This window comes from Pinus tabuliformis, chromosome Q (genome assembly GCF_031772625.1).
Source record: "Pinus tabuliformis cultivar Carrire ecotype Pingquan chromosome Q, CPIR1, whole genome shotgun sequence".
NCBI lineage: Eukaryota > Viridiplantae > Streptophyta > Pinopsida > Pinales > Pinaceae > Pinus > Pinus tabuliformis.
In genome coordinates, this window is record NC_142296.1 from 684,504,401 (window position 1) to 684,576,489 (window position 72,089).

Consider the following 72,089-nt stretch of genomic DNA (forward strand, 5'->3'; position numbering starts at 1 on the left):
TACTGCCACCCACATTTGGGATCCTGTGGCCATATGCAGTGCTGCGCTTTCACAGAGTCTAGTGATAGTAAATGCAATCACTTTGAGTTCAAGATGGGAGATGGTTTTGATATCAATCCCCTTGTCCTTGATTTGGTCGTTACAAAACTCTGGCCAGAGGCTATCGACAGACTGGCCACCTGGCCTAGTCCCGAATAGAGTCAATTGTTCACCTCTCTTGGGCAAACCAGTCAAAAATTAAATGTCCTCTGGCTCCATTTTGAGCTAGTGGCCGCCAATAATGAAACACTGGTCCTGTATATTCCATCTGTCCACCAGCCACTGTAAAAAGTCTACTTGGGCCCTCATCCCAGGTATGGCCCAGAATTTAAATAACCCACATGCCTTCAATGCATCTATCGAAGGTTGATGATTAATTGCGGTGAGGTCCACATCTTTGTGCTCTCGTTCTCGCCAACTAAGCATGGTGTATATCCTACATTGAAAGAAAAGGCGGATTAAAACATTTTAAATCAAAGATTTTGGGCGGAAATTGAAGAATTTGAAATTATAAAACCTATGTCACGGGGACCACACTCTCCAGTTAGAGACAGTGCGTAAGTTCACACTTTGCCCGAACAACAGGTGTGGGCCCTTGGCTCTTTCCTGTCTAGGAAAAAGTCGGGGTCCGCAAGTTTTGGATGCTACGCATGCGGACCCACGCGAGCAGACTTTTAAACAAAATTCTTCCTAAAAATCAAAATAGAAACCTAAAAACGAAATTCAAATGGTTGAAATGCAAGATTAAAGTGATGTGGATTACCTGGAGGTGATGGTTTTCGATTCCAATGGGCAGATTTTCCGCAATATTCACGGGAAGTTTCTTACCCAAAAGCTCTCTTTTCTCACTCTGAAGTCAAACGGTTAAAATGAATTTACAAAAGCTCTTTTTATAAGTTTTTTTGAATAAATGAATTTTTAATTTGTTTATTTTTCACTTTAAAGAGGTAACTTTTTGATGCATTTTTATTTATTTTAAAATAGGTATGAGTAATGTTTGAGTTTTTGTACAGAATATCGGATTTTTCAGGCAAAATTGATGATTTTCAACAAAAAAGAAAACATTAGAGTCATCGTTAAGCTCTTTTCTGACTCCTAAAATATGAAAAGATTGCCGAGTTTTTCTTTTTAAGCTCGTTAAAATGGAATTAAAAGGATGGTCCACTTACATCTCTTTTCTGACCGTATAAACATGAAAAGATTGCTGGATTTTTGTCGTTTCAAATTCGATATTGGTTATAAAACGACGTGTCATTGATTGATTTTTTACTTTTTTCGGATCAGAGACACTAATTATGAAAAGTACTCCTTGATCGTAATGGTCAAGCGGTTCTCTCAAGTATTATTTTATACTTTTTCAGGATTGGGAGACACAAATTTACGAAAAAGGACAACCATGGAGTTTTCTTAAGTTTTTCTTCTAACTCCTTAAAATTGAAAAACGCCGAGTTTCTCCTATACTGGACTTGTTAAAATTTAACAGTAAAGGACCTGTTCAATTACAAATAGGAATGGACCACTCCTTCTCAGGGTTCGAATTTAAACTAAGTTGGACTCATCCGAAGGATGATCTTATAACCAAGAAAATGTTATCCTCCTCAAGCTTGTAAAAAATAAAGAGGTACTTGCCAGAAATGGTGGGGGAAAAGAGAGGAAAATGAACTTGTTTGTTATACTTTGTGTCTCAGAAAAGCATTCAACCACTCTTGAACACGACACTTTTTGTTCACTTGGGTTGGGAAATCCTTTACCTAATAGTTAATCAAACCATATTGAAAGTCTTCAGCCGGTTTCTGGGTATTAACTTTGGGTCAATTGTCACCAAACCATCTGCAGTGTCGTTAGGTGTTCAAGAGGTCAGTGCAAAGAAACCATTCATCTGAAAAATATTTGTCATCCATCTTGACCATCCCTGAGTCAGTCCTTGCAACTATATTTCTTCAAACTTGATCTATGATTTCATGTTGTGGGCCTGCCTACGACGGATCGCTTTCTATCGACTCCAACTCATTATCTAGAAAGATGATCTAGAAATCATCAGTACCTTGGAATCTGCATGCCTCAATGGCAGGTTTCTCGCCTTTGACGACATGTTGCATCATTGACCTTCGATCAAAGGATTCCTTGACATGTTTGACATCAACACATCTATTCACATTTCATGGATTGTACTGGGTACTTTGAGAGCCATTGACATTACTGGTGGTTTTTCTCACACTTGTTAACAGTTTACATCATTGACTGGTAATCAAGTGGTTTCTACCATGTTCGACTTCGACACATTCATTCTCATGGATAGAATCGTACTATTTTGGGAAGTAGAATTCAAGACCCTGGATCTAGTTTCCACCATCCAGGCTGCGAGGAATTTTGTTATTCATTATACAATGGACTATTCATAAACAGATGGCTGCGCCCATACTCTTTCTACATATGTCTATACTTGTGATGTATTACAAGATCATTCTTATATTAGGGCAGTTTAGTTAGTTTTCTAGTCAGTTTTGATCTGAGTATGGGAATGCCTACCTCAGCGATGATATGATCTCATATATATATTTTGTATCGAATGTTTTTACAGGTTCCAACCAGGCTCTCCACAAGATGATCCTCGAAATGATAAAGTACTTCACTCTTCTTAGATGACAAATACTATCTATTACAGACTTCATACTTTAGGGGGCAATCTGTTGCACAAAATATTGTCACCATGACATTTTGCAGTCAGTGTGAGTCTATCACCACTCATACTTTCCTCCTATGAAAGTCTTAAACCTCAGCTCTTCATGTCAAGCCTTAAAAATGAGAGAAAGTCCTTGAAAATCTCTAAAACTCTGGTTTCGCACTTTCTCTTAGCATTACCTGCGTCCTACACCGCTTGGTCATGTCCCCTGCGGACCTGCCCACTCTGTCTCTAAAGGAAAGGGTGCGAACCCCTGTAAAGGTCAAAAAGGCGCAAGTTTATTAAAAACTCACTTTGGTTTAACGCTGGATGCTTCTAGAAGGAATCTTGAGGTGGCAAGTTCGCTCCTAGGTGGTTCATGCATCCCATAACTAAAGGAGCTAACCCCTTGATGTGAGGAGCTTATCCCTTTGAAGGAGGACTCTATCCCTTTGAAGGTGGACCTGGTAACTTCCTTCCTCTACACTATAAAATGAGGCATTGGGCTGGTTGCTAGGGAGGTTGAAAGCTGAATATTTTTGAGGGTAAATGCTGTTGGAATTTAGACTTCCTAATTGAGCTTGAGAGGAGAGATTACATACCTTTTGATCTCATTGGGAAGAGTGTGAAGCTTGTCAAAGTAGAGGAGATTCTTGTTGGACCCTGGGAGGAGCTTGTACAGCATCAAGGCACCAAGGTTGTAAAGTTCTTCTTTGTTTAAAGTTAATACAATCAAGTTCATTTTTCTCAATAAGCTGTCTCTTATGGTTTATTTCATGAATTCCTTGATCATCATGATAAATATGATTTATTATATTGGCTATGCAGGTGTTATTTGATGTGTGCTTGTTTGTGTTTGCAGGTTCTTAAAAGGAAGCTCATTTGGACAGTCGAAGCATGGCTACCACAAACTAGCATTGGACTTAAGGTAGGGTCTAAAACACCTCTTGGCTTTTATTTATAAATCACAATATTTAGAGAAAGATATAATTTTCTTGTTTTGCTTGTCGCTAGATATCTGTAGATACTAGGGAGATCAGTCTTGTCTGCAAGAACGATTTATCCGGCCGACACGCCAGGATGATGACTTCAAAAAATCCTAGGAAAACTAACAAGAAAGGACCATACTCAAGCTAACACAGACAAGATCTAACAGGGTAAATGTGAATCGTGGCCAAATAAATTTTAAGACACAGGAGCAAAACTTGACCTTTTCATCTTTAAAGAGTCGAGAAAAAGGACAAAAGATGACTCTAGTCGCCTTCGAATATTTAATGAGCTTGAAGTGACAAGTGCTCAGATGGACCTTTTCTTTTAGGGAGTCTGAAAAGGAACGAAAGTGACTACTCTGGAGAACTAGGAAAAAGGTTTACCAGACAAATCCGTAAATCTGCATATACACCTTGGCAGTCATATGAAAACCAAGGACTTTCGTACGACAGTCAGTCTTCCCGAATGCTGTGTTCGGTGCTGTACAGCTTGTAAGGCGACATACACATCTTCCTATGGATAAAGGATGATAACCTAGTGGGGTCTCCCAGCATATACTCGACGGTACATGGGAGCACAATTCTGTGCTAGACCACTATTGAGTCACAGAAGGAGGAATCACCCAACCTTGAGTGGAAACAAAAGTGACTAGGTTTAACGACGCCGAAGCACGTCTCTAGCCTAGACCTCTAAATGTGTGCGTTATGTTCCAATGCGTTGTTAGATTTGTTCAGCTCATTTTAGAGTTGATCTTGGATTATGTTTCAGTTTTCAGGCCTTACAGTATGTATATAAAAAATCCTAGGATGCAGCTAGAATGAATGAAATATCCTTTTTTCCAATGAACACCTACCTATGGGAGGGTAGAGAGATCATTCCCAAACCAAGAAAACCAAGACAACAAAGTAGTCACTCAATGCAAACAGACATCAATTTCTAAAGTGCACGGATACTACTAATGAGAGATTTAATCATTCGCTTTCAATATGCAACTTGAAATGCAAATTCACTTTCACTTTCGCATGCTAAATGAAATGCAATCCTTTTGATTTTGATGTCTCTTAAATCTAAAAGAAACCAATAAGCAATAAACAAATGTGGAAACACGGTTGATCCAAACAATTGTAATCTATGTCTGGGTAGTGAAAAGAAATCGAATCAATGCCAAGATTTGTCCAATAACAACCACTAAACAATCAACCAAAAGTAAGCAAAGGGGAAGGCTCAATCAAACCAATAGCAAGCTGCAAACGAATCTCTGCAAACAAGCAACCAAGCCAAATTGATCCAAAAGACTTGAAATAATGAAACTAGGTCACAAAGCAAGAAAAACATGATTCATTCCACAAAGCTCAGAAGAGAGTGCCTTAACCTCTAAACACTAAAAAACAAGTTATCAAACAAGTGAGAACAACAAGGGACTAGCAAGACTGATGGATTCAGGAGGCAGAATTGAAAAAGTCAATTCTACAACAATCAGTGCGGGTGATACACAGGAAACAAGCACTGATAAAGTACACATCACTGCAACAAAGTGATGTCAACGCGGAAGTACACGACTTTTCCACGATGGTCCGATTTACAGAAACGTTGCGACTGTTAGGCATAACTATGCGATGACAGCGCGATTGTTAACATAAAAGCTGCGATCATGTTTAAAACAGTAACAGGTGAACCAAAAACTCCCAAATCAAATACAATCAATATTTAATCAAATAAGGGCATTTCCCATATTAGGCCAGGAAACTCAGAAGACTGGTAACTAATCCCCACACTTCAAAAGAGACCAAAACAAAAATAAAGACAAGAGTAAACAAGAAAAGAGCAAAGGCCAAAACTCCTCAATATGGTCGCCAATTTGTGATGCAGGAAAGTGTTCCCTCTACGGACAGAGGCAACCCCTCTAGCCCTAGAGTGGGTCTAGTCACAAACAAGGACATATCAACAATAGCTTTCCTTAAACAGTCATAGTTGGAGGCCTACCTCAACCGGTGGTCGATGGAGTTCCGTTGCACTGCTCCAGCTTCCGCTTCCTTCTCCTAATGAGTAATCAACCTGAAACAATGCAAAGGAAATACAACAAAGCGCGTAACCGGAACAAAAAATGATCTATTTACTCACAAAGTCAAGAAGTCATGAGCTATGAAGTACATTACATACAAGACATAGGAAAACATCATTGATTGCATTAATTATGAAATAAGAGTAAGCTTACAATGAAAGTCTTGACGTCACAAGCCTTCTCAGGAGGGTCTAGTCAGCAAGCATTCACTCTTTGAAGATGGATCTCCCAACACACAAGTCTCTCTCACTCACAAGTTTTACACAAGATTAAGGGCACTTCACAACCTTCCTCAAGCTATTAACAATCCAACACTTGTCACACTCACACCAGCTATCTAGCAAACTCACAAGCACTAACAACACTATCAACAACAATTCCATAGACTAAGAACTCCAAACTAGCAGCACATAGCAATGGTGAGAGTTTAAATAGGAGAAGGAGTCTCCATGAAAGGTGGAAGAATGAGCTTATCTCCAAGGAAGGTATCACAAATGATGAAACAACTACGCCAGAGAAAGGAGGGCGACATAAACTAGGCCTACAACCAGGTTTGGAGTCATCTGGAAGGCCGAATGTTGGAACAAATTCTCCCAATCTGGATCATTGCGGGCACATAACTAGTCTTCCACACTGACATCGCTATTGAATAACGTAGCTAGTCAGGTCATTGCTGAAGACTACAAGAGACAGTCGCGCTGGCACATAAAATTGGACCATCGCGGGAATCAGGTGTACTTCCGCGATGGCAGCTTTTCTGGGCTGTTTTGGAGTGCCCTTTAGCGCATTTATTTGGCCAACATATGTGATGAGGCAAAAACCTTTGGAAAAGTGGGTCATTTGGCAACATCAGAGAGCATTTGTCTAATATGAGCATGTATGACTTGGACACATGACACAGTAGGAAGACTGGAGTGAAGATAGTGACAAATTACTATGTAACACAGGGAAATGGTCCTTGTCGTGCGCTTAGATCTTACATTTAATACAACCTGCCTCTAGACATACCTCTGATTGGGACATTCTTCCTTGCTTCAAGCTCTACAGTACCAAACTCAAGTTTTGAAGTTGCGCGTGGATTTGCTGAACTCCCAACCTTAGGTCCGTTATTGGGGTCGCGTGTAACCTTATTGCTGTCTCCAGTGCCCTGGCTTGGGTTGAGATCTTATGTTGTGACAAAGATGTCCTCAGATGGGGTGTCAATGACACCACAAACCACGTGCAATGTTGCTCATCTGTCAAAGTCATGTTAGCTTCGCGAATAGTACTATTTAACCTTTGGTCCAGATCTCATGGAGTTTTGCCAGGCAACATTGCTATCTCCTTGAACCCAATAACCGATTGGGCTTCAAACTTTGGTTGGCCAAACTCTTTATTAAGCACATCCTGGATTGACGCTATTCCCTCATTCAGATGGTCAGTTGAGTATTTTATGTACCATGTTAGCACACGGTCCTGTAGTGCACTAACTAGCATAGCCTTTTTGATGTTTTCATCTGTTATGCCTTGCGCGTCCCATACAGAGTTTAGCACAAACTATAACTAACTTGGATCTTCATTCCCTACACCCTGAAATGTGTGTAGCTTGATTTCGGTCACCATCCCAGCTTTTGGTGGTGGAGGTGTGGGTGGAGGTGATGTTAGTGTGGATGGAATTGACGTGGGTGAAGTGGGTGGCGGTGTAGACGGAGGTGGTATTAGTGGGTAGCGTTCTTTAATTAATCGGACTAAACTTCCTGGCAAGAACCTAGCAAGATCCTCCTCAATCTCCCGTGAGATAGAAATTAGAGGGCTATTTTCCACTCCTCTTTTCTACTCCTCCTACCCCTCGATAAACTCTTCTGCTCCGCGTTACTCCAGACATCAATATACACGCAGAATCTGTTTTTCGCACAACGGCATCTTAATCCAAGTATTTAATGATTTGATGTACCTACCCAGTGGTCCTTGGAGAAATTGCCTTTGTGCTTCACTATAACTTACGGTTGTATCTATCGCGAATTCAATGATAAATCCCCCTATGATTCGATCTAACTAGTGGTCTACCGTGCGCACAAGTTTATCTTCGGTGGCTTCTAGCCTGCGCACCAGTTCTGGAGTCCACACTATCAGCTGGTCTAGTCTGCACCTTCCCATGCTATTAGCTAACTTCGCGATCCACTCTTACAATTCTATTGGAAATGTTACGAAGAAGATCTCATGTATATCTGTGAATATATAGCGATCCAACCATTGTTCCTCCGATATCCGCGAGTTTTTGTTTTCCTAAACCACAAACTCGTGGAGCTTCAAATACCACCACTCTTCAAGCTCTTTGTCTATAGGATTCTAGTGTTCCCACATTAGACACCCCTTAGGAAAATCCCGATCCTAGAAACAGAACCATTTTTTGGCTTATATGGGCCTAACCCAAGTTCGGAAGAGTTATTTAGCCAAACAAATCCCGTAGCTATCGGCCCTTTCGGCAACAACCTGCGAAGCATGGACTGATGTCTCACCCTAGGGCAGGGGAGGGTGCTGGAACCAAGTTTCCACACCTTAGGGATGTCTAGATATGGTCTGAAGGTTTTGCGCACTGGTCTACAGCTCCGCACAGCTAGGTATTCGCACAGATCCAGATTGATTATATCTTTCTTATTAGTTCACTATTCTATTGGAGGATGCGGTTATAAATCAGATCTATTCAATAGGGTCTTTAATCAAACATTTAACCAATGCAACCAATTCGTGTAATTAAAATGAACCCAGATTTACATACACTCATACAATAAGTGTTGGGTATACGACCAAAGTCCCACATTGACTAGAAGTGGGTAGGATCATGGGTATATAAGGATGGACAAATATCTCCATTGGTTTGAGGCCTTTTGGGGTAAAGCCCAAAAACAAATCCATGAGGGTTTAGGCCCAAAGTGGACTTTATCATACCATTGTGGAGATATGTGGTGTCCAGAGTCCTAACAAGTGGTATCAGAGCCATGCCCCGAAGTTAGCCAAGTGGATGAATCCTCGGAATGCCAAACGAAGGTGGTGGGCCCCGGTAATATCACGATGGGATCTGTGGATGAGCTCGGTTAGACAGGTGATGTGCTCCGGATTCTTCATGGACATGTCCTGGTCCCAACACAGTGAAGAGGAGTTGACCTGGGATAGAGCAAGCTCTCGAGGCAGGTGGTGCTTCCATGTAAGGCGTGTGCTTCCAACGCATTGGAGCGGAGAATCCTGGTTGGTAGAGAGTGGACGGATGGATAATTGTTTGAGGGGAGGCTTGATGGTCCTTTGTTCGAAGGGAGGATTGTTGGGTATATGACCAAAGTCCCACATTGACTAGAAGTGGGGAGGATCATGGGTATATAAGGATGGACAAATATCTCCATTGGTTTGAGGCCTTTTGGGGTAAAGCCCAAAAACAAATCCATGAGGGCTTAGGCCCAAAGTGGACAATATCATACCATTGTGGAGATATGTGGTGTCCAGAGTCCTAACAATAAGCATATTAATTAAATAGATATTATGAAATTCATATTCGCGATAGCTTAGAAGGAACACAAAATTTTCAGAAGAAACTTATCTTTATTTCCACTTATCCTTAATACATCTAGATCCATCCTGCGCACTTAGCTGCAGGGGTCCGTGCACACAGCTGTGGACTTTCCAGGCCTCTACGCACACAGCTGCAGAGCCTTTATCTACTACCCCAACCCTCGACTTGGACTTACAAACGCTTTCAGACTATTTGCTTCCAAAAACCATTACATTTCACATTCAAGATTAACCATTCAAACTTAACTCCCTCTACCCATAGAACCTCACTCTATTTATACCCTTCTTTGGCCCACGACCTCTGCGCAGGCTGACTTTATTTACATTTCTTTACATTATTTTCCAGGTGGACTACCCTTTGACTCAACCTATTATAATTCGCGCTCTGCACTTTCATCGAAGTCTTTCCCCTATCTTTACCCAAAACTTCGGGCTTCGAACCCCCTAACCATTATGTGGGGCTTCCGCTACCCAACACCCCAACAAGCCAACACTTTCCAGATTGACATGTATGACCGTAACCTCGGCAGTGCACTGTGCAGCCACATGCTTCACTTTTTCAACCAACTGCTTGGTCGTTGGTCATAACTGTCAGCCTGAAGCTTTTGTTGAGTTTCTTGTACATTTGCGAGCTTTCCTTTAATAGAGGTCGTGACTGCATAAGCCTCATCCAACTAGGGCTTCAAGCATGCCTTTAGCACTACCTCCTCATGTTGTGCTGCATCTACCTATTCTTTCAACTGCTTGGCCTCCTACAACTTCAATAGTATCTATGTGAGAGTGACGGTTCGCGCTGTACCTTTTACTTTGTCATAGCACTATTGCAGTTCTCGTGCTTCTGTCTCTAGCCACTATACATTAGGGTCCTCTTGCAAGCTCATCAGGACCTCGAACAAATGTTCAAAAAGTTGTGTGTAGTCTGCTATTACACTACCGACCACCATTATTTCCTCTGTGACAGTGGTTGCACGCTACTCCTTTATTTCTGGCAGAGTTTAAGGCTAGGCCTTCAATTGTAATTCTGTAATATGTAGGTTTAGCTCCAGTTGAATCCTAGCCATCTCTGTGTGAGTGTCACACACTCCTGTAGCAAGCTTGTGGATGCGCACCTCAACCGGTTCTTCCTCAGGAATGGGCAACTACGGGACCATTCGGCATGCATCCTCCACAACCTGAATTATACACTTGTTTTGGTCGGTTACCTCAGTCACAATGGTGATGGCAGAGTCTCGTTGTAGGGCCATTTGTTAATTATTAATCATCTGCTCACTAATCACTTATAGAGCGCGGTGTTCACGGGCCTTTAGCTCCACGATCACTCCATCCTGCAATAGGTGGAGCACCTTGCCAAGGAGTGCTACCAAGTTCAACCTCACCCCCTTGAGGGAACTGAGAGTGGGCCTTTCATCTTCATTTTCTGTGTTCAGTGCTCCATCTGGCAACACTATCACAGTGGAGACCTTCACATGTAGCATTTCGCCAGCTTTTGAACTGCCTATAGCGAGGCTGGTGGACACCATGCCAGCCTGTGATGTGCACTTTTGCATCTCTTGTAGATCTATTTGGATGGTTCCCAATAGTAGCTACTGCTGCTATTCAAACTGTTGTGGTGCCTCCATGGTGACATCCCACACCACGTCTCCAATGTCATGCAAATCGCCCTCTGTGAGGGTGATTGGCTCCAGGGATGCCTTGGTGGCCTTGGATTTCTTCCTCGGCCCTCCTTTCTCTTATTCCCTTGGACACTTGTTGTAGGCGGACATCTCCTGTAGGTTTGCGCCATGCTGCTCTCTTTGCTCATCTTTTCCCCCTTAGTGTCGCACGAAGGCAACCTCGCGCCTTTGTCAGAGCCCTGCTCTGTTCTGCATATATTCTTTTCTGTCTGCTGGGGGGTATCGTGCTCTGCCTCAGCCTTGTCAGCGGCCTCCTTCTTCCTCTTCTCGGCCAGCTACACCATCTTGAGTTTGGCCTTCTCATTTTTGCACCGTGCAGCGGACTTGCTCACTCCCACCACCAAGTCTGATGTAGTGCGCCACTCTGTCGACTAGCGATCAAGTACTACATCAATGGCATCATTTGTTGCCAAGGAAAGTCATACCATGTCTATGCAGGGTCCTTCTGTGCCCTGATCGACACATGGTGAAAGTCTATCTTGAACTCCGCATACCCCCGCAGGTTGGAAAACAAAGTAGGCAACAACTGCGGCTTGCGATTGATAGCCATGTGGATGTTCATCTCCATTAAGATCTAGAAGATCTTGCTATATTTGATGCATTGATCATCCTTGGTCATCCATAGTGAAGTGTACTTTGCTGCTTCTAGCAGGTCTGCAACGACCGAGGGGAATTGTCTATCTTCTGGCAGATCCCATGTTACCAACACAATAGACAGCAAGAGCCATGCATATTGGAAGGTCTTGCTGAGCTCCTGTGCCTCACGACAGTTTGCAAGGAACTCACTGCAGAGATAGTGCACCCAATTGAATTGGACTCATTTAGCGCATTGGGTTGCAAGAGCAACGACTGGTTCCAGCACTTCATCTGTGCAGCACTTCCTCATAACCTTCCCTAACAAAATCGGTGTGGCCACCTTGACTGTAGGGTCACTGATACTTGATATGGCATAGCCTCGCAGTTTCTTAACAAGCTTGAATTTCTCCTTCATGGCCTCGGCGAGGGCCTATTCGCTACCTTTTCCACGAAACATCATCACCAAATTTTCCCCTATGTAGGGCAGCCACTTGGTCCTATGGATCAATCTATCAGTGATGGGTATTGGCTCCTCTAGCCATAGACACCCATTGTGCACCAAGCATAGTAGTTGCTTGATGAATAATACTGTTATGGGGGTGTGATTATAGTGCGACACCCATAGAAGGTTGAGTAGACCTACCTTGTCTACTCCTTTGAGCCACTTTCGTAGTTCTAATGCGGTCATCTTGATGGTTGTGTGAATAATGCGGTGCATTAGCTGCTCAGTGGCCAAGTGTGGGAACTTCTCATGGTTAGCTAAGTCCAAATCTTCCAACTTTAATAGAGGAACCCACCCCAAGTGCGGTCCTTCAAAGCCAATCTCGTCTGGCATTTGAGGGGTTTATAAGGGGACCTTTCTCTCGTCAATGTCCTTTCGCAGCTTGGTCTTACTTTTGCACGGAGGGATGTACTTGGGAAACTTAGTGATAGGGACAGCACCCTGGACTTCAACATCCTCCACATCTACCCCCAAGTCCTCGTCATCCATCAGGATGTCTTCAATTTCCTCCTCCTCCAGCTCCAGGATAATGGCTTTTCCCTTTTCCTATGCAGTGGGCTTATCCTTCGGTGGTTTTCTTCTGGAAACGTACGCTCCAGTATTATAGGCTACATACCCTTTTTATCCTTCACACTCTCCTTGCTTGGGGTCGACTTTAGTCTAGGTGTCCGTAGTGATTTGGGAACTTCAGCTAATACTTCTGCAACCTCCGGGGCAGCTTCCTCTACCTCCCTAACAACCTTCGGCACAAGCTCCTCAGTTGTCACTGACTTTGTGTCCAAAGCTTCTATGGGTGCCGACATGACACTATTCAACAGTTCTTGTGTCGCCTTTGGTAATTTCTCAAACACCGAACTCGCTATCAGATCTTCAAACAATTCACAGTTCATGTGCACCTTAGAGCTCAACAACTCAATTCTCAAAATGCCATGTGTTTTTCACTGGCCAGCCACCTGTAACTTATAGGGTATTTTGAATTCAAATCCGACTATCCCCCCCACATTCGGTTCATTATTTCTGGATTGGTGGAAGATTTCCAAGGATCTTACCCATAAATTTTGTCTTAAATGCTGACCACCCACTCCATTTGGCTGCATTTCTACTGTCAAATCATGAATAGTGACTTTAACAGTCACTTTCTGGCTGACTTGTGCAATTTATCCCTGGCTAGCGCAGCTCCTTTTGCGCTATCGCGAACCCTGTGACACTTCCTTACTCTGCACAATTCTCCAATCACATAGTTCCCCAACCTAGGCAGTGTAGTTTATAGTCCTGTGCCCCCTTTCAGCTGCCTGGACCGTTAAGACTATGCTACCCTCATATACTCACCTAGCCAGATCACCAGTGTATGGCTTCAATCGACTACCATTCACCTTTCTTAGGAAGGGATCTCCATTCAATTTAACTAACTGAACTATTCCATTGTCGATAATCTCCTTAATAACATAGGGAACTAAACAGTGCATTCTGAATTTCCCTGGAAATTTTTCAAACTTGTTGTAATATAAAAAAACCAGATCATTTACCTTAAAGGTGTGTAGCTTAATGTGTTGATCATGTGATGTTTTTTTGCACTGCTTTTGGACCTATTGGTGAAATCCAGCTAGAAATATCTCTTCCTCAAGCTTAGCTAGTTGCACGAGCCTCTCTTCTAGGCTTCGTGATCTGTCATACCCATGAGTGCTGCTATGTTCAGACTAGGCACAATGTATTCCATTGGCATCACTGCTTCAACACCATATACAAGCCTAAAGGGTGTCTGTCCAGTCAACAACTTTTTGCATGTCGTCTGATAGGCTCATAGTACTGTGGGTATGCATAGGTCCCAATCACTTTGCTGAGAATTGCAAACCTTGGTCAACACGTTCTCTAGCACCTTATTGAATGCTTCCACTATCCCATTAGCCTGTGGGTGATAAGGCATGCTCTTCTAGTGATATACTTGAAATTCCTCCATCAGTGCGTTGATCATCTCGTTCAAAAAGTGCATACCTCAATCACTCATCAAAATAGTTTGACACGCAAATCACATCATTACATACTCAAAGAGGAACTTTGCAGCAGTCACACCTATGCAATCCTTCATAGGCTGTGCCTCCACCCATCCAGTCAAATACTCAGTGGTGGTGATAATGTACCGCGCTCCCATCTTCTTTCCTTGGGGCTGAATGGGTCGCACAAAATCTATCGCCCATTTCTCAAATGGTTGTAATGTCATCTTTAGACTCAGAGGCAGCTCATCCCTCCACGATGGACTACCTGTCCTTTGACACACATCACAAGCCTTGCAGTAATCCTTTGAATCCTGATGGAGGGTTGGCCACCATAACCTTGTGCGTAGAATCTTCTGTATGGTCGCTCTCCCTGCATAGTGACCTCCTGCGGCACCCCCATGAGTGTCCATGAGGATACTACTCCTTTCAAACTCTAGTACATATCGTTGTAATACTTCATCAGACCCCATTTTGTACAGATGCCCATCAATGACAAAAAAGTTTGTCGCACGCACCACTAACTCCTTCTTCGGTTGGACGATGTAACCTTTCAGGGCAGTTCCTATCGTTAGGAAGTGTATGATGTATTCAAAGTGATCATCTGTGATGTGCACTGCAAATAGTTGCGTGTCAGGCAATCCCTCCTCCAAATTAGTGCGATCTTCCCTTGTTTCAATGTGCAATAGATGGTCTGGTCGTGCGTTTAGTCATCTAGGCTTCACAATAACCTCAAAATCATACTCCTAGAACAATAACAACGACCTACGGATTTTCCCCCCCAACACGTTCTTATTGACCAGGTATTTCAACTTGAATGATCCATATACATATTAAAATGTCCACCCAGCAAATTGTGTCTAAACTTATGGACCATGTATACCATGCCTAACCCTTCGCACTTGGTGCTAGAATAGGTCTTCTCAACCTTGGATAACCTCCTGCTTGCAAATGCTATAGGATGGTCAAATTCTCCTCCATTAGCCTATGTCAGTACTGCTCCCAGGGCTATACACGACGCATCTACATGTACATGAAACTCCTCCTTCCAATATGGGAAGACTAAAATCGACATAGTGACCATTTTCTCTTTCAATGCATCCAAACTTTTCCTACAATCCTCCTTCCAACAGAACGTGGCATCCTTTTTCAACAACTTCTCCATGGGTACGGTGATCTAGGCATAGCCCTTGATAAGCTTCCTGTAATACCGAGTATGTCCTAAGGTTGAGCACAACTGTTTCACACTCCTCGGTGCCTCCAAGTTAAGTATCACTGTGATCTTCGCAGGATCTACCATCAGTCCTTGTCTACAAACCACATGACCTAGAAGGGTCCCAAAAGGAACAGAAAATAGGCATTTCTTCAAGTTGAGCACAATCTGGTACCTTTGACAAGTATCTAGCATCAGGCACAAACTTTCCACATGGCTCTTTACCAGCCTAAACATAGTCTAGTCATCGAAGTACACTTCCAGAAAATTATGAATTAATTCTTTGAATGTAGCAATGACAATATGCGAAAAAATCACAGGTGCATTCTTCAATATGAAAGGCATTACAGTGTACTAAAAATATCACCATAAAGTTGCGAAGGTCATCTTGCTTCTATCCTCCAGTGCGATTTTCATTTGATGGTACCCAGCGAACCCATCAGTGAAGGAGTACGCTTCCTGTCCACCAACATTATCCAATACCTCATCATTGAACGGAGTCGGGAAAGGATCATTTACGCAAGCATCATTCAACTTCCTGAGATCTACACATATGATCTAAAAATGGGGCACTTAGGCTTCTTGTCTAATTTACAAGAACCTCTCCCACTTCCAAAGCTTAAATATTCCCAAGTCTTAATGATTAACCTATGCAGAATTAAATATGTGCTTGAAAATATGGGTGTATGCTTATGTTTGTTTCAAATTGTTCAGGTGCTGTAAATTGATTTGCTTAAACTAATATAAAGCAAATAGTAGTAATTAAAATAGTAGATACAATGCAGCAATAAAACACACACAGAACAACAATATTAAGTTGGAGCTCACCCAAAACACTTGGGCTATGTCTCCGTGAGCTCTAGTCAACTCAACTAGGCTTTCTAGGATTATGGCAAAGTCCTTTTACAAGATCTTTGGCTCAACTCCACTATTTTACATAGGAATAATGGGCTCAGAACACCATCTCTCCCTGGCTCTTGAAGCTCTCAACTTGCTGGCTCTCAGCTCTGGCTCTGGCTCTTGGCTCTTGCTTTTGGCTTAGATTTTTGCACTCTGCCTGCTTATTCTCTGTTTTAGCAACAAATCTCCCTGTATCTATCATTCTATGGCTTTTAAGCCAATTAGCATTGTCTGTTCATTTTCCTCTTCTCGGGCTCTTTGGCTCCTGGCCTTTGTCCGATCAAATCCCCTCTGAGCATTAAAAAATAATTTTTTAACGTCTTCAGGGAAGGTGGCCACCTATTCTGCAACGGAAGGGACCATCATTGTGTTGAAAAGCCCAAAGATAGCGCTCTCAGCTTACACAGGAAAATACACAGAAATGCCGCAAAAAATTGCCAAACTGCCACTTATCGGACTTCAAAAATCATTAATTCCACCCTATAGGCCATTGGGTCTACCTTTAAATCGCTATCACAAGTCGCTTAGGCATGGGTCCCTTTTTATTTTGGTTTATTGTTAAAAATCCCAAATACAAAGAAAATCCCGAAACAAATCGCTCTCATCAGACATGAAATGTTATATATTCACATATATAAGTTCCCTCAGGTCTGGCTCCATCGCATCAGTGCATTCCATTTGTATTTTGTTTATTCAATGAAATACATGAAATAAATTAAAAAAACTTGTTTTCGAGAACTCAAAATAAATTAAGTTTCATCTATAATCTTATCGGGTCCGGCTATCGCAGTCACATTTGTATCGACCGCTCCTTTGTATTACTCTGATGCGAATTTGCGATATCAAAATCGCATATCACAATTTCATACGACCCAGTGGTTCTGTCCATCGCCAATATTGATTCGCCAATCATCGGCAATTGGCATATTGCATGATCGCAATATCGCTCGGCCCAGGGTCCCGCCTTAAGTCCCATGCCATCGCCGATGTCGATCTGCCGATTTTGGCGATCGCACTGTTGCATCGGCCCAGTCCTATCACATGTCTACCTCTGACCCAATATGTTAGGGATCGTCAATCATGGGTTTCTCCCCTTTCTGCTTAAGTCCGCTCTTTTGCCCTGGTTCGATGCGATTTCCATTTTTAAGGGTTTTTTGCCATTTCTAAAGGATTTTGCCTCTTTTTCCAAAGAACAAAGGCATCTTCTTTCTACGATAACTTTTGCGTCATAAGTCCCTTTTTTCCCATTCAAGTTGTAGTAGATTCAGATTGAAAAGATCTCTACAATGGGGCTTTTTCCAGGAACTTCCTTAGACTTTCATTTTCTTCAGTGAGGACCACATAGAATTAGGAGTCTATCCAAAATCCATTTTGGATCATGCCTTCCCATTAAAAGAACTTTTGTCTCCAAAAGACTGATATACTGATCTGAACAATATCTAAGAGTAACAAAACCCTCTTCTTTCAACCTACATACACTTGCCTTGCATAGTGCCTCTAAACCAAAGCCTTTGACCACTTTCCTTCCTGGATGTACTAGTCCTCCTGGGAAGACTGCCTTCTTCCTTTCCTTCCTGCAGAACTCCTGCTTAGATGGTCATAGAAGGTAGTTTTAACTTCTCTGTCTTGATCATTGATCCAAGGTGGCTCAAACAAATCTGAAGTACACCTGCTCCACAAAAATTTCATTTGTACCTGTTTGAAAAGATGTCAACAACAATTGTTAATAACAACATAAACACAGACAACAACTGGATGGGCTAAACTCCTACTTCAACAAAAAAAACAGATTTCACTTCTTGTGAACACCTCCCTGCCTTACATCTGCATACAAATGATGGGCTAGACAACAAGCCCACAAAACATGCCTTTAAGAGAAATGACCCTTCAAGTTTAGCATGTAGAAAAGGACCAGTAGGACTCTTTTCGAAAGATGAAACACTTCATTATTATCTCCCTCTTGGAGACAAAATCAACTTTTCCTCAAGTCAACATTACATCACATGCATGTCAAAGAAATCAACCCTACAAGTTAATTCCACATACATGTTCAAATACAAGGAAAACATCAACATCCCTGTGTTCATGCACATCCTGCTTATGCATGCATTTCATCCTTCAACTTTCACTTAGGCACACTGTACTTTCGAAGCTAAAATGAAATATGATGTTGCAACAACAAATTGAGTCCCCTACTCAACCTTTTTCCATTCATCATCTTGGTAGAAACCTGCAACTTGCATCTCATCAATGAAGAAATGCAAATAGATGCATCAATAGACATGCAACCTTAATTGGAAAAGAACTATAGCCATTTCTTACTAATCTAGTTCCAAGGTCTTTCCTTTGTCTGCACATTAGCATCAACATGTGAATCATTCTGAGACACATCATTCATGGAATCTTCCTTTCCATTTATGCCATCTTCTCTTTCCACTTTCCTCAGCTTTCGTGGAAGCATTGTTGGATTTAGAGTCCAACACCTTTCAAAAAGATGCCCTTGCTTATGGCAGTAAGTGCAACACATGTGTGTCCTCTTGATAGCATGCTTTGCCTTGTCCAATGGACCTTTGGATTTCTTCTTCTTCTCCTTCAAAATTTTCCTGTATGTGGTGATTCTCTTCCAACATCTAGAAACATGATGGTTATCCAAACCACAAATGGAACTTGCAATTCTTTTCCCATGCTTATGTGGAAATTTCCATGCTTTGCAAAATCAAAAGGAATGTGTTTAGAACCAGATTTATACCTGCCTCTTTCACCTTTATTTCCTTCATGAGGAGGTGAAGCAAATGCAGAAATGGCTCCCTTTGGAACACCACCAATCTCTTCAAGGCTTTCAGAGTTTCCAAAACCCTCTAGTTCAAGTGTGTGCTTCTGAACACCTGCATCCTGCAAATGATGTTTCAAACCATTGCATTCCCCTTGAATACAATCTTCACACTCTGCAATGCAACTCCTTCTTGGAGCTGTTCTAATGGTCTTCATGGTAGCTTTGGAACTCTCTCCACAAGACTGTCCATAGCCAAGTGTTACACAATAATTTTTCACTATCCTCATCTCAGTCCCTCTGTTGTGTCATGTATCAAATACACATGTCCATATCTTCCCACTTATGAAACAAGATTAAACAGTGCTCTTTGATGCTGAAGAATTGACCCTTTTTCCTAAGTTTCTGCATCGTCGCTACTAAGACATTAAAAGGTGCGATGATCCCTTGTCATGAACAGTCTCGTCACGACATCATCATAGGTGTACACGTGTTTCCCATGACAGTGCCATTTTAGGGCTCGGTGTGAAGCTCCCAGCTATTTACCGTGACGATTCATTTGAACGCATTGCCTCCTTGCGATGTCGTCATTGAACCTTAGTTCATGACTTGCGACGACCCAAATTTGGCGAATTTGTTCAAACAGTCGGCCTTCTGGGTGTTTCTAGAGCTAGTTGTTGGTTCAGTTTGGGTCACTTTTCCTCCTCTGGGTTGGTGGTTCCGCCTCTTGTGCAACCTCCCTTGAGTATATTTCCCTCTCCCTCATTTCATGGAGACTCCTTCTGCTATATAACCACTCGCCATTGCTATGATCAGTTAGTTCTTCAGTGCTAGAATTAGTGTTTGCTAGTTCTTTAGTTGGGAGCTATTGGTTTTGAGTTTGGTAGATAGCTTTGGTGTGAGTGTGACAAGTGTGGGATTGCTAATATTTTGGTAAGAGGTTGTGGAGTGCCTTAACCTTGTATTAGAGCTTGTGAGTGAGAGAGAGATATCATCTATTTGGGAGACCCATTCTTGAGAGTGAATGCTTGAAGAAACATACTGGCTGGACCCTTTGAGAAGTCTTGCGACGTCAAGACTTGGTTGTAAGCTTTGCTCTTGATTCATTTTAATACAATCAATGATGATTTCCTATATCTTGTGCACAATTTACTTGATAGTTTATGGTTTGTTGACTTTATCAGTAAATAGATCATTGTTGTTCTTGGTTAAGTGCTCTATTGTTTTCTTGTGGTGTTTCAGGTTGATTGCTCATTGAGGAGAAAGAAATGGAAGTTGGAGCAGTGGAACAGAAACTTCATCAACCACTGATTTGAGTTAGGCCTCCAACGATGACTATTTAAGGGAATCGATTGCTGTTTTGTCTTTGTTGTGACTAGACCCACTCTAGGGCTAGAGGGGTTGCCTCTGTCTACAGAGGAAACACTTTCCTTTATCACAAGTTGGCGACTCTACTAGGGAGTCCTTTGTATGTTTTCTTCTTGTTCACCCTTGATCTTTTTTTTGTTTTAGTGTCTCTTGAATTTTGGGGTTAAACCATCAGTTTTTTGGGTTACCTGGGTCAATCTGGGAATTCCCCTTACTGCTTGGAAAGATTATCTGGTGTCATTTAGGTGATTTTACTTTGTCTTTTTCTTAAGTAAGATCGTCGCTGAAGATAGCCTAATAGTCACGACAACATCACTGATGTTCTAGCTTTGTACCCGCAACTATTTGGCTTTCGTCTCAGGTTTCTAGTTTAATTCCCGCGACGATTCCTGAAATCAGACCGTCTCTGAAAACGGGTGTACTTTAGCAACTAGTCTCTAGTTGACAGTGTAACACCTGCGACGACGTCTCTAGTTGACAGTGTAACACCTGCGATGACGTCTCTAGTTGTTAGTGTAACACCTGTGATGATTCCTATAAAGTTGTTTTTACAACTTTACCTCCTGAATCCACCAGTCTTGTTTATCCCCTACTGTTTCCTCTCTCCCATCAGCTTGTTTTGATTGCTTTTGGTTAAGGTACTGTCTCTTTGGTTTCATTGAGTGAGTCTTGTGTTTTTAGACTATGTGACCTAGCTCTTTAGAGGTTTCATCGAGAAACTGTTTGCTTGGGTTACTTGTCTTTCCAAGGTTCATCCACAACTGTCTTATTGATTTGCTTGAGGATTTTTCATTGCTTGTTTTCTTGCTGGTTGATTTTTAGTGTCGATTATTAAACCAATTTTTTATGTTGATTCGATTCTTCACTATCAAGCATAGATCACAATTTCTTGGATCAATCAGGTTCACACTTGCTTGTTTGTCATCAAAATTCCAAAAAATCAAAACATTGCATTCATTTAGTATATGAAAGTGAAAGTATATGTGCATTTCAAATTTTCATGTTTGGGAAATTGGAAAGCGAACTTTAAATCTTTCATTAGTAGTATCGATGCATCGTGAAATTAGTGTATTGATGCATTGTGTTTCTTAGTGTTTGCATTCGCTTGTGTTTGCTTGGGAATGAGCTTTCTACCCTCCTTTAAGTAGGTGTTCATCGAAACGATTCATGCTTTACTCATTGTAACTGCATCCTAGGAATTGTTGAGATACATTCGATCGGGCCTGAAAGTTGAAACTTAATTCAAGATCAACTCTAAAATCAATTGAATGAACTTAAAAACACATTGGAACTTAACACACATTATTTAGAGGTCTAGGCTAGAGATGTGCTCCGGCGTCGTTAAACCTAGTCACTATTGCTTTCGCTTATGGTTGGGTGATTCCTCCTTCTGTGACTCAATAGCTACCTAGTACAGACTTGTGCTCCCAGTACCGTCGAGTATATATCAGTAGACCACTAGGTTATCATCCTACATTCATAGGAAGCCGTGTGTACCGCCTTGCAAACTGTAACGCACTGAACACAATATTCGGGAAGATTGACTGCCGTACGAAAATTCCTTGGTCATTTCTCTTTCATTTGATCACCAAGGTGTATATGCAGTTTTACGGTTTGTCTGGTTAACCTTTTGCCTAGTTCTCCAGAGTAGTCACTTTCATTCCTTTTTGACTCCTTACAAGAAAAGGTCCATTTAATCACTTGTCCTTTCAGGCTCATTAAACCACAAAAGATATAGAGTCACCTTTTCGTCCTTTTCTGGACTCTTAAAACATGAAAAGGTCCAGTTTTGTTCGTGTGTCATAAAATTTACCGCCTACGAAATATTCCTGGTAACAGTCTGAGTTCTTGGTTACAGTACGAGTGCTTTTAGGATCGCTCTTGATGGAAACTTTCCCTGGGTCTACTGGCCAAGGTCCTCCCCCAGATGGAAATCCCGGTCCATTTCCACCTTTTGGAAATGCCGGTGCTCCGTATATGGCAACATTGTCCTTGCCTAGGTTAACCATCAGTTTGCCCGTTTGGTTGTTTTCAACCTCGGTGGTCCCGAGTGTCATGACTCACATTCCACCATCTCCTTCGTCTAAATCATGAAACAATTATTCGAAGGTTGAGCCTGTGCCTTCTTCCCCTATTCCTTCATCTTCATCTCCTACTTCGCCTGGTGAAAGTTCCACATCTAGTAACCAGGAGACTAAGAAGAAGAAGAAGATGATGATGAAGAAGAAGAAGTCTGATCAGCGCAAGACCACCCGGGCAACTATTGCTTTGAGTACATCTTAGGTCGGAACACCTTCTGCTCCTCCGCGGAAGGTTAAGTTTCATTGTAAATTGTGCAAGGGTGACCATCTTCTTCGTGATTGTCCTAATATTCCTAGGATATTAGAAGTATGGTCTCACGATCTGGCTTGTCCCTCATCATCCTCTAAAGCTCATGTCAATGTCAAATCCTCAATTGGTAGTGGTAAGAAGAAAGGGAAGAGTCGATTCCCCTGTAGGCTATGTGAAGGCAACCATCCCCTTCACCTTTGTCTGCTCATGGATAAAGCTTCTGCTGTTTTGGAAAGTCTTACAACTTCTTTGCCTCCACTTCCAGTTGGTTATCAGAGGCTCTCTTCAGACCCTCTTCTGTTTGACAAAGAGATTAACTTAGATTCTTCTCTTGTCCACCCTTCTCTTCCCGAACCTGGCTGTGCTCAACCCTTTCTTGACCAACCATTGGTCGGAAAGAGTGTTGACTTGGATTCACCACCAGTGGTCCACTCTGTTCCCGATGAGCATCATGATTATACTTCTCATGTTCTTCTCATCTCATCAAATTCTCCTGAGTCCAAGAATGACCCTCCTATCCCTGTTGATCAAGAGAGTCCTTCTTCGGTTCCTATAGAGCATGGGGGAAATCATATGATACCCCCACCAAGTAGTTCCGTCGTTTCCTTCTACTGGAGTCACTTGACTGCTTTCCGCCTTCCATCCTATGTGCCTTTCCAAATTACAGTACATGCCTATGATAAGGTAGTACCTAGCACTGTCTTGGATGAGGGTGCGTTGGTTAGCCTCATGCCTTTCACTACTTGGGAAGCTTTGGGCTCCCCATAGCTTGTGCGAGTAATGCAGAATCTGTTGGCATTCAACAGAGGAACCAGTCAACCTTTAGGGATCCTTTTAAAGTTCCCTATTACTTTAGGAGGCAAAATCATCTATATAGATGTGATGGTTGTCCAAGGGGCTTTAGATTTTAGTCTCCTCCTTGGCTGTGATTATATTTATGCCATGGGGGCTCTTATTTCTTCACTTTTCCATGTGGTTTGTTTTCTACATGATGGAAGAATGGTGACTATTGATCAATTGTCGTTCTTTAGTCACCCAGTGCCTCCTGTACCACCATCATCCTCTGTTAGTTATTGTTCACAAGCAGTACCTTCCTTGCCATAGGTAAATTATGTGACTACCTGTTCCATCTCCGCCTCTGCTGATGAATATGCAGATCGTCTTGTACATCATGTATTGGGGATATTGGAACCCAATACATCGTTGGTGTCTAATGACATGTGTTTCCCCCTGAGCGTAGTTCTTCCATCCAGTGGAGATCTCTTGGGAGTCATGTTTTCGTATGACCCATGAATCAAGATGTCTCGAGGATAGTTCTTTTATTGTGTCAACCTCGTTAAAAAAATGAAACAAGGATCATGGAGCATAGTTCCTTGTCTTGTGTCAAGCTCGTTAAAAATGAAACAAGGAGTCCTAAGGAGGGTTCTTTTCTTGTGTCGACCTCGTTAAAAAATGAAACAAGGAGTCCCGAGGATAGTTCTGATCTTGTGTCAACCTCGTTAAAAAATGAAGCAAGGGCCCGAGGATAATTTGTTCCCATCTCAACCTCGCTAACAAATGAAACTGGGCATAGTGAGCACAGTTCCTGACCTTGTGTCAAGATCGTTAAAAAATGAATCGAGGAGTACGAGGATAGTTTTTTCTTGTTTCAACCTCATTAAAAAATGAAACAAGGAGTGATGAGCATAGTTCCCGATCTTGTGTCAATCTCGTTAAAAAATGAATCAAGGTGTTCTGAGGAGAGTTCTTTTTTTGTGTCAACCTCGTTAAGAAATGAAACAAGGGTTATGAGGATAGTTCTTTTGCTGTGTCAACCTCATTAAAAAATGAAACAACTCCCTTTTCCAAATCAAGTCTTTGATTAAGATCTCGTAAAATCTGAGTCGAGTCTTTCCAAGATCTTGAAAGTGAACCTTCATTCCATCCACCTTGTTGAATGCAATGAAGCTTGGGGGGCATGTACCTCGATTTACATTATTATGCTGGGGGCATGCGAACTTATAAAATGCATAGTTTTTCATTTCAAGCTTGTGTAAACATGAAACCAGAACTTATAACAAGCATAGTTTTTTCATTTCAAGCTTGTGTAAACATGAAACCGAATCCAAGCAGAGTTCTCCATGGTTCAAGCTTGTGTAAACATGAACCCATACCCAATTTACACGTCATAATTGTCATTTTTATCCGCTAAATTCTGCTAGATGAGCCTTGGTTGTTTCATTCCATCATCACCATCTCTTTGGCCGATCATATGCTTTCACTTGGTTGTTTTTTCCTTTCCTAAGGGACTGCAATGATGAGTGGTTTTATTATCTAGCCTCTTGACCATTACATGTTTTGAGAAGTTCCACCATTGTTAGAACCAGTTGCTACCCTTTATACCACTCGTTCCTCTCGGAAAAGTCTTCTTTAAGCCCTTTTCCGACTTTTTAAAGACGAAAAGATTGCCGAGTTTGCCTTTTTGACTCGTTAAATAGAATAAAAAGGCAGTCCACTTTCAGCTCTTTTTTGACCCTATAAATGCGAAAAGATGGATGGGATTTTGTTGTTTCAAGTTCGATTTTGGTTATGAAACGTCGTGTCTCCGATCACTTTCTTACTTTTCGGATCGGGAACACTAATTACGAAAAGTACTCCTTGGTCGTAATGGTCAAGCGGGTTCTCTCGGGTATTGTTTTCTACTTTTTTGGGCTCGAGGGACACAAATTTACGAAAAAGGACCCCCTTGGAGTTTTCTTTTCCATGTCTTTTTCAAACTCTCTAAACATGAAAAAGACTTTGAGTTTTACCTCTGTCGGACTCGTTAAACTCTGACGACATTGGACTCGTCACCATGACGAGACTCGAGCTTCTCCTCCCTAGGGCTCGTTAAACTATTACTAGGTTGGGTTCATCTGAAGGTCGAACTTATATCACAAGCATATGCTATCCCCTTCAAGCTTGTTTTTAAAAAATAATTGGGGTACTCACTAGCAATGGCGGGGGGAAATTTGGAAGTCATCATTGGTTACCTACGACAGCTAGTCACTCTTGAACATCGACACTTTTACTTCTCGTTGGGTTGGGATATCCTCACATCGTCATTGGCCTTCCAGGGTTTTTTGGGTTTCCTTTTTGCCTCATTCCATTTGATCCATGTTGTCTCCATCAGACCTCCAATCCATTGGTACCAAAATGCTACCGCATTCCAAAGTCATGTCGGTGATATGTTCAAGAGTATAATCCTTCTGTAGTTCACACCCTTACCTCCTCCTCTAATGCTCGGTTTCACCATCTACCACTTGTTCCTTATATCACGTCATTGATGGGGAAACATTATGGCCCTCCTATGACGTATCACCTCCTGTTGACACCAGCTCATTATCCAGGAGGTTGATCTAGAGATCCCTTTCGGTACCTTGGAGCTTGCATGCCTCAATGGCAAGTTCTTCGCGCTTGATGACAGACTTTCATCATTGGTCTTCAATTGGGTGATTCCACGAGTGTTCAACTTCAGCCCATTTTTCACACTTAGTGGATTGTACTAGCAGTACCTTGAGAGCCATTGTCATTATTGGTGGTTTCTCTCATGATTGTTAACAGTTTTCATTATTGACCAGTAATTAAGCGACTTTCTATCATGCTCGACTTCATCAAATTTGTTCGCATGCTAGAATTTGTACTATGATTAGTTTAGTTTTCAAGACCTCGGACAACGATAACATATGTTCGGGCTGCGTGGATTGGTTTGATATGTATGAATCTTGATTGGATGGCTGCGACCATGCCGAGTCTTCATGGATAGCTGCGACCATACCTTTATCATTATATATGGTCTTATCAACTGGGTGGCTGCGTCCATACCACAGACCAAGTTTCATATGTCTTTTGGATGGTTGCGCCCATGCCTAGACTACATGCCTTTTAATATAAGAGATATCAGTTGTACTTGCACCTGAAAGTTCTTCAAGGTGGTGTTCCAGTTCGGTCATGGCTTTGTAAAGCATTTCACCCCTCCCACTCTCTCGGGCTTCATGCTTTAGGGAGAATCTGTTACATAGTAATTTGTCACTGTCCTCATCTCAGTCCCTTTGTTGTGTCATGTATCAAATACACATGTCCATATCTTCCCACTTATGAAAAAAGATTAAACAATGCTCTCTAATGTTGAAGAAGTGACCCTTTTTCCTAAGTTTCTACATCGTCTCTACTAAGACATTAAAAGGTGTGACGATCCCTTGTCATGAATAATCTCATCACGACATTGTCGCAGGTGCACACGTGTTTCTCGCGACGGTGCCATTTTATGGCTTGGCACAAAGCTCCTAGCTATTTATCGCAACGATTCATCTGAACGCATTGCCTCCTTGCGATGTCGTCACTGATCCTTAGTTCATGACTTGCGACGACCCAGATTTAGCGAATTTGTTCAAACAGTCAGCCTTCTAGGTGTTTCTAGAGCTGGTTGTTGGGTCAGTTTGGGTCACTTTTCCTCCTTTGGGTTGGTGGTTCCACCTCTTGTGCAACCTCCCTGGAGGATAAGCTCCCTCTCCCTCATTTCATGGAGACTCCTTCTCCTATAAAACCACTCACCATTGTTATGATCAGTTAGTTCTTCAGTGTTGGAATTAGTGTTTGCTAGTTCTTTAGTTGGGAGCTGCTGGTTTTGAGTTTGGTAGATAGCTTTGGTGTGAGTGTGACAAGTGTGGGATTGCTAATAGTTTGGTAAGAGGTTGTGGAGTGCCTTAACGTTGTATTAGAGCTTGTGAGTGAGAGAGAGATATCATCTATTTGGGAGACCCATTCTTGAGAGTGAATGCTTAAATAAACATACTGGTTGGACCCTCTGAGAAGGCTTGCGACATCAAGACTTGGTTGTAAGCTTTGCTCTTGATTCATTTTAATACAATCAATGATGATTTCCTATATCTTGCACACAATTTACTTGATAGCTTATGATTTCTTGACTTTATAAGTAAAAAGATCATTGTTGTTCTCAGTTACGTGCTCTGTTCTTATCTTGTGGTGTTTTAGGTTGATTGCTCATTGAGGAGAAAGAAACGGAAGCTGGAGCAGTGCAACGGAAACTTCATCAACCATTGGTTTGAGGTAGGCCTCCAACAATGAATATTTAAGGGAATCGATTGTTGTTTTGTCTTTGCTGTGACTAGACCCACTCTAGGGCTAGAGGGGTTTCTTCTGTCCGCAGAGGGAACACTTTCCTTTATCACACCAAGACCCAAATACTTAGGCCTTTCATCAACCATTATTGGTTCAAAAATACCTTGTGCATGCTTTCCCAAGCCCTTTCCTTCATAGCCCAACTTGGACATTAGCTTGGAATGTATGCCTCTAGTATGTTTTTCAAAAGAACCAATATAAGCATTCTTAGAAGAATTTGAAGACAAACTAGAATGGTTTACCTCTTCTTCAAGATGATTCTTGACCAAGGCTTCTTTGGCAACAAAGAGTTGTGACTCCAACTCATGCATCCTTTTAAGGTTAATATTTGGAATATGAAGTTGCCTCTCCATTTCCTACAGTCTGTCAGAAAGGAATTGCTTCTCTTCCTTCGTGGAATTCAACTACTCTCTAAGTATGCTGCTCTTTCTTCCATCCTCATACATTTCTATCACCTTTTTCATCATGATGAACAAGTCTTGCCTCATGTCTCCATCAAAGAGTCTTGTGATGGAGAAGGAATTTGAGGATACACTTGAGGAAGTTGCCAATATGCGAATGAATAAAGAACTTAAAACAAGATTAATAAAGAGCTTATTTAAGCAACCTTTTGCAACAAACCTCTTGTGCTCCAAGGATTGCCTTGAGGTCATTTGGGATAGAAGAATGTCTTTAGCCCTTCTTCCTTCTTGTCCTTCCTAGACTAAGCTATCAACAGTTTTCCCTTCACCTCTGCAAACTCAAACAATAGCTAGTCTATGAACAAGCATACCATCAATCAGACAATCAATCCTTGACTGCCCAAACACCTTTCAAATGGGCAATCTTTGCTTTGTCAATCAAGCATTCTGATATAACCTTTTTTGAAGGTGATGTTAACCAATCTTAAGCTCTGATACCACTTGATCTGAAAATGGGGCACTTACGCTTCTTGTCTAATTTACAAGAAACTCTCCCACTTCCAAAGATTAAATATTCCCAAGTCTTAATGATTAACCTATGTGGAACTAAATGTGTGCTTGAAAATATGGGTGTATGATTATTGTTATAGACATATTTGGGCACTACAACCCCAATCACATATGTCCATAAACCAAGGGCTTCTAAGTCCCTAAAAGTGTTGTTTCATACCCTAAAGGAGCAAGGTCAGCTGATTACGTCATCTCCTAGAAGTTCTCCATGAAAATCTACTCAGAAATGGTCAAAGCAGGACCATACAGATTGCCTAGTGCTAAAGGTGCGATGCATCTCACCTGCCACATGAAAAAAGTGCGATGCATATTGGAAATCCCTTCTATAGGGTGTGATGAGTGAGAGCAGACAAATGGCACAAGCAGTTTGCTAGGTGGAAACCCAGAGAATCTTCTAGAAACTGCTCATTTGACACTTGCCTCTCTGAGTTCACCTAGGGATGAGTAAGAGATCTAAAATCTCCATGTGGAACTAGGAACTATTAGAGAGATGACACTAATCAAAATCCCATAAGCTGACTCACCCCCCTGCAAATATCTATAAATGGGTCCCTCATCCAAGAGATCCAGAGGTTGGAATTGGGTAATTTGCAAAGAGGTGCTACTGGTTTCTCTTTGAAGACATTGTTGGGTGATCTTGATTTGTGTGAGGTGAAGAGGGCTTTCAAGTTGGGAGGATGGTGCTGGATCAGACCAAGTGGTTGTAATCCTCTCTTCTACGACTTTTACTAATAAAGCTATTTGAGTTTTCCTCCATATTCTTGTGTATCTCTGAATATTGTGTTGATATATGCATTTGTATGGTCAATATATATCCAATCCTATATTGTTTACAGTGAAAGATCTCTATGCTTTGATGGTATTATGCTGCTGTGAATCTATAGGTGCTCTTTGAAGCGGGACAAGTAAGGAAGCATTGGCAAGATTCCGTCAAAGGGGAAAGGAAACAATCAAGGAGCCAAGCGGAAGACTAAGGTTGGTACTCTCTTCTTCTTTCTCATCTCTCTCTCGTAAGGGAAAAACAAGTGACTTTAATTTGTTTGTTTCTAAGATAGCTACCCATCTTAGTGGGACTAGTAGCTTTGGATAGACACTAGATTTCCCGATAACAAAATGGCGACTCCACTTGGAAGCGATTAGTTTGATTGCTTGTTTCTATTTGTTTGATTCATAAACCACAGGCGGAGCCTAAAGTCAAGCCAGCTAGCCTTCGAGCTACATTTGCTATGCAAGTGAAAAGTAGATCAATGCTGCTTCAGTCAATCTCCGGGTTTGTTTATGAACTGAACAATTGACTTGAAAACATCCTAAGTGCCCTAGAAGAAGCTTGAGTAACCTCATTAGATCAGCCCTATACTTTGTAGTTACTGACTATCATTTTCTCGACCTAAATCCCTGAACTAAACTGCAAACTATGACCAAAAACCAAGTTAATGTCTCGTCCCTGGACCATCGCACCTTGTCTTCTTGGCAATTCAGATGCATCGCACCTCTCGTGTGCAGTAGGTGGGATGCATCCCTATTTCCCTGTGTTACAGGTGCGATGATTAGACAAGACTAGATCTACCTCCAGATTTTGGTTTTTTCTTCACTCTCTTCAGTTTTATTCAAGAGTTTTGCTATCTTTGATCAGTAAGCCACTGTTGAAACCCCCTTTCTTTGCATCATCCAACCTCTATTGTACAAAGAATTGTGAATATTTTTATGTATTGTGTGCCATTTACAGTTCTCTTTTATGAAGAAGTAGCTTAATCGAACTATCGCCTTTTGATTTGGAAGTGTCGCAAGTGTCATTTTCAGTCAAAGAAAAGAATACTACTGTTCTTTATAGTCGATTGTACTGTTACTCTTGTATTTGATCTGAATTAGTAATATTTCAAGTGTTGAAAGTGGTTTCCAATTCAAAATCGCAAAGTGTCGTCTTGCCTTCCTGTCTTTTTTTGAAAATAAAATCGTTAGTATTGTCGCTTTGAAAAAAGAAATAATTCAGATTTGTATTTAGCATTCTTTTTGTCATTCACACATTAAGAAAGTGGAAAAAAAATACATGCACGTGCATTTGCATTTAGACTGCTTGTTTATTTTGATTTAGGACAGTGCATCTAGTGTGTGCTCTCTGCTCTATGTTGAAAGGATTTCATTTCTCTTTCCTTAGTAGCTAGGATTTTCATTACAAAAAGAAGATTAAACGACTGTTTATCATCTTAGATTGCATTTTAGGAATTGTATATCTACATCATGCAGTGAACCTGAAAGGAAAATTTATTAAGAAATATCAACTGTAAAATAAATTCAACGAACATAAAAATGCTTTGGAACCTAATGCACAACATCTAGAAGTCTAGGCTAGAGACGTATTCCAGCGTTGTAAAGCCTAGTAACTATCGCTTTCACTGTAGGTTGGGTGATTCCTCATCTTTGAGATGACAAGTGCCAATACGGACTTGTGCTCCCACGTACCATTGAGTATATATTGGGAGACCATAATAGGCTATATCCTTTATCCTTAGGAAGCCATGTCTGCCGCCCTATCGATTGCAATGCACTGAACACAGCATTCGGGAAGATTGATTGCCGTACCATAAAAAGTATTCTGTAGTTTTGCGATTGGTTTGGTAATCCCTATGTCTAGATTTCTAGAGTAGTCTCTTTCGATCCTTTTTAGACTCCTTAAAGGAAAAGGTCCATCTGAGCACTTGTCACTTTAGGGTCATTAAAAATCAAAGGCGACTAGAGTCATCTTTAGCATTTTCTTGACTCTCAAAAAGTGAAAAAGCAAGTTGTGTCAAAGCATCTAAAATTTATTTTAATTGGAATAATGTCACTATTCCCTCGTTGGTCTTAGGTTGAGAAAATGGAGTCCACCAACCAAGGATTTCCCTTTGGGGGATGTCCTAGTCCTTTCTCCTCTTGGGGAGATGTTGGTGCACCTCATATGGCTACATTGTCCATTCCATGACTGACAATTGGCCTACCGATATGGCTTTTCTCGACCTCTATTGTTCAAAGCACCGTGATTCCTGAACAATCGAATCATCAACTAGATGACACCAGAGTTCCCTCCTAACCTTTTACTTTGTTTGTCTCTCCCTCTTCTTGTTCCTCTTCGCTTGGTAAATATAGTAAAACTAAACACCAAGTAACTGAGAAGAAGAAGAAGGGAAAGGAGAAGAAGAAGAAGGAGCCAATGGCAAAAAGGGGCAACCGTGCATCGTCTAGTGAAAATCCACACATTGCACCATCCAAACCTAAATCTTCATGTGTCATCTACAAAGGAGACCACTGTCACTGAGATTGTCCTTGCATCCCACGGATCCTAAGGGACTAGTCTCCGAGCTTGCACAATCTAGTTTTGTCAACCTCTGATGATCATGTTGGAAGTACACCATCAACTAGTGAAAACGAAGTCACCGGACAGAAAGGAAAATCTAAATTTCCTTACAGACTGTGTGAAGGCGATCATGCCCTCCACTGTTGTCCCTTCCTGGATGAAGCTAAAAGAGTCTTGGATAATCGTCCTGTATCATCGCAGTGACTCCCTCTTGGGTACAATAAACTCTTGCCGAATCCATTGCTAGTTGAAAATACAAATGACCCACCTTTGGAGTCGGTCGAAGCACCTATCATTGAAGATAAACCCTCTGAGTCCATAGTGGACCAAAGTCAATAGGTCGAGATGGCAATTGACCCCATATTAACTTCATAAGATTTACCTTCAGATGATACAATCACCGAAGAGAATGGGGACGACACTGTTCAAATTCTTTTTGTAAACATAAACTCCGATGAACATGGGGGCAATCCGCCCATTCCTTTTCCATAGGAAGGAAATTCATCAAATTTGTATCCGGCCATTTATTCGGTCCCACCTCCAAGCAACCTAGTCATTTCCTTCGATTGGAATCTACTAGGCAGACCCCGTTTACTATATAATGTACCATTTCGAATCATAGTGAAAACTTACAAAATGGTCATGGTTGGTACCATCATAGATGAAGGGGCTTCTATGAGTATCCTTTTCTCGACTGCTTGGAAAGCGCTTGGTTCACCATTGCTTTTGCCTGAGATATGAAATCTGACAGGCTTCGATAAAGGAACCAGTCGGCCGTTAGGGATCCTTCCAAGTTTTCCTATAACTTTGAGAAGGAAAACCATTTATCTGAACGTAATGGTAGTCCAAGGACCTTTAGATTACAATCTACTCCTTGGGTGCTACTACATTTATAGCAAGGGAACCATCGTCTCCTCACTCTTTCGAGTAATGTGTTTTCCGCATGAAGGTAGAGTGGTCCAGCTCGTAGACTAGCTTTCATTCCCCGGTTCACACATAGCTAGTAGTCAAATTACATCCCTAACAGGTCTTTTTGCACAAGGAATGTCTCATAAATCTTCAGTTCATCCACCTGATGAACATGAGTGATTCGTTTGTTGTGACTAAAACCCAGGCGGCATGCACCCTGGTCTGCTTCGGCAGGAAAACTTTAGGTATAGGGTAGGCTTTCGCAGAGGATATATGACTGGTCTGACACACCCGTCCATTTATGAAAATGGGATTAGATTGGAAAAAAATATCTCTGTTAGAAGGCAGGCCTTTACCGATATAACAAATGTTTTGTCTGCAAATTGAAGGGTAACCTAGAGAAGGTAGGCCTTTCCTGATAGAATAAGTGTTTTGTTTGAAAATTGAGGGGTAACCTAGGAAACTCTACTTCACTGTACCTGGGGGCATGCAAACCTTTTATGTGAAAGTGAAAAAAGACCATTTATTTTCTTAGTTTGTAGGATCTTAACCCTTTAAACTCGTAGGATTGGTTGTTCCTAGCTTACATAATGAAAGGAGTTGGAGCATAATTTCGAATGGTGCAAGCTCCCTAAAAAATGAACCTATCGATGAGACATCCTTATTATATGACTGGCACGAGCAGTTTTACACGAAGTTCAAGCTCGTTAAAAATTAAGCCTAGCAATGAGTACATGTTCCACTAGAGTTTAAGCTCATTAAAAAATGAACCCACCTCCAGTAAATAACCATTGTGAATGAATTATCATCAGCTTTTGAGCCTTGGTCGTGTTCTTACTGTCACCTCCACTCTGTTGTTGCCGATCATTCACCTCCATTTGATTGTTTACCCCTTTTGAGGAACAACTGCAACGAGTGATCCTATTAGCCATCTTTTTACATTTCCGTGATTGGAAAGTTCCAAACCTTACCTGGAACCAGCTGCTATCTTAAAACATCACTCGTTCCTCAGAAAACGACTCTCCTTTAAGCTCTTTTCATCTGACTCGTAAAATATGAAAACATTGTCGAGCGATTGGCCTCTCCAGCTCGTTAAAGTGATTGGAAGTGCTATCCCTCCTCTAGATTTTAATCTTTTTGGACTTGAGGGATTATTACATAAAAAGGTCGAGCGTTTGTCTTGTTCGGCTCGTTAAAGCTATCGAAAAGTCATCCCTTTCGCATTGTTTTATACTTTTTCGGACTTAAGGGATTATGTTACGGAAAAGGAATATTGGAGTCTTCTTTCCGTCTGTTTTTAGACTCTCTAAAATTGAAAAGAACCGAGTTATCCTTGTCGTTAAACTCGTTAAAACAATAGCAACAAACTTGTCCATTCAGACAAGAGCGAGTTTCACTATTGCTAGGCTCGTTAAAACATAGCGACGGGTTTGCCCAAAGGGAAAATTATAGAAAAAGCATATGTTATCCTCCTCAAGCTTGACAAAAATAAAGAGGTTCTGGTCAGAAATGACTGGGGAAAGTTGGGAAGAAAACTTGAAGAAACTTTATTGGTAGCAAGTTTCCCTTGAACATGACACTTTCACTCCATCACCATGATTGAGTCAGGTTGGGTTATTCCGTTCACCAGTCATATCAGCATTGGTCCACCGTACCATCCACTTTTGGGGTTAACACTACCAATCCATTTCAGTGTCATCGATATGTTCAAGAGAAGTCGCTTAGAGAATTCACCTACCCAGCTTGTGTCTCATCCGCTACAATACCTTCATGCTTCATTCTTTCATGACTGCCACCCTGAACCTTGTATCATCAGATCATTTTCACCTCTACAAAATCATTTGCTTCGTTCCATGTCGTAGATGTGGGATCCATTAATGCCCTCCTATGATGAGTCACTTCTTGTCGACATCAGCTCATTATCCAAGAAGCCGACCTAGGGACAACCCTTCTAGTACTTTGAAGCTTGCATGCCTTAATGGCAAGTTTCTCACTTCCAGCGATAGGTTTACACTAATGGCCTTCGACCGAAAGATTTTGCGTGGTGTTCGACATCAACTCATGTATTCACACCATGTGAATTGTATTGTAGTACCTTGAGGGTCATCATCATCATCGGTGATTCCTCTCGCGTCTGTTAACAGCTTACATCATTGGCTGGTAATCAGGCGATGTCCTTCCATATTCGACATATGAACATCTTTTCACATGCATCGACTTGTACTTTCGGGCGAAGATTGAACAAGTTTTGAAGACCCCAGATCTAGTTTCATCCATCCAGGCTGCGATATAATTAGGAAAATAAATACATCAAATGTACATCACTTCTACATAGATAATCATCCAAACTAAGGGATGATGGCTCTACCAGGATCATCAGTCCCCACATAGACGGTTGTCTGTCCTATGTTCATGAAAATGAATTTATCAAGCTAAGCATGGGAATGCCCACCTTAGCTAGATCATGAAAATATTATGAAGATAATGTATTGTATTGTATCTTATTACAGGTCACCTTCCAATGCGAAAAACCTCGGATCCTCATTATAAAGCATTTCATCCGACATCAAAAGATTTACGACCTCATGCTTTAGGGGGCAACTATTATAGACATATTTGGGCACTACAACCCCAATCACATATGTCCATAAACCAAGGACTTCTAAGTCCCTAAAAGTGTTATTTCATACTCTAAAGGAGAAAGGTCAGCTGATTACATCATCTCCCAGAAGTTCTCCATGAAAAGCTACTCAGAACTGGTCAAAGCAGGACCATACAGAATGCCCAGTTCTAAAGGTGTGATGCATCTCACCTGCCACATGAAAAAAGTGCAATGAATACCGGAAAGCCCTTCTATGGGATACGATGAGCGAGAGTAGACAAATGGCACAAGTAGTTTGCTAGGTGGAAACCCAGAGAATCTTCTAGAAACGGTTCATTTGACACTTGCCTCTCCGAGTTCGCCCAGGGATGAGTAAGAGATCTAAAATCTCCATGTGGAACTAGGAACTATCAGAGATATGACACTAATCAAAATCCTAGAAGCTGACTCACCCCCCTGCAAATATCTATAAATGGATCCCTCATCCAAGAGATCCAGAGGTTGGAATTGGGTAATTTGCAAAGAGGTGTTGCTGGTTTCTCTTTGAAGACATTGTTGGGTGATCTTTCTTTGTGTGAGGTGAAGAGGGCTTTCAAGCTGGGAGGATGGCACTGGATTAGACCAAGTGGTTATAATCCTCTCTTCTATGACTTTTAATAATAAAGCTATTTGAGTTTTTCTCCATATTCTTGTGTATCTATGAATATTATGTTGATATATGCATTTGTATGGTCAATATATATCTGATCCTATATTGTTTACAGTGAAAGATATGCATGCTTTGATGGTATTATGATGCTGTGAATCTATAGGTTCTCTTTGAAGCGGGACAAGTAAGGAAGCAGTGGCGAGATTCCGTCGAAGGGGAAAGGAAACAAGCAAGGGGCCAAGCGGAAGACTGAGGTTGGTACTCTCTGCTTCTTTCTCATCTCTCTCTCATAATGGAAAAACAAGTGACTTTAATCTGTTTGTTTCTAAGATAGCTACCCATCTTAGTGGGACTAGCAACTCTGAATATACACTAGATTTCCCGATAACATTATGTTTGTTTTAAACTATTCAGGTGTTGTAAATTGATTTTCTTAAGCTGATATAAAGCAAATAACAACAATTAAAATAGCAGATACAATGAAGCAATAAAACACACATAGAATAGCAATATTAATTTGGATTTCACCCAAAACTCTTGGGCTACTTCTTCGTGAGCTCTAGTCAACTTGACTAGGCTCTCTGGGATTATGGCAAAGTCCTTTTACAAGCTCTTTGGCTCAACTCCACTATTTTACATAGGAACAATGGGCTCAGAACACCATCTCTCCCTAGCTCCTGAATTTCTCAGCTTGCTGGCTCTCGACTCTGGCTCTGGCTCTTGGCTCTTGCTTTTGGCTTAGCTTTCTGTGCTCTGCCTGCTTATTCTCTGCTTTAGCCACAACTCTCCCTGTCTCTGTCATTCTATGGATTTTAAGCCAATCGACACTGTCTATTCGTTTTCCTCTTCTCGGGCTCTCTGGCTCCTGACCTCTGTCCACTCAAATCCCCTCTGAGCATTAAACAATCATTTGTTAACATATTCAGGGAAGGTGGCTACCTGTTCTGCAACAGAAGGGACCATCATTGCATTGAAAAGCCCAAAAATAGCGTTCTCGGCTTACATAGGAAAATACACAAAAATGCTACAAAAATCCACCAAACTGTCATTTATCGAACTTTAAAAGTCATTAATTCCACCCTATAGGTCATCGGGTCTGCCTTTAAATCACCATCGCAAGTTGCTTAGGCGTGGGTCCCTTTGTATTTTGGTTTATTGTTAAAATTCCCAAATACAAAGAATATCCTGAAACAAATTGCTCCCATTGGACTTGAAATGTTATATATTCGCATCTATAGGTTCCCTCGGGTCGAGCTCCATCGCATTGGCACATTCCCTTTGTATTTCATTTATTTAACGAAATACGCAAAATACATTAAAAAACCCATTTTCTAGAACTCAAAATAAATTAAGTTTCATCTATAATCTTATCGAGTCCAGCTATCGCAGCCACATTTGTATCGCCCTGCTCCTTTGTATTACTCCGATGTGATATTGCAATATCGCAATCACATATCGCAATTGCATATGGCCCAGGGGTTTTGTCCATCGCCGATACTGATATGTCAATCTGATCATTGGTGATCGGCATGTCGCATGATCGCAATATCGCTCGGTCGGGGGTCCTGCCTTAAGTCCCATGCCATCGCTGATGCCAATCCGCTGATTTTAGTGATCGCACTATCGCATCGGCCTGGTCCTATCGCATGTCTACCTCTGACCCGATATGTCGGGGATTGGTAATCGAGGGTTTCTCCCCTTTCTGCTTAAGTCCGCTCTTTTGCCTTGGTCTAATGCGATTTCCCTTTTTAAGGGTTTTTTTCCATTTTTAAAGGATTTTGCCTCTTTTTCCAAAGAACAAAGGCATCTTCTTTTTGCGATAACTTTTATATCCTAAGTCTGTTTTTGCCCATTCAAGTTGCGGTAGATTCAGATTGAAAATGTCTCTGCAATGGGGCTACTTCCAAGAGCTTCCTTGGACTTTCATTTTCCTCATTGAGGACCACTTAGACTTAGGAGTCTATCCAAAATCCATTTTGGATTAGCGCATCCTTATTTCATCCTTCTGCTTCTTTTCCTGTACCACCATTGCGCTTACCCAATTAGATTCTTCTACAGGCTCAATGATGCCTATCACAAGCATCTTGTCTAGCTCTAAGTAGACCTTCTCCTTATACTTTGGATTAAGATGGTAAGGTCTTTGCTTAACTGGCTTCGCATCGAGTTTTAACGTGATATTCATAACACCTAGGTCTCCTATTATCCCCTTTAGCTCCGTAAACTTGTTAGGGAAAAAATCCTGGTATTAGTGAAGCAATTCAGAGACCTTATCTACTGTCGCATCATCCAAGTAATCTCCAATCTTCATGAATTTGGGCTCCGCCTTTGTACCAATATTTACCAGTTTCATTTTCAGTGGTGCAGTTATATCAGGATTCTCGATCTATGGTCCCTCAACCTCGTGGTGGCCCTCTATTTCCGGGATATTAATCTTTCATGGATTGCCATCTTCTTCTTCAGCAGTCACTTTATAGCATTCTAGCATGTGGCTCAGCTGAGTAGTACAATCGGGTTGAATCAGATCCAAAGGATCTTGTGGTATCCTAAAGATTTTTTCTTTAACTTCTTGTAGTGCTTTGTTAATACAGTCAAACCCATCTTCAAAGGTGAACGTAATTATGAATCCTTTTAGTAGAATATCCCATTCACCTGTACCATGGGGGAGCTCTATCCCCAAGTACCAGTTCATCGGGATGACATCCAAGGTGTGACAAAACAAGTGCCCCCTTTCAGGTTGGGGCTTCTATCCATAAGCCTTAGCCCATTTGGTCAAGTGTGCGCATGGGTTATCCTTCCCGTCATATTTGTCCTTCATTCATACCTTCGATTTCCCAAAGCGTGTTCTCATCATCCTTCTACACTCATGGAAATCATCAAAACTACCCTTGTGCATACCCCACCATCTTGTGGGCGTAGCACGGAGTGCCTAGTCCAAAGCCTTGAAGCGTTGCTTTTCGGGTACCTCCCTCTTAAATGCATCTAAAAACACGTCTACATCATTCAGGCCATTATAAGTGGGTAGATTTCTTACCTTTGATGATATAGAGCACAGCGACTGGGTCATCATATTACAGCTCAGGGTGGTCACTTCATGTAGTCGATTCTGCCAGTGCTCTAATTCTTCATCAGAGTCTGAGGTGTAGGAACTCTCACGATCCCATGTAATTCACCCATCCGCTGTCAGATTTACCTAATCTTGGTCTCGTGTTGTTATCTTATATATGCAGTCCAAATCATCATTGCTCTCATAATTGCGGACTGGTTCGATATAGCAAGATCCTTCAACGAGATCTAGGGGTACTATTATGTGAAGAGATTTCTTTTCAAATATCATCTTTCGCTTCTTTAGGTTGATTACCCCATTCATATCAGTAGCCCAATCAATTCCAAGGAGTGCAACATAGGGGTTGTTGTCACCTACAAAATATGTTACTTCAAAGAAAACCAACGTGCTCATGGCTTCAATATCTACACTCACTCCTTGCAGCCATCCCATGGGGATGATATTTTGTTGATTTTCCATCCTTAACTAAATTGGAGACCACTACAGCACGGGTCTTCCCATCCGCTCCCAAGTCTGCTTTGGTAAAACATTTATGTCTGACCCCAGATCCAGAATAGCCTGATCCATTTCATATTCTCCTATTTGTGCAGTCAATCTCATCTCTTGTCCTATCCTTTCTTTATGCTTACCAATCTTCCGTACCACACGCGGTTCACCCTGAGTGTTTCCGACGCATCTATTTATAAGCTCCTCTAACCCCTTCATGTCCTTGCTATTATGCAACAGCTTCATGTAGGTCTCTAGAAAGGTCATAAGCATAGAAGGGTCCATTTCCTGATCAGGCTTATCCTTGGTCCCTGAGGTAGAGGCCTTAACAAAGCTCTTCTTTGCTTCCATGAACGTTTCATGTGCACACTCCAAATCAAATTCAGCCTCATTTGCCAGAGCTTTGTGAACCCATGCACTATCTTCAGGCTATTTCCCCTTATCATCACCCGTTGCAATTCCACTTCAGAGCACTATATTCACATTTGGATCCTCTTTGCAAGGCTCAACCCTCATCATCTGCAGGTTGTGAGTAGGTTGAGGTGGTAACGCCCCTCTATCACATTTCCTCGCTGTCAGCGTAGGACAATATTTTGTCTCATGATCAAACTGAGTACAATATTTTCACGACGGTTGCGTTGGGTTAGTGCATTCATAGGCTTATTGTCCTGGTCCTCCTTAATTGTAATAGATCAGTTGTCCCCCACCTATTCTAGGTCCTCCTCTGCCTCGGCCCTGTCCACGCCCCTAAAGGCCTGTTCGCGCCATCCCAGTGCTCTGGTCAGGAGGCTATTTTCTGCCTAAACCCTATAGATGGGTGTTCTGCCCATCATCAATTCATAACTTCTACAGTTGTGGTCATAATGCCCTATTGACCTGCAGAAGTTGTAGAATAGTTGTTGCAGTGTTTGTACAAACTTCTACAACAAATGAGAGTTATCTGTCGCATGTTTCCCTGCTACCTAACATATAGCGCACCACAATGCAGGTCCTGTGGTTGGTCCTACTTGGGCCTCTAGCCTCAAAGGCATTGGTCCTCCTCCTGCAATATAATTCGTAAAGACTAGGCAGTGGTCCTTGTCATACCCCTGAACTTTACATTTCAGGTACCATTTCTCTTTGAGCACCTCCGCTCAAACTATTCTGTCCTACTTCAAACTTTGCATTTCAAGGCAAAGGTTTTGGAATTGCGCATGGATATGTTGAACCCCTAGATTTAGATCATGCATTGGTGTTTCATGCAGTCTCATTGCAATCTCCAAGGCCTCCACATGAGTCTTAATCTTCTGTTGTGACAGTGCAATCCTTAGGTGTGGCAGCAGCGAAGCCACGAACCACTCGTGGTGTTATCCATTTGTTAAGTTCGTATTGGCTTTGCAGATCTTACACTTCAACCTTTGATCCAATTCCCAAGGTGTCTCACCTAGTTTCATCATGATTTCCTTGAATCCCACAATCGACTATGCCTCGAATTTAGGCCTACTGAATTTTTATTCAATGCAGTCTGGATGTTTACCACTCCAGCATTTGGGTTATCATTAGATTACTTGATGTACCAGGTTAGCACATGATCTTGAAAAGAACTAACAAATGTTTCCTTCTTCATGTGGTCATCTGTGATGCCCTAAGCTTCCCATACAACTTTCATGACAAACCAAAACTGGTTTGGGTCCTCATTTCCCAAGCCTTTAAATAAAGGTAGCTTTACTGAATTCGCCATGATGAACTATGGTGGAGGTGGTGGTGGTATGGGTGAAGTCGCAAGTGATGGTGGTGAAGTTGGAGGTGGTGTAGGTGGAGGTGGCAGTCCCGGGAATCCCTATTTCATTAACTAAACTAAACTTCGTGGAGAAGCTTGCACTACTCCCTCTTCATCACCCAATAGAGGTGAAATTAGTGGGATATATTCAGGACCCTTTATTCCTTTGTTTCTATAAGTCTTTCCACTCCGCATAGCTCCAAACATTAAGGTAGCTGCATAACCCATTTTTCACACAATAACATCTTAATCCAGGTATTCAAAGACTTCAAGTACTTACCTCGCAGACCTTTGAAAAAGTGTTTCTCTACCTCGTTGTAACTAACTGAGGTATCAACTACAACTTTAGTCACAAATCCTCCTATGATGTGATCGATCCAATGATCTACAGCATAGGTTATCTTATCCTTAGAGTCTTCTAGACTCTATACTAACTCTAGGGTCCAAACAATAGGATTTTCAAGTCTCCACCTTCCTTGGCTATCCGCTAGCTTCGTGATCCACTTGTATTTGTATAGCTCAACTGGAAAGGAACAGAAAATGATCTCTTGGATTTTTGTACGCAGGTACCTGTCTAGCCACTATTCTTTTGTCAACCATGGATTTCTGTTCTCTTGCACCACAAATTTGTGGATCTTCCTATCTAACAAGTCTTCGACCTTTTTCTTAGTTAGATTCTAGTGACACGACATCACACATCTCTGATGCAGATTCCGATCCCAGCAACAGAACCATTTGTTGGCTATGTGGGGCCTGACCTAGGTTCAACATTAGTTAGCCAAACAAATCCATACACTACTGGCCCTTTTGGCATCATTTTGAGGAGCACAGACTGAAGTCTCACCTGAAGCAGTATGCAGGGATGCTGGAACCACGTTTCTGCACCATGAGATGGTCGTGATGTCGGTTTATGCCCTCTGTTCCTACTTTCATTCAAGTCACTAACTTTAGGGCTCTATCAGTCTAGCCATTTATTTCATCCTTCAATACCTCCACAAAGTAGTACGATTGACCTTCGTGCATCCTTAACCCGTGATCCAGGTACTTTTGCATTCCTATGACAGCGTATTGTATAGGTTCCCTAGTTATCTTAAGTGTTTTACTTATCTTACTAAACAATCACAGTTAGTGCCATGTAAAATGATATTCCTACTTGCATTCAATTAACCAATATAATCACATATATTCGTGCATCACATAAACATTGTAAATTAAACCCAAAACGTAATATAACCAAATGCATTAATAGGAAATAAATACATAGGATTTGCTGAATACTTCTCTTTATTGATATCTTCATATTATTACAGACTCTATCCGCCCTGCACACACAGCTGCAGGGGTCCACACACTCAGCTGTGGATTTCAACCTTAGGCCTTTGCGCACTCAGCTATAGAGCCTTTACCTATGCTAAGACCCAAAACACTTAGACTTCTCTACCAAGACTCCAAGACTTGTCTTCTTCTAAAAAAACTACTTAGAGCTTACTTACTTAGCTACTTTTTATAGAATCCCATGGTCCGTGACCATGGGTGGATCTTTACAGCCAACTTTACACTTTACAAAAATATGGGTAGACAACCCTTTATGACTCATGACACCTTCACGCTCCGTGACCATAAAATGTGGAGACTTTACAATTTTATTATAAAATTGACCCAAAACATGGGCTTTTAGCCCCAAAACTATCCTTGGGGGATCCTGTTCCCAACACCTCCTACCTAGCCATATATAGAACACGAATTACCTTTATGGCTAGAGGAGGAGGAAGAAGATGAAGTTTATTCAACCCAACTCTATACGTTAGAAACAACCATGGGAGGAGGACAACTGGATGAAGATGATTTGATTGAACACATACTCCAAAGTCCAACTCCTAGCACATTGTCCTTAGAGGAATTAGTAAAGGAAACCCAGAACAACCATCAAATTGATCTATGCTTAGCTGATTCAAACCCTACCCATGTCAAAACCATAGAATTCGGCCCTGAGAGAACTTTGAAAATCAACCCATCTCTTTCTGTACACCAAGAAGAAAAGTTGTGCAACATGCTAAAGGAACATTTGGATGCCTTTGCTTGGAGTTACAAAGAAATGAAGGGAGTGCACCCCTAGATGTGTACTCATGACATTTATATCAAAGAAAGTTGCAAACCAGTTTGACAACCCGAAAAGAGAATGAATCCAACTGTCAAGGATATAGTTAAAGAAGAACTGCAAAAGCTGCTAGATGCAGGATTCATTTACCCTATCTCAGACAATGAGTGGGTCTCTCCTTTGGTGTTGGTTCCAAATAAAAATGGGAAGTGGAGGATTTGTTTCGATTACAGAGATTTAAACAAAGCCAAAAAGAAGGACCATTTCCCTCTACCTTTCATTGACCAAGTGCTAGATGGCTTGGAAGGGAAATTTTTTTTCTCTTTCCTAGATGGGTTCAATGGGTACAGTCAAGTCCAAATCAGCCCAGAAGACCAGGATAAAACCACCTTCACTTATTCTTGTGGTACTTTCACCTATAGGGTCCTTCCTTTTGCCCTATGCAATGCCCCTGCCACTTTCTAGAGAACAGTCATGAGTATCTTTGTCAAGCTATTCCATGATGCAGTAGAGATTTATATGGATGATTTTACACCCTATGGGTGTGATTTTCAAGAGGATCTATCCAACTTAGGTAAGGTGCTCAACAAATGCATTGAAATGAACCTATCCCTTAGTCCCAAAGAATGTGAGTTCTTTATGATTGAAGGGACTGTTCTAGGTCATTCAATATCCTAACAAGGACTGTAGGTGGACCCAAACAAAATAGCCATCATCCAAAGGGTTCCACCTCCCCAAAAGCAGAGAGATGTCAGTAGTTTTCTAGGTTTAGCTGGATACTATTGGAGGTTTATAAAAGACTTCAACAAGTTAGCTTCTCCTTTATTTGGGTTGTTGGCCAAAGACTTTGAGTTTGTATGGTTAAAAAGATGTCAAGAGGCCTTGGACACCCTAAAAGACAAGTTGACCACAACACCTATTCTCCGAGGCCCAAATTGGGTGCTTCCTTTGCATATACATGCTGATTCCTCACACAAAACCATAGGAGTAGCTCTGTCAAAGGCTTAACTGAACTACATAGTGACCGAAAAGGAACTCCTGCTTGTTGTGAATTCATTGAACAAATTTAGTCATTACATTATAGGTTATCAAACATTTGTACATACTGACCATGCTGCCATTAAATATGTAATGAATAAACTTGATGTAAATGCCCAAATTATTAGATGGTTACTTTTATTACAACATTTTGATCTAGCTATTGTTGATAAGCTTGGCAAGGAAAATGTTGTTTCATATTTTTTCTCTAGATTAACTTTACTTGCAGGGGAGGAAGGAATGGTTGATGATCAGTTAATAGATGAACACTTATTTGCCATTTTAGTTCTCTATCTATGGTTTGCAGACATAGCAAACTATTTGGTGTCTGTACAGTCCCCACCGAGTTTGTCGTCCAAAGAGAAAAGCAAGATTGTGAGGAAGAGCGCCCCATTCAATTGGATTGGGGGCAACCTCTTCAAACTAGGCCTAGATCAAATTCTGAGAATATGTGTGAGAGAGGAGGAAGTCTTTGACATCCTTCTTGTTGATCTAAAGATGATCTAAGATTGTCATTGATGTCAACCCAAGCAACACGAGGGGATACCCTAATATTTCAAGGGAAATTTAACTTGACAACTTACACTATTTCGAGTCAAGTATCTTCTAGATAGATTCTACTCGTCGAGATGTTTTCGTTGATATATGGCACGCCAAGTAATTCTTCATGGTTTGAGAGATATTCATGTTTGAAGTTAGTAACCCCAATTAGTGGCATAAAATCCTATGGGGTTGTGGCATGGCACTCATAATTGGTTTTGGTCATTGAATAGTCATTAATTAATAATTTTTTAAGCTCCTAAAATCCCTCCAACATTCTCTATAGAAGCCCCTCTCAACTCTATAAAAAGAAATATCATATATCCTCCAAATGTGTTGATCGTGGCATTTTCACTATAGCTTAATTTTTGCAAAGTCATAGATTCTGAAATTAAACACATTTGATTCGTAATCCTGATGAACCTCGTGACTAAATTTCAGATCATGGTTCGTTATATTTTCAGAGATATGATCTATGGAAGGTAGGGTTTTTGCAGGCTGCCGAATTTCATCTCAAAGAAGTGACCTTCGTAAAATCGTCATAACTATCTCTTAGAGAAGAGGATTGGAATCCTGTAAAAAGTGCTAGATAATGCATGGAATATAGTTTTCTACTTTTCAAGTGCAGATCCAAAGGAGGAAATAGTGACACGTGGCATGTCGTACAAGTTCGCTCTACTGAACTAGTCCATAATTAGGTCATTGTGAGAGATTGGGCATAACTTTGCCTTGAAGAGTCCAAATCAAGTCAGAACTGTGGCATTGGAAAGAAGACTCAGAGGGATTCTATAGGACCAAAGATCACATGTTGGGGATCTGAAATCGAAGAGATACACCAGATTAAAAATTGTGCACCTAGAAGGCAAGAAAAACTAGATCAAGTGTTGTCAAGGGGTGCAAAGGCTTTCTAGGGCAGCAAAGAGCAAGGTGCAGCAAAATGATGTAGCAAAGGTAAGATCCAAGTAAGTATCTTCTGTATATGCATTTTCATCTCTTAATTTGCATTAGGTTCTTTTTATTCTAATTTTTTGTTTTTGTTTAGCATTGATAGATGCTCTACAGGATGAGGTAAGTTTTGCTATTATCATGTCATGGTATTTCCTTGAAGACTTTTTGTAGGTATTACATATTCATCAAGAGAAGACTCAATGCATAATCTAATATTATAAAGAATGAGAAAAGGTAGCATGACAAGAGTAGCAATAAAGGTGCAGAACAACAGCAAGAAGTTCACCACATGAAGTCTTCAAGTGGGCAACACTGCCTACAGACATGGTAAAAGTATCATTGTACAGAGTTATTGTAAAAGCATCTTTGTAAAAGTTGTACACATGTCTATCTACCAAGAGTTGAAGAGGTAGTTTCGGGATGTCTAGGATCATCATTAGGTGGTTGTTTCATATTTGGGGTTATGGTCTAGTGTGTTGTCTTCTTCTAGATCATTCTATAGCATTGTAAAGTGGACCATTTTCCTTGGAATGGGAGTCCATTCTTCTTTTATTCTTCTATAGGGTGGTACGGTGGTGATAGGTTGGTGCATGAAGTCACCAACAGGTTCAAGCTTGTGAAAACTTCAGGGTGGTAGGGTGGTACTAGGGTGAGTTGTATCTCATTGGGTGTTGGGGCATCCATTCAGTTGACTACTGAAGAATCTCGGGCATTGGAGCGTCCATCTAGTGGGAGTTGAAGAAGAATACTTTTCTAGATTCTAGGAAATTGGAGCTTTCTTTTCAATTGGAGTTGAATATTAAAGAATTATTGGAAAAGTGTTTGGTGATTTTTGACCCAGAGGGGGTTTTCCACCTAAACTTTTTGTACCTCCTGTGTTCTTTTATTCGCTATTGTTACTGCATAAACATTAATGATAATTGAAGATTAATTACTGCTCTGAAAATATTTAAAAGTGCTAATTGCTAAGGAATACTGACACCCCCCCCCCCCCCAGTATTTTCCAACAATTGGTATCAGAGCTTGGTTCCTTCAATAGCAGTTGAACAACTGGAAGGAGATCATGGAGCATACCAAGAATGGTGTACCTCTATTCAATGAAAATAATTATGCACTCTGAAAGGAAGAATGGAGGTCTATCTATTGGCACAAGGTTATAAAGTATGGGACACTATTCAAAATGCCTTTACACCAACCACGAATGAACAAGGTAAGAAGAATTTGGTAAATAATGCACAAACAAAGAATATTATTATCAGTGGACTTATTGAATCTACTTATCATAAGGTGTTGGGTTGTAAAACTGCCAAAAATGTATGGGACAAGCTTGAGAATATATATGGATGTGACTCAAATATCAAATAAGCAAAGCTTCAAATCTACAGACCAAAATTTGAGCAACTCAAAATGAAAGAAGATGACAACATTGCTGCATACTTCCAACACATTTATGAAATAAACAACACTCTAGAAGGATTGGGAGTGCCTGTTGATGAGAAGACTATTATACGAAATATTCCTAGAATGTTACTAAGAAGATTCAACCCAAATGTATCGATCTTAGAATACAGTGCAAATCTGGACAAACTCAACAAACAGGAATTACATGGAGTTCTCATAGCATATGAAATAAGACTTCATGAAGAAGAGGGTACTTCACATCTAGAAACTATGTTTGCTACATCTAAGAAAACCAATAAGGACAAACAACCTTCAAAGGCAAAGACTTGCACCTGCACCTTCAAGTGTGAAGAAAAGGAAGATGATGAAGAAGGTTTTTTAGATGGAGAATATGCTTACTTTACAAGAAAAATAAAAATTGGTAAAGGAAAATTCAAAGGTAAACAACCATTGATATGTTTTGCTTGTGGTAAGGTTGGGCTTTTCGCAGAAAAATATTTGAACATAAGTGATGGAAACTCAAAAGGAAAGAAAGGCTTTAAGAAATTCAACAAGTAAGGCAAGAAGAAAGGATTCAAAAGGAACTTTCTCTCTAAAGAATATAGCTCATCATCTGATGAAGGCAGTGACAGTGAAGAAGAAGCCAATGAGAGAGTATTGTTTATGGCCAAGCACAATAAACAAGAGGTATCAAACAATGAAGAAGAAGGGTTGACCATAGATGAATTTTCTAAGGAGGCAATAAAGCTTATAAAAGAGCTCAGGGCTAAGAAGATCCATTCCAATACTCTTGAAGGACAAGTTCAAGGTCTCAGAATTGAAGTTGAAGAATACAAATGTATTGAAGAGTCACTTCAAAATTAGTTGGAAGAAAGCAACCTAGAAAGGGAAGCATTAGAAGTTGAAGTAGTCTCGCTGCGTAAGGAAGTGAAGAAGGGAAAACTATCCAAAACTATGCCAAATACACAAGGGAATTGGAAGAACTCATCAGCAATCAACCATATTACAATGATAGAACTGGCCTCGGTTACAAGGAAGAAGAAGTAGGACCTTCTACAACAAAATATAATGAACCTATGAGATCTGACAAGCATGTAGACTTCATTGAACAAGATTCACAAGAACAACCTTGGAAGACAATTCCCCGCTGAACATTTCCATCTAGGTACCAACATATTTTTCATGGCTATTGTTATTCATGTGGAAAATTTGGTCATAAAGCTGTAAAATGTCACATGTACCCTAAGAACTAATACAACTCCAGGAGTTTTGTCAAATATGAACCTCCCAAGGATAAAAAAACATCAATAGATTTGAACATTTAAGAAGTAATATTGAATGTTACAAATGTCAAAACTTTAGACACATAGCCAGAGACTGTAGACTTGGAAATCCTCTAGAAGAATCTTTGAAGCCACAGAATGAATGAACATGGAAGAAGAAGAACACTAATAATTGTGCTCTCGCTCTCAAGGCTCAAAACAACAAAGATGTGTGGTATGTTGATAGCAGTTTCTCAACGCATATGACTGGAGATAGAAAGAAATTTGTATCTCTGAAAGAGAAGAAGGATGGAACTATGTCATTTGGAAATGATGGATCTTCAAATGTTATAGGATTACGTACTGTCAGTCTCAGAAGCAAAGATTCTCTACCAAATAATGTTCTATTGGTTGAAAACATGAATCACAATCTGCCTAGTGGTGGAAAAATGTGTGACTAAGGAAACAAAATGCTATTCAACTCCACAAAATGTGAAATTAGGAAAGGCGGGTATGGTAAAATTGTGGCTACAACAAGCCGAGCTCCAAATGACATATATGTTTTGGATGAAGCAACTAAAGCATGTCTACTAGCTAAAGAATATGAAAGGTGGTTATGGCACAAAGGAATGGGTCACATAAACTTTGACAATCTTGTTAGGATAAGCAAAAGGGAAGCAGTACGAGAAATGCCGAAAATCTCAAAACCTTCCAACACACTGTGTGAGGCCTGTCGTCACGAAAAGCAGACAAAATGTGGATTTAAAACAAAAGAACACTTTGCATCACATCCATTGGAATTGATACATACTAATCTATGTGGTCCTATGGGAACAAAAGGCTTAGATGGAGAATTATATTTCATGTTAATGTTAGATGACTATACCAAGATGACAGCCATCAGTTTCCTAAAGAAAAAATCTAAAGCATTTGAGTTCTTTAAGATCTACAAGGAGTTGGTCGAAAATGAAACTGATTTAAAAATAAAGTGTCTATGATCAAATAATGGCAAAAAATTCACTTCCAAATTATTTCAGCAATACTGTGATGAAAATGAAATAATAATACAATTTTCAATAGCACGAACACCTCAGCAAAATAGAGTTGTTGAAAGAAATAACATAATCATATAGGAAATGGGTAGAACAATGGTAAAGGACTCAAAATTGGATGAAAAATTTTGGGTTCAAGCAATTGATACAACAATCTTCATTATCAACAGAATTCTTCTCAGAAATAATTGCAATAATACCCCATATGAATTATGGAAAAGAAAACCAACTAATGTAAAATATTTCAGAACCTTTGGAAGAAAATGTTATATCAAAAGAGAAGATCAAAAGTTTGGTAAATTTGAATTGCGTGTTTATGAAGGTATCTTTTTTGGTTACTCACGCAAAAGAAAGGCCTATAAATGCTATAATCTAAAACAAAAAAATACAGTGGAGAGCATAATTTTCACATTTGACGAAGATAATGTTCTAATGAATAATGATGAGGATCTAGAATATTTGAAACTTGAGACAAAGGATGAAAAATGTATAGAGAAAATTCTAGAACAAGAAGCAATTGTCAACCAAGAAGAAGTAAATAATGATCAACAAGATATACAGGAACAACAACAAGAAGATCCTCCAAAGATAACAAAAGAATGGATTCAAAAGAACCATCCATCAAATCAAATCATTGGTGACATAAATGAAGGAATTGGAACAAGAAAAGATTCGTTCATCACAAAAAGCTCACATTGCTATTCTAGCAACCTTTGAGCCTAGTAGTTTTGAGGAAGCCAGCCAGAATGAAAATTGGGTAGCATATATGAATAAAGAATTGAATCAAATCGAGAAGAATAACCCCTGGGAATTAGTTCCACGACCAAAAGATAAAAATGTCATTGGGACTAAATGGATGTTCAGGAAAAAATTGAATGAAGATGGACAGGTTAATAGAAGAAAAGCAAGATTGGTTTACAAAGGCTATGCATAAGTGGAAGGAATTGATTTCGATGAAACATTTGCAGCAATTGCCGGAATGGAAGCCATCCAGATGTTTCTCACCTATGCATGTTAAAGAAAAATAAAAGTCTACCAAATGGATGTTAAGTCACCATTTCTGAATGGAGAATTAGAATAAGAAGTTTACATCGAACAACCTAAAGGTTTTCTACTATAAGAGAAAGAAGACTATGTTTGCAGGTTAAAGAAGGATTTGTATGGTCTCAAGAAGGTTCCTAGAGCATGGCATGCAAGTATTGATGGATATCTACGTCAACAAGGGTTCAATAAAGGTACTGCTGATAGCAATATTTACATACAAATAGATAAGGATAATTTAACAATCATTGAGGTATATGTGGATGATATAATCTTTGGTAGTAATGATGATCGACTAAGTAAGAACTTTGCTACAAATATGCAAAGTGAGTTCAAGATGTCTTTACTTGGTGAGTTGACATACCTCTTAGGGCTTCAAATATCTCATCAAGAGAAAGGAATATTTATATGTCAAGCCAAGTACATCAAGGAAATGCTCAAGAAATTCAAAATGGAAGATTGCAAACCCTCCCTTACTCCAATGGAATAGGTTGCAAATTGAGCATAGACGACTGATCTAAGGATGTGGATTAGAGGTTGTATAGATCTATAATTGGTAGTCTTCTATATGTAATAGCCTCCCAACCAGATGTTATGCAAGCAGTTGGACAAGTAACAAGATTCCAATCAGCACCAAAAGAATCACATACTATTGTTGTCAAAAGAATTCTTCGATATCTAAAGGGCACAACAGAATATGGCTTGTGGTATCCCAAGGGAAACAATATCATTATTCAAGCCTTTACAAATGCAGATTGGGTAGGAAGTATTGATGATCGTAAGAGTACTAGTGGAGTAGCATTCTATCTAGGTGGTTCTCTCGTATCATGGTTGAGCAAAAAGCAAACCTCAATCTTGTTATCTACAGCAGAAGCAGAATACATTGTAGTAGCATCTTGTTGTACTTAAGTCCTTTGGATGAAACAAACTTTGCAAGATATTCAAGTGCAATTCAGTGAGCCTATTCCCATCTTCTGTGATAACATCAGTGCCATCAACATCTCCAAGAATCTTGTCATGCATTCAAAAACAAAATACATTCTGATAAAATATCATTTTGTTAGAGAAAAAGTCGTTGAAAAGAATATCAAACTTGAATATGTTGGTACAAAATAACAAATCATTGATATCTTCACTAAACCTTTACCTTGTGAAGCATTTGAATATCTTCACCAAAAGCTTGGAATTCTCCCAAGTTCTCATTAGATTTTTCTTATTTAGAAAATAAAGGGGGAGTGGAAGTGTGTACAGGTCCATAGGATGGTTATGTGTTTGGGGGAGTTACCCTTTGCCATTGATGTCAAAGGGGGAGAGAAGGCAGTAGGAAGAGGTGCCCTGATCACAGGGGGAGTACTTGTGTTTCCATCAATGCCAAAGGGGGAGATTGTTGATCTAAAGATGATCTGAGGTTGTCAATGATGTCAGCCCAAGCAGCACCAGGGGATACCATGATCTTGAAAGGGAATTTTGGCTTAACAAATTACTCTATTTTGAGTCAAGGATCTTCGAGATAGATTCTACTTTTCGAGATGTTTCCGTTGATATATGGCATGCCAGGTAATTCTTCACAATTTGAGAGATATTCATGTTTGAAGTTAGTAACCCTAGTTAGTGGGCTAAAACCCCATGGGGTTGTGGCATGGCACTCATAATTGGTTTCCTTCATTGAATAGTCATTAATTAATAATTTTTTAAGCTCCTGAAATCCCTTCAACATTCTCTATAGAAGCCCCTCTCAACTCTATAAAAGGAAATCTCATATATCCTCCAAATGTAGTGATCGTGGAATTTTTTCTATAAGTTCATTTCTGCGAAGTATTAGATTTTGAAATTAAAACCCATTTTATGTGAAATTCTGATGAACGTTGTGACTGAATTTTAGATCTTGGTTCGCTATATTTTCAAAGATATGATCTGTCGAAGTTAGGTTTTTTGCAGGCTGCCGAATTTCATCTCAAAGAAGTGACCTTGGGAAAATCATCATAACTCTCTCTCTGAGAAGAGTATTGGAATTCTGTAAAAGGTGGTGGATAGTGCACAGACTATAGTTTTCGATGTATCAAGTTCAGAGCCGAAGGAGGAAATAGTGACACGTGTCATGTCATAGAAGTTTTCTCTACTGAACTAGTCCATAATTAGGTCATTGTGAGAGGTTGGGCATAACTTTGTCTTGAAAAGTCCAAATTGGGCCAGACCTATGGCATTGGAAAGAAGACTCATAGGGATTTTACAGGACCAAAGAGAACATGTTGGGGATCTGAAATCTTAGAGATAAATCAGATTAAATATCATGCTCCTAGAAGGCAAGAAAAACTAGATCAAGTGGTGTCAAGGGGTGCAAAGGACCATACTTTCTAGGGTAGCAGAGAGCAAGGTGCAACAAAATGATGCAGCAGAGGTAAGCTATAGGTAAGTATATTTTGTATATTCATGTTCATCTCTTAAATTTCATTAGGTTCTTTGTATTCTAATTTGTTGTTTTTTTCTAGCACTGACATATGCTCTGCAGGATGAGGTAAGATTTGCTATTATCATGTCATGGGTATTTCGTTGAAGACTTTTTGCAGGTATTATATATTCATAAATAGAAGACTCAATGCATAATCTAATGTTCTGAATAATGAGAAAGGGTAGCATGACAAGAGAAGCAATCAAGGTGCAAAACAACATCAAGAAGTTCACCATATGAAGTCTTTAAGTGGGCAGCACTGCATATAGACATTGTAAAAGTATCATTGTATAGGGTCATTGTAAAAACATCTTTGTAAAAGTTGTACAAGTGTTTATCTACCAAGAGTTTAAGAGGTAGTGTCAGGAGGTCTAGGATCATCATTAGGTGGTTGTGTTATAGTTGGGGTTATGGTCTAGTGTGTTGTCTTCTTCTACAACAATCTATATCATTGTAAAGTGGACCATTTTCACTAGTACGAGAGTCCATTCTTATTTTATTCTTCTATAGGGTGGTAGGGTGGTGCTAGGCTAGTGCATGAAGTCACCAACAGGTTCAAGCCTATGAAAACTTCACGGTGGTAGGGTGGTGCTAGGGTGAGTTGTACCTCATTAGGTGTTGGGCCATCCATTCAGTTGACTACTAAAGAGTCTCGGGCATTGGAGTGTCCATCCAGTGGGAGCTCGAGAAGAATCCTTTTCTAGATTCTAGGAAGTTGGAGCTTTCTTTTCAATTTGAGTTGAAGATTAAATAATTATTAGAAAAGAATTTGGTGGTTTTTGACCCAGAGGGGGTTTTCCAACTAAATTTTTTGTGCCTCCTATGTTCTTTTATTCACTGTTGTTACTATACAAACATTAGTGATAATTGAATATTAACTAATGCTCTGAAAAGATTTAAAAGTGATAATTGCTAAGGAATATTGATTCACCCCCCCCTCCCCCGCCCCCTCTTAGTATTTCCAACACTTCTGACTTGTCATGATGGGCCTTGTGGAGGTCACTTTGCAGCCAAGAGGACAACATTCAAGGTGTTACAAGCTAATTATTATTAGCCCACTCTTCATCAGGATGTGAGAAGATATACTAGTCAGTGTGATTGGTGCCAAAGGATGGGAAAGCCTACTCCAAGGGATGAAATGCCTCTACAACCTCAAGTGACTTTCGAGCCATTTGACAAGTGGGGCATGGATTCATTGGACCTATTGACCCTCCTTCTACGAAAAAGCAGTACATAATTTTGTGCACTGACTATTTGACCAAGTGGGCTAAAACCAAGGCAATCAAGGAAACAACAAAGGAGAAGGTGGCTGAGTTCTTAAGGGAAAACGTATTTTACAAGTTTGGGTACCCTAGAGAACTGGTCACTGATCAAGGTAGCCAATTTACATCCAAGATGATTGAAGACTTTTTGAGCCAGCACAAGATCAAGAATAGAACCTCCACTTCCTATCACCCACAATCTAATGGGTAAGTGGAGGTGACCAACAGAGCATTGGAGGGAATTCTGACCAAAGTGGTTAGCAGCAACAGAAAATATTGGGCAGATAGATTAGTTGATGCCACCTAGGCCTACAATGCCACCTAGAAGACCACCACTAGATTCACACCCTATGAGGTGGTCTATGGGAAGAAGGCCTTATTGTCCATTGAATTTGAGTACAATACAGTGAGGATGGAAACCCAACTAGATCTAGATCTCAGGAGTGCACAAAAAGAGAGATTGCTCTAGCTGAATGGGTTGGATGAGTTCATAATACATGCCCTCCTACACATAGATGTGACTCAAATTCAAAGGAATATATGGCATGACAAGAACATCAAGGAAAACTCATTTCAAGAAGGTGATTGGGCTTTGTTATATGATTTTAGATATAAAGACTTTAAGGGAAAGTTAAGCACTAGATGGTTAGGTCCTTATGTCATAGAGAAATGTCATGATAATGGTTCAGTGTTGTTGGCTTGTTGGGGCCTGACACGGGTTCAGAGGTGAATTAGCCAAACAAATCCTGGTACTACTGGCCCTTTCGACAATAGTCCACAAAGCGCGGACTGAGGTCTCACCTGAAGTAGTATTGGAGGGTGCTAGAAATAGGTTTCCACACCCTGGGGATGCCTGGTGTGTTCCAAGTGGTCCGCAAATTGACCCTGCGTAAACATTGCTACGCGCACTTATCAGTACCTCACATCCTGGGATGTTGCCTTCATGCAGCCCTACTCGGGGGTTCGAACAGTGTTATTACCCAAATCATTACTGGTAACCTGATATTAGTTGATTAACTTAGCTTATCTGTGTCCTTTCAGTTATACTTAACAATATTCACCATTCATACAAATGTGCGTAGTAAATAAATAGTATAATTGTAAACGATATCAAACAGGTAATAACACAAGAACAGATACATAGAATTCAGATAAAACTTCTCTTTAGTATTCTTCTTCCTTGGTTACAGACTCAACTCCGCCCTGTGCACTCAACTGCAGGGGTCCGTACACTCACCTGCGGACTTACTAGGCTTCTGCACACTCAACTACAGAGCCTCTTCCTACTACTACGACCCAAGATACTTAAACACTTGCTCTATGCTCGCTATCTTACTCTATCTATCAGATTCCATCGATTCATTCCTTCATTAGTTACTTTAAAACTTAGAGCATCACTCTATTTATACAATCCCATGGTCTGTTGACCATCGGTAGGCTGACATTACATTCAAAACTTAGTGTCGACAACCCTATGACTCTAACATACAATTCACGCTTCGCGCCCACAATTCGCGGAGTTTTTACAACAATATTATTCAAAACTTGGGCTTTGAGCCCCAAACCATGCTGTGGGGGGATTCGATGCCTAACAGGCCCCCAACACAAACATTGTGACTCGCCCTTGAGTCCCTCTGTTGGCGCAGCGATCTTGGTGCGGAGTCCCTCCAACTGTTCCCGTATGGTGCTGATGTCTGCAACGCACTGAGCTGCTGCTTAGTGAACCTGTTGCATTCATTCTTTCGTGTCTGAATTATGTCCTTACATCTATATCGGCATACACTGTGTATTTTTATAGTCTTGCGCCCTTCTCTGACTCCTCCGGTTGCGAAGACTATGCTTTGGCCCATTAGTTAGATAGTCGGCCCACTCGTATAAGGCTTCAAGTGGCTACTGTTTACTTTGCCTAGGAAGGGTTCGCCATTTAGTTTGATGAGCTAGACCGCACCTCTGTCTATGACCTCCTTAACCACGTATGGTCCTAGCTAGTACATTCTAAATTTTCCCAGAAAATTTTCAAACTTACTGTCATACAACAGCACTAAGCCATTTACGTTGAAGGTGCGCAACTTGATATGGTAGTCATGCTAGGATTTTTCACGCTACTTTTGTACTTGATGATAAAATGCATCAAAAAACCCTTCCTCCTTGAGTTCTTCCAATTGTGCGAGCCTTTCCTCTAGAGCTTCGCTGTCCGTCATCCCTGTGAGCGTTGTTATTCACAGACTAGGCACGATATATTCCATTGGCATGACAGCTTCCATGCCATAAAATAACTGGAAAGGTATTTGTACCATCAGTTTCTTGCACATTGTCCTGTAAGCCATAGCATGGTACGTACACACAAGTCCTAATTGTTTCGCTACGCGTTGCACACTTTGGTCAGTGCAGTCTCTAGTATTTTGTTGAACACCTCTACTGTCCCATTAGCTTGTGGGTGGTACGATGTACTTTTATGATGATACACCTAGAACTATTCTATGAGTGCACTGATGGTTTCATTCAGGAAATGTGTTCTGTGATCACTCATTAAGATTTTCGGACAGCCAAATCGGGTTAACACATTTTCAAATAAAAAATTTACAGTCATAGCGGCCGTGTAGTCTTTGATCGACTGCGCTTCCGCCCATCATGTAAGGTACTCCATCATGGTGATGATGTAGCATGCACCCATATTTCCTTGAGGTTTTATCGGTCCCATAAAGTCGATTGCCCATTTTTCAAATGGGTATAGTGTCATTTGTGGATTTAACGACATCTCGTCCCTCCGCAATGGTTTTCTAGTCCTTTGACATATATCGTAGGCCTTATAGTGCGCTTTTGAATCATGGTGTAGGGTTGACCACCATAACAATCCATGAAAAATCTTCTGTGCGGTCACATGTCTTACATAGTGTCCTCCTACAATGCCCCCATGTGCTTCTGCAAGGATCTGACCTCATTCAAATTGAGGTACGTATCTTCGCAATATCTCATCATTTCCCATTTTATATAAGTGCCCCGCGATGACAGAAAAATCCGTCATGTGCACCACCAGTTCCTTCTTCTGTTGGATGGAGTATTCCTTCGGTATAGTCCTGTTGTTAGAAAATGGATTATATCTTCGAAATTCCCATCCGCGATGTGCACCGCAAAGAGTTGTGCAACAGGTAGTCCCTCCTCCAAATTATTGGGTTCCTTACCTGTCTCAATTCATGACAAGTGATCTGGTCTTGCATTCAAGCATCCTGGCTTTGCTATGACCTCAAAATATATTCCTGGGAAAAAAAGAGCCACCTGCATATTCAGCCCCCCAACACAAGCTTATTGACCAGGTATTTCAACACAGAATCATCGGTATACATCTTGAAATGTCCTCCGAGTAAATAGTGTCGGTATTTTTGGAGTGCGTACACCATCGGCAACCCCTCGTGCTTGGTGGTGGAATAGTTCTTCTTTGCTTTGGACAACCTCCAACTTGCAAATGCAATAGGGTGATCCAAGCCTTCCCCACCCTCCTGTGTGAGCACTTCTCCCAATGCGATACACGATGCATCAACATGGACATGAAACTCCACATCCCATTTTGGGAAGACCAGGATTGGAGCAGAGGCCAATTTCCCCTTCAGGACGTCCAAACTTTTCATACAATCATCATTCCAGCAAAATGTAACATCCTTTTTCAATAATTTTTCCATCGGCGTGGTGATTTGGGCATAGCTTTTGATAAACTTTCTATAGTATCCGATGTGTCCCAAGGTAGCGCACAGTTGTCTAACACTTTGCAGTGCTTCCAAATTTAGAATAACGGCAATCTTCGCAGGGTCCACCATCAGTCCTTTCTTGCAGGCCACATGTCCCAGTAGGTTTCCAAAGGGAACGAGGAATGTGCACTTCTTAAGGTTCAACACAATCTGGTGGTGTCGGCATGTATCCAACATCAAGCGTAAGCTTGCTACATGGTGCTTAACTAATCCAAAGATAGTCCAATCATCCAGATAGACCTCCAAGAAATTGTGAATGTATTCTTTGAACGCAGCAACAACGATGCACGAAAAGATGGCTGGCATGTTCTTTAATCCAAACGGCATAACGATGTACTGAAAACAACTCCATTCTATTGAAAAGGTCATTTTTCTCCTATCTTCCGGCACTATCTTGATCTGATGGTACCCTGAGAACCCATCCATGAATGAGTATGCTTCCTGGCCACCAACATTTTCCAGTACTTCCTCTGTGAACGGTGTCGGGAATGGATCGTGTACACAGGCATCGTTCAGCTTCCTGAGGTACATGCATATTCTTATTTCGCCCTTCAGCTTTTCCTCCTGCACTAGCATAGGACTCACCCAGTCGGATTCTTCCACTGGCTCAATAATTCCGGCTGTGAGCATTTTGTCCAATTCTTCGCGGGCCTTTTCCTTATATTTTGGATTCAAGTGTTAAGGCCACTGCTTAATTGGCTTTGCGTAAGGTTTCATGGTGATCTTCACCATCCCTAAGTCACCAATAACCTTTTAAGTCTGTAATTTTGGTCAGGAACAAGTCTTGGTATTCGCGAAGTAACTCAGCAACCTTATCCACCGTGGCATCATCTCAATAGTCCCCAAGCATTGCATACATTGGCTCCACCTTCATTCCAATGTTTACCTACTTTGTTCTAATGGCGTGGTGATGTCGGGGTCCTCAATCGATGGTCCTCGAAGCTCGCGACAGCCTTCTGTTTCTGGAATGTTAATATTTCGTGGGTCCTCATCATCCTCCTCAACATTTACATTGTAACACTCCAGCGTGTAGCTTAGCTATGTCGACCATTCTGGTTGAAGTACTTCCATTGGCTCTTGGGGTATTTTGAAGATACCTACTTTTATTGCCTATAGTGCATCGTCAACAGTATCCCACCAACGATCTTCAAACGTGAAAGTTAACAGAAATACCTCGCACAAGATATCCAATTCGCTTGTACCATGGCGGAGCTCTATCTCAGTATACCAATTCATCGGTATGACATCCATGGTATGATAGAACAAATGTACCCATTCAGGTTGTGGCTCTTCCCCATAAACCTTGGTCCATTTCATGAAGTGTGTACGTGGATCATCCCGTCCATCATAATTGTCTGCTAGCTGCATCTATGGTTTCCGAAATTGTAGGTGCATCATCCTTCTGCATTTGTACTAGTCCTCAAAGCTTCTCTAATGCATAACCCACCATCTTGCAGGTGTTGCACGCAGTGCCCATTTCAAAGCATTGAACTACTGTTGTTCTGGCACTACACTTTCAAATTTGTTCAGGAATTCATCCACCGCTATGAACCCATCATACATAGGTAGATCCCTTACCTCTGTTGTCACGCAGTGCAGTGATCTTACCATCATGTTGCAATTGAGCATGGTTACTTCGTGTAACCAGTTCTGCCATCATTCTATTTCCTCATCTGAATTTGATGTGCAGGAGCTTTCATGCTCCCACGAAATCCTACCATTTGTTGTTGGATTCACCCAATCTTGATCTCGCGTGGTTATCTTATAAATACAATCGAGATCGTCATCACTATTATTGTCGTGCACTGGTTCTGTGTATCGCACTCCTTTCGCAGGATCTAGTGGTACTACTACGCATAGTGACTTTTTCTCAAAAATCATTTTACACTTCTTCAGGTTTATGACTCTGTTCATATCAATGACCCAGTCTATGCACAGTAGCGTGGGATAGGGATTTCTATCATCAACAATCTCTATCACTTCAAAATCCGCCAACACGCTCACACCTTCAATATCCACTGTTACTCCTTGCAATCTTCCAATGGGTAAGATCTTCTGTTGTTTCACCATTCGTAATTTAATAGGAGACCATTGTAGCGCGGGTCTACCGATGCATTCCCATGTTTGTTTTGGCAATACATTCACGTCTAATCCAAGATCTAGAATTACTTGATCCATTTCTTACTCTCTGATTTGCATAGTCAATCTCATTTCCCTTCCTGTTCGTAATGCATGCTTTCCAAGCTTTCAGACCATGCATGGTTCTCCTAACCCCACGCACCTAGTGATAAATTCCTGCAGTCCTTTTAAAACCTTTCTATCACGTAGCAATTTCATGCATCTTTCTAGAAAGGTAGTGAGCATTGAAGGATCCATCCCTAGTTCTAGTTGATCCTTACTACCTGAATTGGAGGCCTCCATGAAGCTCTTCTTAGCTTGCATGAATGTCTCCTTCACGCGCTCCAAATCAAATTTAGCTTCCTTTGTAGGAACCTCGTGAACCCACGCACTTTCTTTAGGCTACTTACCTTTGTCATCTCCTATCATGATACTACTTTTGAGCACTATGTTTACATTCGGGTCCTCTTCGCATGGCTCAGACCTCATCATTTGCAAATTCTGAGTCGGGGGAGGCTGGAGTACCCATTTATCGCGCAGCCTCACTATCAGTTTAGGGCAGTCTTCTGCCTCATGATCAAACTGAGTACAGTATAAGCATGATTTTCTGGTTGGATTCATAAACTCATCGGCATAGTGCCCTGGCCCTCTGCAATTGTAACAAATTAATTGTCCGTGACCCCTTCCTCATCCCATTCCACCTCGACCTCCTCCGCGCCCCTAAAATCTAGCGTGCGCCATTCCTGCATTTGGGTCAAGGGCTCACGTTTTGGTCTACACTCTGTAGGCAGGAGTTCGATCCATCATTAGTTCATAGCTCCTGCAGGTGCGCTCATCATGGCTTACCAACCTACATAAATTACAAATAATTGCTGGGACGTCTGCATATACTTCTGCAATAGATGACAATTATCCATAGTATGTTTTCCTCCTATCTGACAGATCGTGCACCATAATGCAGGCATCGTGCTCAGTCCTGCTTTTGCCTCTGGTCTTAATGGCATTGGCCGTCCTCCTGCCAAGTAATTCTTGAAGACTGGACAATCGTCCTTGTCATGCCCCTGGCCTTTGCATTTTATGCACCATACCTCCTCGCGCGCTTCTAGCCGAGTTGTTTTGTCCTATTTCAAACTCTGCATTTCCAAACACAAAATTTTACAGTTGTACGTGGATTTCTTGGACTCCCAGGCCATGATCTTGTATTGGGGTCTCATGCAGTCTCATTGCAATCTCCAAAGCTTTGGCCTGGGTGGATAACTTCTGCTGTGACAGCGCCATCCTTAGATGTGAGGTTAGGGACGCTGCAATCCATGCACGGTGCTACCCATCTGTCAAGATCATGTTGGCTTCATGAATCATACTCTTCAGTCTCTGATCTAGATCGCATGGTGTCTCACCTAAAAGCATCGCGATCTCCTTAAACCCTATAATCAATTGTGTCTTCGACTATGGCCTCCTAAATTCCCTGTTTAGTGCGGACTGGACATCTGTGATCCCTGCATTTGGGTGGTCATTATAATGCTTAATGTACCACATTAGTGCGTGATCCTGCAACGTGCTCACCAACATTACCTTCTTTATATTTTCATCCATGACTCCTTGTGCTTCCCATACAACCCTTACCATGAACCAAAATTGGTCTGGATCTTCGTTCCCTACTCCCCTGAATACCGCAATTTTATCGCTCTTTCCATACTGAACTGTGGTGGTGGCGGAGGTGGTGTGGGTGGAGATGGAGGTCACGATGGTGAAACCGATGGTGTTGTAGGTGGAGGTGGTAGGTGTAGAATTAACTGCTTTATCAGACTGACTGCACTTCTCAGAGAAACTTTCGCGAGCTCTTCCTTGCTTTCCCGCTGAGGCAAAATCAAGGGGCTATTTTCTATCTCTATGCTACCTTCGTTTCTATAGATCCTCCCACTTTGCACAGCCCCAAACATCAATTTATTCACATAACCTACTTTTCACACAATAACATCTTAATCCTAGTGTTTAAATATTTAATGTACTTACCTTGCGGTCCTTTGAGGAAGTGTCATTCTGCCTTGCAGTAGCTGACTTTCATGTCTACCGTGAACTTGGTGATAAAACCTCCCTATAATTCGATCGAGCTAATGGTCTACAGCCCACGCGATCTTATCTTCTGATGCTTCTAGTCTGTGCACTAGTTTTGGAGTCCACAAAATTGGTTTATCGAGCCTACACCTTCCCTGACTATCTGCTAGCTTCGCGATCCACTCATACAATTTAGAGGGAAAGGATGCAAAGAAAATTTCATGGATTTCCATATATAAATAGCACTCCAACCACTGTTACTTTGATACTCATGGATTCCTCTTTTCTTGCATACCAAACTCGTGAATCTTTCTATCTAACCACCCTTCAATTTCTTTCCTCGTTGGATTCCAGTGACACAACATCAGACATCCCTTATGTAGATCCTGGTCCCAGCAATGGAACCATTTGTTGGCTTGTTGGGGCCTCACCCAAGTTCAGAGGTGAATTAGCCAAACAAATCCCGGTACTATTGGCCCTTTTGGCAACAGTCCGCTGAGCACGAACTGAGGTCTCACCCGAAGTAGTATGGGAGGGTGCTAGAACCAGGTTTCCACACCCTAGGGATGTTTGATGGGTTCCAAGTGGTCCGCAGAGTGACCTTGCACGCACGTCACTAGGCACACTTATCGGTACCTCGCAGCCTGGGATGCTGCCTTTCGCAGCCCTACTCGAGGGGCCGAACAGTGTTATTACCCAAATCCTTACTAGTAACCTAATATTAGTTGATTAACAATATTCACCATTCATAAAAATGCGCGCAGTAAATAAATAGTATAATTGCGAATGATATCAAACAAGTAATAACACAAGAATAGATACACAGAATTCAGATAAAACTTCTCTTTATTATTCTTCTTCCTTGGTTACAGACTCGACTCCGCCCTGCGCACTCAGTTGTAGGGGTCCGCGCACTCAGCTGCGCACTCTACTAGTCCTCTGTACACTCAGCTGCAGAGCCTCTTCCTACTACTATGACCCAAGATACTTAGACTCTTGCTCTATGCTTGCTATATTACTCTATCTATCAAATTCCATCGATTCATTCCATTGTTAGTTACTTTACAACTTATAGCCTCACTCTATTTATACAATCCCATGGTTCACAGATCATGGGTAGGCCGAAACTACATTCAAAACTTAGGGTGGACAACCCAATGACTCTAACATACAATTCGCACTGCGTGCTCGCAATTTGTGGAGTTTTTACAACAATATTATTCAAAACTTTGGCTTTGAGCCCCAAACCATGTTGTGGGGGGATTCCATGCCCAACAAGTGCAGATTAGAACCATAGATGTAGAGGTAATTCCTTTACTTGTTAATGGGTATAGATTGAAGGTTTATAAGAGGCCATTGTCAAAGCAAGAGTTCATTGATGGTATTACAAAATAGTGACGGTCAAGGATCAAGTCTCAGCTCCTACCTCATCAAGTCACTGAGAAAAAAAGGAAAAAAAGGGAAAAAAAAAGGAAAAAAGAAAAAAAGAAGAGAAAAATAAGGAGACTCGGGTGAAAACCTCCATGAGGCGCCTGATTCCCACTGTGGGGTTGAAAACCTCTTGAGGCGGCCCAATGGTTTAAAAAAAAAAAAAAAATCTCAGCAAAATCCTCTCTTAAGGCACCTAGGGCAAGCAGCTAGGATGAAAACCTCTTGGAGGAAGATTAGTTTCTTTCAATAAATAAATAAATAAATAAAAGAGAAATGGAAAATTATGAAAATATTATTTGCAGGTTAGCAGAAGGATGATCAGAAAAATAAAATAGAATCAAAAGGGACATGTCCAACTCATGTTTTTATTTCTCCATTCATTATCCTTTATCATTCCATCATTCCCTCCATTTTCCCACTCATTTACCTTAGTTTTCAAGGGTTCTGTGTTTTCTACAGGATTCCCTATAAACCCATAGGATTCCCTAAAAACCTATAGGATTATCCTGTAGGAATTACAGTGGCTTGGGAATCCTAAAGGAAGTAACCCTAGAGCAAGGGGATGACCTTCCCATGTCAAAAAATAAACTCCTACTTCACCATCTCATCACTATACCTCTCTCCACCATGATCACCCTGCATTCATAAAAAAAAGTCAGTTTCAAAAAAATTCACAATTGTCAAAGAAAAAAACACAGAGAAAAGAGGATGAAGACAGAGATCAAGTGGACAACACTTGAAGGATATTTTCCTCATTCACAAATCCATAGACCCTTTCTTTGCCCATGCCAACCATCCTCAGATTTCAACAGTATAAAATGATTAAAATTTTTGAGGGAGAAGTAGCTACAGGACATCCTATAGGAAATCCTGTAGCAGGTTATCCCTGAAAATAGAAATCACAAGTTGCAATCAGCTTCAAGCATGGAAGATCCAGAGGTAGAAGAAGCTCCTCCAAAGGCTAGCAGCAACATCAGGAACATCATCATAAACACCAAGTACCTACACATCAAATAAAATCATAAAATCACAATAAAAAAATAGAGGAGAAAAGCATATGCAGCCAACACACAACAAAGAATTCCTTCTTCAACAAACATCATCAAGGCATCATTACCATAGGTAAGTGTATTGCTTCCACTCTCTCGTTAGAATAATGTGATCAAAATAAGTAAAAGTTGTGAAAGAGTTGGTTTATAACCGAAAGGTGGCTAGTTAACTTGGCCACCTTCATTCAATCAACGAGGAGAAAGTAGTTATTCCTTACACACGTGGTAGTAGTCAAGTCAAGGAAAAGAAGGATGAGGTTGAAAGTAGTTAAGCTACAGATGCCCAAAGTGGGAATTGATTACGAGGTGAGGAGAATGATGATGTGGTAGTGGGACCAACGGTCCAAAAATAGATGTTCATACCTTGGCTGCTAGCACACCACCTCACTCAAATCACCCATATGAGGAAATAAAATTTGATCCCCATGCATAGAATAATACACATTCTCGAGGCTCCACACTAGCAAAGTCACTTTTGGCCCTCAAGCAGTCTAGAGGAAAGGAAAATTTCATCTTTTCCTGTGTAGGACCACCTACAGGATCCTACAGGAAATCCTATAGGATCCTATAAGAGATCCTATAGGATACAATCCAGCACCTACAGGATTGGCAATGAGCAATTTCATAGGGAGAAAAACAGGGGTTGGCTTCATTAAGCAGTGATAAGGAGGTAGGCTCTACATTTCCCAACATTTTTCCAAGTGAAAGGAACATAAAAAATCTTCTAGTTTCTTTAAAGTGATTGCAGCATAAGGGAATTGCATACATAGAATTTTCATCTAACTTCCCTCATTCATTAAATTTAGTGGCATACCTATACAACCCTCCATCCATCAGAGAAAATGATAGTGGGATTTAATAAAAGAGAACCCATCAACAAAGGGAGGATTCACCAACACCCTCCTGTGCTATAGATATTCACAAGGCACAATTGGATGGGTTTCTTTGAGAAATTGAGGGGGTATGATGATGAAGTAGCCAGATATTTTTCTCTCTCCCTGATTCCTTTGACTAGGACCCATGCCACTATTGTGGTGAGAGGCCTCTCCATAGAGGTCACCCATGAAATCATAGGCATAATTACCACACTCCCCTTAGGAGTGCCTTGGAGAAAGGAGGATAAGGGAAATAGACAAACTTCAAAGAAGAAATTCTTTTTAGAAGGAGAGGAGGCCATGGAAGATAAAAATGGAGTGAGAAGAGCAAGCCTTCCCTATCCTTGGAATGAAATTAGCTACCACCTTATAAAGATATCTCATTTGAAGGTAGGTACAGTGTGGTATATCGATACCACTTTAGGCTTCTTTAAGAATTGAGGTTTGGAGCAGAAAAACCTCCTCAAAATAGACTCAGCATCCCCTACTTCCTTCTTCAATCAGTGATAGATATGAGCATGAAAGTGTAGGAAGGAAACCGTCAACAACTAGCCCGTCATGGGTTAAATAGACTTATCATAGAAGATGCCCTCCAAAACCTCAGAATCCCTATCACATGGGAAACTTTCAGAGAAATGTAGACATAGGGGGATATAAAAGCCCTAATATGACAAGAGGCCTACTTCCAGTGAGAGGGATGAAGAAGAAACTGAAAAATATGAAGAATAAACTGAAAAGGATGAAGAGGAAATAGATGAGGAATAAGAGGAAGAAAAAGAGAAGGAAAGTGGTGAAGAGACAGAAGAGGGTGCAAAGGAGGAAACTGATGAAAAAAGTGAGGAACTAGAGGGAGAAGAGGATAAAGACAAAGATGAGAGGGGGAATGGAAAAGAGGAGGCAGAAGACAAGGAGGAATCACCCAAAGTATCTCTAGAACCCACTGAGAAAGAGGTAGTAGATGCCTTCACTGCCCTTAGTATCCCTATCAAACAAGAAGGCAAAAGATCGAGACAAACTCCATTATACCTTATGACAAGAAAAAGTACAAGAATAAGGCAAGGAAGACCTCAAAATCCCACCAAGGTTCCTATTGTTATTGATGACTCACCTAAAAAGCATGAGAAGATGGCTCCTCTTATGAAAACTCAAGGAGAAGGATCCTGAGGACAAGCCTCCCCAAAGTCTCCTATCACTTGTGTGAGAAGGCTTGTGACTAGATCTGCCTCATCCAAAGCAAAAGGCATCCTATAGGATACACAAGAGGACCTATAGGAAGCAGAGGCAATCCTACAGGAAAATCCGCCAAACCTACAAGAAACTCAGAAAATTGATAAAGAAGGGAGTATGCAGCAAAAAACAAAGAAGGAGGATCCAGAGCTAAGGGAACCTATTCCTCAACCTAACCTTGACTCCTACTATAGGTTTATTGAAGGGGGTAGGGTCATACCACAAAAAATTTCAATCCCATTATTCTTCGAGCTTGAGAAAGAAAGGGAAAGAACAAATAGATGGATGTAGATTGCCAAATCCAAAGGGGTAGAGGACATAGGTCACATGGAGGAAAATGTTAAAGAGATGGGTAGAGAACTAAGCATCATGAGGGATAGAGAAGCAATAATGAAAGCTTAGTTGGAGGCAGAAAAGGCATGGTTAAAAGGAAAGCTACAAGAAAGAGAGAATCAATTGGCATCCATGGTCAGTTTATCCTTAGAGGCAATCTAGTGTTGGATGCCAGCTAAGTCCTATGCATTATACCTTAAGGAATAGTGGATGCAGTTCCAAATCAAAACTCTAGCACAGAGAGGCACTATAACATTCCAGGATTATAGACAGTTCTTTGATCTTTGTGATCAAAGCACATTGGAGGATAGGGCTAAGATGTCTGAGTTTTACCTACATAACTTAGCCTTGATAGATCTGAATGTGTGGGACCCTAATGCAAAACTAGGGGACTCACAGTTTATGGCTTTAGCATCATGGATGAACCATGAGGAAGCAAGAGCTACTGAAATGAAGAAAATAATGGCAAGGGAAGAAATAGAGCCTCTCACGATAAGAGCTGAGCAGTCTAATCCAATGGTTGTCATCAACACACATAGCTTGATTGTAAATGACCCTCAACTTTCACCCAGATACCTTGCTGCCCAAGAGTAAGAAATTACACACTTTGAGGATATGTTCAGGCTGTTAGGGGATGACAACATGCAAGCTTGCCAAAGGAGATGGAATACTTTTTCCTACAGTTTGAAAATTAGAGAGTACCATTCTCCTCAAAGAATGAGAGAAGCACTAGACATGACACCCATGTACAAGCAAGCTCACTAAAGACTCAAAGTCAATTGGATTGGCTTGAGACTCAGTCCAACACTACTCTTAGGGATGCTAGAAGGAAGGAAGAAAGAGGAAGAAAGAAATAAGTGGGAGGAAATAGAAAGGAAGGTAGGATTCTATGCACAGGAAGAGGAAACTACAACAGAAGCATGGGATGTCAGGGAGGCCACTACAGCAATGAACATGGACATTGATTGAGTTTCTCAGAGGATGAGCAACATTTTTAGTAAGGGGTGATGATGAGCCTCATCATGGGTAACTATATGGACCTTAATCCACCTTCTAGCTTATTCAAATCAACTCTTCTCACAATTTATTACATATTTTGATTATATTTTGTTTAATGACATGAGTCAAAGTGAGATATTATGCCTAGTGGACTAATGTGCATTGATTGTAGGTTTGTGAGATAAAATCATGAAATTTTCGGTAATTAAGGGCTGAAACTCGATTGATACAAGGAGGTGAGATTGAAGGGGGTAGATCCTCCTCATTTACCCCTCCCTCATTCAAATATTCCTTCATCAATCACACTAGCTTGGAGTATAAGCAGCCAAGTCATGGAGATCAAAAGGTAGTCGAGCAAGTGACAGTTAAAGAGCTAGTTTATCTCGAGTTTAGGAGCTGAGCCTCCCTAGATTTAAGGAAGTTGTTGGGGACTTCAGTTGTATAAATAAAGAGGTCTAGAGCCTCATTAGAATTCAAATTTTTGTTGTAAAAACGCTAGTCATTTCGAGTTCAAGACTTGTGGAAGACATTGTTATGTAGTTTTCTATTTTGATAATGAGAATGAGAAATTCCTTGATCCAGCACTGAGTTAACTCAGAGGGATGAAGCTCTTGGGTGAGGGCCCAACCCTCATAGAAGAGGCTCCTATTCTTGTATTTGCATGCTTAGATTGAATTCATAGATTAATGGTTGAATTGTCTTTAGAATTATTTCACTACAAGTAGTGTAAATTTGATTAGTTTGCTTCAATTTGTGCTTTACTTCAGCATCTATTTAGAAGAGATAAAGGAACATCAAAAAACTATCAATAGGTGGTTTTTGTATCACTACTTCGCTCAGGGATCATGGTTTGAGGAAAGAACCCCTATGGAGCCCCAAAAAGACAAAATTCTAGTTTCTCATCGAATTTATGGTTTTCTGTACTTAGGCCAACATTTAATCAGTTTGCAAGAGTAGGATTTAGTTATCATTTCTTATACATTCAGTACTAAACTAGATCTCATCAATGTTCCATATTATTCTGCAAGTTCTCCTCATGCATAAATTAGGCAGCTAGGTCATGAAATTCTGTTTTCCTTAGATAATTGAAATTCTTCCTGTTTGCATGATTTTTGGGTAAATGTCAATGTTTGATGTAGTGCAGGTGTTTCAAAAGTAAAAAGATATTTCATATTCAACAACCTCATTTCAACTTCATCCATCCATGATCATTCTTTGCTTTCACTAAAACCCTCACCAATTTCATCATTTCACAAGGAAACTTCTCCAAGCTTGTTGAGCAAATCCAACAATCTCCCAACCTTGGTTTTGAATTCTGAAGTGGTCCTAGGCACTCCCTTGCCTCATTCCATCCACCAACCACCTTCCCTAAGCCTTCCATCACCTTCAACACCCATCCTTTTTCTTTCGGTTGTATCTTGTAGAAATACATGGGATCTCGTAGGTTTTCAAGACATATTGTAGAATGCATTAGAACATCCTTTAGGTTTTCCTATAGTGGCCTATTTTGAGGTCAAATTGAGGAAAAAACCTCTAGGAAGCTAGAAAAGGTCTCCTACTAGTCTCCCCAACCTTCTAGCCATTCGCCATCATCCCTAAGCCACCTGCCACATCACCAAAAGAGATTAGCTTTCACACTTTCACATAAAAAACACAAAAGAAAAACATAGTTATTTTATTCTTTTACATGCATAATAGTAGAATTTTTAGTGATTTGAATATCTAGGCTTAGGAAAGTAGAATTGCATACATGTTAACTTATCATTCTTTTGAAGCATAGCCTCTTAGTAGTTAGTTAGAAAATGGTGTATTTTAGCATTTGATTTCAGTCTTTTTCCTTACTGCAGTAGACAAGCTTTCTCTTAGAGTATATTTCTCTTTCCATCATTGGTAATCAAGCTTCTTCTGAATCCATAGAATTTTGGTTTGGAAAACCTTAGTGGTCTATTGCCAGCTTAGCAGTGACAATGAGCAGACCCATCACATTTACTTGTGTATACAACACTGTCACCTCCAAGTTTGTACGAACCCTAGGTTGATAAAGGAAAGTTGGTAGCCCTAGGAGTTGTAGCATTCTTGTTGAAATATTGGTGCTCATCAATATGCTACTATATGAATTTCATCTGAGACAACGTGAACTTTTCACGCGGATGGAAAAATTACTAAGGAAAGACACCAAATAAAACTAGACATAGGAATGTTATAACGTATTCAATACCCACAAGAAGAAATGAGTTACATGTTGATATGTTACTTTCATTTTGGAAATAAATACTTCATGTGCTTGTAGATGGATCATTCATAGCCATATGTTCAATTCTTGTGTAACCATGGGATAGGCACATTAATCACCCTATTTTTTTCACTAGCAGAAATTTGTTTGATCCACTGAAGAATTATACCACCACATTATACCACCATATGATTTTAATTGATAAGCAATCAAAAAGTGAAGTTTGTAGATAAGTTTCCATGGTCTCCTCCATCTACAAATCTTTGTAATATGGTTGTAGTCTCTCTCAAAAGATGTGAGTTTTCCTTGGAAGAAAAGTTGCATTTCTAAGGTAGACAACTACGAGGTTTTAGGGTAGTTTTGGCGTAGATCTCTTGCAGTCTTAGGCCTATGGTTGAGAGGTAAGTAAGGGTGTTTTGTTTATATTTTGAAATACTTTGGATCTCTATTCAGGGAAGTAGGGAAAGCTATAGGTATAGTTGGTTTTGAAGGCATGGTAAGAGGGCTAAGAGAAAAGACCCTCTTCTCAAGCCTCCACCACTCAGATTCAAAAACTCCAAATTTCACTAAATATTAAGTATTGTATCATTGACACTCATTTTGGCACATCATTGGGCCATATTGTTTGCAGAAAGGGTCCACTAGTTGGTCTTGCAAAGATTGCATCAATTATGGATATGAAGGATCTTATGTTTGTAAGACAATTGCATCCGACGTTGGGGAATATAGGCTATTGTATTAAGTTCATCTGAGACAACATGAAGTTTTCACACCAATAGAACAATTACTAAGGAACAACAACAAATACAATTGGATATAGGAATGCTATAAAGTGTTCAATACCCACAAGAAGAAATGAGTTAAATGTTGATATGTGTCTTTCCATTTTGGAAATAAATACTTCATGTGCTTGTAAATGGATCATTCATAGCCCTAGGTTCAATTCTTGTGCAACCATGGGATAGGAACATTAATCACCCTAATTTTGTCACTGGCAAAAAGTTATTTGCTCCAGAGAAGAATTATACCACCACATTATACCACCATATGATTTTAATTGATTAGAAATCACAAAGTGAAGTTTGTATATAAGTCTCCATGGTCTCTCCATCTACAAATCTCTGTAATAAGACCACATTCTCTCTCAAAAGATGTGATTTTTCCTTGGAGACAGAGCTGCAGTTTTAAGGGAGACAACTACAAGGCTTTAGGGCATTTTTGGCTTAGATCTCTTGCAGTCTTAGGCCTCTAGTGCAGAGGTAACTAAGGGTGTTTTGTGTATATTCTAATATAATTTGGATCTCTATTTAGTGTTGCAGGGAAATATGTAGGCACAACTGGTTGTGAAGACCTATTAGGACGGCTAAGAGAAAAGACTCTCTTC